This window comes from Carassius carassius, chromosome 43 (genome assembly GCF_963082965.1).
Source record: "Carassius carassius chromosome 43, fCarCar2.1, whole genome shotgun sequence".
Lineage (NCBI taxonomy): Eukaryota > Metazoa > Chordata > Actinopteri > Cypriniformes > Cyprinidae > Carassius > Carassius carassius.
In genome coordinates this window covers 11,034,561-11,095,508 of record NC_081797.1, presented here as the reverse complement: position 1 = coordinate 11,095,508, position 60,948 = coordinate 11,034,561, and the positions used below count along the sequence as shown (strand labels likewise).

Genomic DNA, 60,948 nt, shown 5'->3' with positions numbered 1-60,948 from the left:
ACAAAGCAGACTAAAGTAGTTCACGCTAATGTTTTAACATTATATCAGTTAACGAGCTGTTGACTATAAAGACAAGTTTTCTTTAAGTAGGTTATAAGGACTGCTGTTCAGTTCTTGATAAACGCTGGCTAAATTCTCATGGTTTCTGGTTAAATGTGTCCCAAATTGGAGAATAGATTTATGATTTTCATTGCTCTAGTCAGCATGTTTTCTGCTCCACTGGTCCTCCTTTGCTTTAATATGCCTGAAAACATTGCAAACACTAGGAGCACTCGCGTGGTCCTTGGCCTATCAGTGTCCGCAGCGGCGGTCCTCAGACAGGCACATGACTCCAAAACACTCAATCAAGCTGCTGATTACATAAATGCTGAGTTCAAGGCACATTTAAGGCACAGCTCTGGTTTCCTTGACACGTCAGCTATGCATCTCACTCAACAGGACCAAAAGCTTGACATAGTGTTGAGAAACCAGGGTGCCACAGACTCACCTTTTTAAGTAAGTGTCAAAAATGGTTCTAAATAAAAAAAGCTCGATCCTGAGGAAAACAAAAACAGTCTTATTAAACGCTGTTTATTTATCTTCATCATGTTTAAATGGTAAGCCCTGCAATTGTTACATGGGCCTTGTTTTGTCTGTTATAGTCACTAGTTAGTTATCTGACTGTGAAACAATACTAGTGTGCATTGTTTTCTGGTGGATTATGGGTTAACAGAGGTTATCATATATCTTTGGTCATGCTTATTGAACAACAACGTCAATGTCACACGTCAACATACAAACTGGATTCCAAACTACTGAGGATCATTTTCAAATCATCATAACCATCTTGTCTTTATGGAATTATGCAGCACTGTATGAGTGATCTGAGAAGTTAGTAAGACATAACTTGTGGTCTTGAGAGGCCACATATGGTAAGTTTTAGTGAAATTCTTGTTGCCACCACATTATTAATATGCTTTAAAGTGCCAGTTTCCAAACACACATAACCACAAAGTCAGAAAAATGTCAAATGCAATGAAACTGCATCAGATGTTATACAGTCTGATTTCAATATGATGTAAGAATATAGAAGTAGTCTATAAAGAAGAAATATAAACCTCAATAATTTATACATTTTACGAAAACTTGCCAATAAGGTGAAAAAAAAGTCTGATAGCAAACCAGAAATATCAGTTTTCTGTTTTCTAGACATCCTTAAAATATTTTATTATTATTATTATTATTATTATTATTACTATTATTATAATAATTATTATTACTATTATTATTATTATTATAGCAAACCAGAAATATCAGTTTTCTGTTTTCTAGACATCCTTAAAATAAACATTTTTTTTATTATTATTATTATTATTATTATTGAATTTATTGAATTAAATAAATTATACATTTTATAAATAAAATCCACCACTGTGGATTAGTTAGTTGCACCACTTTTTTACATACATTTATATAACATTACATCTTATAAAATATATAACAGATGAATGCACCTGCCTGTCATTGTGTTTCACATGCTGTGGAGGAAAAGGCTGATAAAGACCACAAGAGTAATTTAATTACGAACTGAAAGCAGATGTATAAAGATCAAATGGCTTCTGGGGAAACACTGGGACACCGTCTTGTGGTTTTTAGATAAACACAATTTCTCACTACATCCTTTCCTCTGTTTACTTCTTTAAGTGCAAAAATCGCCACCATAGTCCAACAACAAACAACCCTCCCCCCAACTAGCTTTTTGCTGATATATTCAGTTTTATGAAAGATCTGTCATTAGCAGGTGGAATTTCACGTCAATGAGTAAATAAACCATTGATTTAACATTTGCATAAAATCTGCATCATTAGTAACATTTAGTGCATAAAAGCATGTAGCGTAGCTGCGAGTCTCTGGCTGCTTTGGAATAACACAAATGACTTAATTTAGTAAAACTATTCAAGCACATTTCTTCTAGAGCTAGAACCGATTCTGAATAATGTGAATGCATTGACCCAACAACAACCACTAGGAGGCGGTAAGCATAGGATGAGTTGTAGCTGTTTTTGTCCTGACTTTAACCGCTAAATAAACCCCAGATATTTGCAGAATTTGTTTATTGTATGCAAAGCCTTCGACAACATCAACAAATATGTTTTTATATTCTTAGTGACGGATTTGATGTCTTTGAAGTGACTAGCTACTTGTCTGGCGCACGCATAACATCACAGCTTGATCCTGAAACATGGCAGAGACAACAACATCTGAATGGATTTAAATGCCTCGCGTACACCAAGATGGTGATTATTTTAATGGGGAAAAAAGACTGTGGGGTTATAAATGCTTGCGAACCCCACTGTGTTGATAAGTAGCAGTAGGTGGCAGTCTATACCGTTCAGAAAAGGCTCACGTGTCTGTCGAGAGCCTGAGGCGGCGTTGTTTAGGTAACGTAAACACGGTTTGAGTTCAGCAGCGTTCACACCAAATTCAAGTCCTGAACCAAAACCCGATGGAAACTGGTATATTTACCAGGTGAATTTGAATATAAATTCTTAAATCACATAATCTTTTCATTGAAACAACTTCGAAAACATTTGCATACATATTTGCAGTTCCTTATCAAAGTTATTCGCTTGTCAGGAAACTGTGACTAGATGTATAATATGTTTGGCAAAATATATGCTGATACATTCCGGTAAAATCATTTTGGCACCTATGACATTAATTAGGTCTTTAAAAATCAGATAAAAAAGTGACCATACATCAGTAGGCTACGTCTTTGTCCGACTGGAGAAGCTGAGGTAGGCAATTTATTTACTGATTTGTCTTTTTGTATGGCAAGCTAACTCTATCTATCTGTCTGTCTCTTTCTGTCAATTCTGTAAAAGCTGGAAATATATCTGTCATCATTTACTTACACTGATGTTGTTTCAAATCCTTATGTCTTCCGTGGAAAACACAAAGCGATGTTATTCAAACCGCCTCAGTCACCATTTACTGTCATTGCATTTTTTTCTTTCCATTCAGTAACAGAAATGGTGACTGACACTGTCATTCTGCCAAAATAATCTTTTGTGTACCGAAAAAGAAAGAAAGTCATACAGGTTTGGAATGACATGAGCGTGAGTAAATGTCGACAGAAGTTTCTTTTTTTAGGTTAACTATCCCTTTAATATACCATCAATCTCACATCATCATAATGGCTTTTTTGTTCATGCATGAATGAATCCTGATTCACTCATTTTAAAGAAACACTATGTATTGAATTTGAACTCAGGGCATATTGCTTATGAAAAGAAAAGGGCAGTCTCTTTAAAATTGTTCATGCTTACATATGCGCTGGACCATAACGCGTAAAAATAAATCACTCATTTGTTGTATCTATATCCCCCCCGTGAGGTGCTCTGTCATGGTTTTTCTAAACAGCGGATCAACCACAGACCGAACACTTTTTAAAAAGGCTTTTTATTGGCTGATAAGTGCTTATTTGAATGAACTTCACAAGGAGAATGAAGCACAAGAAAAAAGGGTGATTGGGAAACTCATTGACTTGACTGAACATGTAAGAAAGTAAGTATTTGAAAAGAGATATAAAGATAGAAGAGAAGAGATATAAGTGAAATAAAGATAGACAGAAACATGTGCCACCTAAAAAAAGAAGAAAAGAAAATTCTCTGAAATAACACAAATTTTGTCTCTTTTGACTCAGTTGAGGGGGAAACCGCAAAAAAAAAACTGGTGAAAGTTGCTGCCATTTCACTTTTATTGGCTGTCAGCAGGACAGCGTTGGCTTATCATGTTAACATCCACCGCAAATCAGCCTTAATGGGCTGAACTTTTGGAACTGAACAGATCTAATTACAGACCAAACTGTCATGTCTGATTTGCAGTTATTTTGAAATTATTGTAAGCGAGCCCTCAAATTGCTTAATTAAATGTTTCCTGTAATATTCCTGTCACAACGGTTAGAAGTAACAGATAAAATATGATTTTCCTGTATTATTGTAGCTATTTAATACAGTGTAGCCAGTGTTCAGTTTAATGAGACTTCACTGTGACTTGAATGTAATTAATATTTTAATAATAATAATAATGTTTTATTTGGTAGTGCATGGTTGCTTGTATAGAACATAATCCTGAGAACATCATGAGAAATGTTAATTAGAAGTATTTTTTTTCTTTCAGTACTGAAAATGATTACATTGTTTATATAAAAATATACATATTTTAGAGTAAATAAAGAAATGGACCGTTTTATCCAAAAATTATCAAAATATATTTATGCTTATTAGAGTATTGTGTTTTGTAAAAAAGTGCCAACTTGCATTGGTTACCTTAAAGAGTTATTTCTACCTGATTAAACCCATACATTTTTTTTTAATTATTATTATTATTTTTATTAATACATTTCTTTTAGGTTCATTTGACCATATTAAGTAATATTTTTTGAGTCGAATAAAACCAGTTAATTTAGATGTTCACAAGTGATTTCAATACAAATGAGGACAAGGAAAAACATTGAAAAAAAAACTGTAATAAAACTGCTGCCAATATAGTGTTCCAAAATGGCCACTTATGACTTTCCATAATGGCTTGGACAGTTCCTTAGCAGGCAGCTGCCTATGTAGGGAACAAAGAAGCCCCCTAGGATTAGAAACAGAGCTTTAGACATTGTAGATCTCCGTATCTTGTTTCTTGGAAGGATTTAGTGGTCACTTTCCTTTGCTCTCTCACTTAACCTCAAGTCTAAGTCTCTTAGAATTTGTTTGAATAACCTCAGATTTCAGATTGCAGCCATTATCCTGAGAAGGTCGTCATTGCTGACCCCTTTGCCAACAGTCTGGAAGAGGGTCTGAACTCGAGGCCTGAAGGCAACCTTATCTACTCCATCAACGATCACCCACCCTGGTACCTCTGGATTCTTCTGGGTTTCCAGGTGAGAGACGACATGCAACAAATGTGGCTTAACCCCTGCAACATGCGAAGAGTCTTAAAGCACACATCTCCTAAGTGGACAGGACTCTCCTGATTTGAACTACTTACACAGGGGACCTTTAATGGGCTTTTAAGGTTAAACTGACAGCTTGAGGCTAGACTTCTACTTAGCATGCCAACAAAAAGTGGATGTGTAATCATCCGGGAGAGTTGCCTTGAAGCAAAAAAACAAAAGTATTGTGCCCACTGTGCATGTGTTTGACTATAGTTTGTTATAATTTGACTTTTTTGTCCTACACCTATGCCCAGTGTGGGTTTGTGGGATGTGTGCAAGTTTTTAATATTTTGGTTTTAGAGTTGCCTTGAAGGGCACGATCAGGGTCACTAAAGATAAAGTTGAACTCCTCAGTACCCAGGAATGCTGCCCTGATGCTTGGACACACCTGGTGCCTCACAGATCTGCTTGTTTTATACATATCCAGTCTTTTTTGGGTGTACAGAGGCAGCATTGCCCTAATCACCTGTATATTGTTTACATGCAATGAGGCTAATTCTTTTGACCCTTTGACTTCAGGTGTTTTTTATTCCATGCTTCAATGTAAAATTTAATATGATCCTAAGTCATATTTACACTGCAAGTCCACAAGTGCCCTGAGGGTGAGTAAATAATGGGGTCATTTTCATCTTTGGGCGAGCTGTCCCTTTAAGGTGCATTCATATTGGTGAAATATGAGATAAATTTTGCAGCCAAAAATGATTCATTGTCTGTTGTCAGTAGTGTAGTTATGAAGTACAGCTCACACAGAAGTCACTTTCAAACCAAGTAGTTTCCTCTTGGTCAGCATAGCAAATTCATATGACGTAAAAACTAGTGAACTCAGCATGAGAAACTTTTCCAGAAACTCCCATTTTGTGCAGATTCTTATTGAAATAACCATATTTCAAACACAAAATTTTGCCAAACAACAGCAAATTTCGTTGATGAGTGTCCCTTTAGAGTTGGAGTGATTTTGAAAACTTTTTGTTCATAGTAATCACTCTTGGCTCTTACAGTTTCCGTTTTGCAACTTTGTTGGATCCAATTGCAGGGCTCTGAACCGGTTCAAGGAATGAAAACGAAAACCGGAAATGAACAAAATGTTGACAGGAACAGAACCAGAACACAAAATCAAATGTTATAGTTCCAAACAGAATCGAAAATTTTAAAATGGCCATTAACCGGTTAATAACGTTATTTTATCGTTCCATTTAATATTTGAAATTTGCTGTCAACCAATCATGAATTCTAGTAGAACAATGCAAATGTGACGCTTAAGCCAACGCGTGAAATGTACGCTCAGCTGTGAACTCATCATAAGGAAGTCGCAATGGCAATGCATCGCCCTTAGAGTTTATCTGAGGATAGTGAGATCGATTCAACAGGGCTGAGTTTCCCAAAAGCTCGTAAAAACGATTGTACGACTGATCTTAACATTACGGTTGTTTCCCAAAAGCATCGTAACTGAAGTATCATTTGAAAATCATTGTAGATCTACAAGTGCTCTGGAGTAATCATAAAGCCCTAAGTGCATCTTAAGACAGATTTATGCGGTCAACTGCAGGATGACCGGCAGATTACGCCTTTAACTTTATTCAAGTGCAATGTGATTATAATATAAGTCATTTATTGTACTTTATTGCACACTTTATTACTCTTTTTTTTAATGAATATGTAAATGAACTAATTAAAAAGGGCACAAAAAATGGAAATACACATATAAATTAAATGACTGAAAAATTAATAAAAAAAAACAAATAACGAAATAATGTAGGGAAATATGCTTCAAAGCTCTCTGGCAATGACTTGAGGACGTGCACGAAAACCAGCAATGTATTGGACGTCTCTATATTATATACTGTAGTACTATAATATAACTTAATAAAGTATATTATTATGTACATTATAGTATGATATAATAATATTGTATTATATTTATTATTTCCGAGTTGTCTAGAACGCAGCATTAGGTTTACATTTCAATAAACAAGTGTGTAGTAGGCTACTACAATTACGAGCAATTCTATTAGGTGTCATTTCAGCACTTGACAAATGGATAGTGACTCCTAAGTAGCACTTAAAGCACGGCTACGGCTTTTTCTTTTATTTTGCAAAAGCTTGACATCTTTGAATAATGTCTTGCTTCTGTATAACCAACCAGCTTTGATATGACCTTATGCACGCACACAACATAATTTTGCTATATTGAAGTCTCTTCATTATCCAAATAAAATAGTTAAAGAAACAAATAAAAAAGTTACACTGCTCCATTGTACAAAATTTGTTGCGTTCAGCGTGACCGCGCCTCACTGTGCTGATAAAGCCGATGTGAAGGATGATGTTTATGTCGATGAAAGTACAAACACTATATAATAAATCATATTTTAGCATCCAGATATGTCGGGAATATGGAAACATTTGGATTTGTGCCGAAAGAGAGAGGTAGGCATCAGCTTCACCTTAAATTAATTTGTTTTTGGATTGACGTTTTTATAGCCTAAACTTTAGATGATTTGTTTTGGAGAGAAACTACTGTTTTAATAATATTTGTAAACATTTCGCTTTAGACTACAGGTATTTTAGCCTTCATTATTTTGAAAAGTAATAGGGCTAATAAAATAGAGATAATAAAATGTGAGCTGCGACTTTTTTTTTTTACTCTCAAAGCGCAATTTTTTTTTTTAAACAATGCAGAAAACATTTTTAAATCTCTTAAAAATACTTTGATGTCTTTAAAGTGTTTTTTTTTGTAGCCTACATTTGGCCAAAATCTAGAAAAGATGATGCTGTATTGGCTGACTAAGCACAGCAGGTTAATTATTGGCTAACGTTACCAGATCTCTCTTTTTTCCTTTTCTTTTTGAGTAAAGAAAACGCTGTACTTTATTATTAATAATTATATGATTATATTATTATTATTATTATTATTAGGCAAATTAAGCAAATAAAATTGTTTTTTAAAAATAACGTTATTAACCGGTATTTGTTCCAACCGAACTGGTAATGGTAATATTCGGAACGGTAATAATATCAGAGGAACACAGGAACAGAAACGTTAAAATATTGATTCTGCTCGGAGTGAACCATTGAATTTTGTATATTTTTTTTTCAAGTCCTGTCCAATTGTCTCTTTCACTCAAAATCACCAATTCTCATTAAAATGAATGACATGGTTGCTTTGAAAATCATCATGATCACCGTGAGCACCTCAAGGCTTTGCTGCCTCTCTAGACAGTGTTATTCCTTATTATATGAATCTGATGTTTAAGATGAGGGGAACATGAGTCTTCCACTTATTCGTGCGGATGACAAATGGAGATCAAAGGCACCTGGGTGGGGGGAGAGAAAGGGCAGGAAGGTACACAAGGGACTTGCATCGACATGTGAAGTAAGATGATGTGCCGAGCGCAAAGAAAAGTACAAAGAAGAACCCTCATCCCTCCAGCATGCTCACTTTCATCTCTCCGGCGTCACAGAGGGGAGGAAAAAGCAGAGAGAGACCTGGTATTTCATGTCAGCGCAGACTCCCCAAGAGCCCCTAACTGGTTTCTGCTTTCATTACCACCGTTTTTACGCTAATACAATCCCTCTAGGCTTATGAAATTACATTAAATTCAAAACTGTTTTGCTGGCTCTACTTGACTTCTGGGAAAAGGCCGCTGTGAAGGCATAAACCAGAACAATAAAACAACAGGAATTTAAGTGTGGACAAACAAGTTTATTTCCATGTTTCTCCTGCTGTGTAAATTCTCTCCTGTGCACAGTATCCATATCCGCCCCATAATCTCCTGTCAGAGATGCTGAGCGTTCAGCCAAGTTTTACTTTTCGGAGCCCGGCAAATTTATGAAGCTTACTGCTGAGAGTAAAAAGGGGCTATCAATTCACCACAGATAGGCCAACATCTGTCTTACATTTTTCGCACATCTCCCTTTCTCAGTCAGGCCACATTTAAGATTTGCAAAATTTTTTGTGATCATCTGTCTTCCCTCATGTCTCGCCCCTCTTAACGGGTGGTTTGTGATGAACCTAATCCCGGTGTCATTACGCTAGCTATTCATTCCTGTTTCTTGCGTCACACAGCATTACATACTGGCGTTCGGTGGCATCCTGGCAATTCCTCTCATCTTAGCAGAGCTGCTGTGCATCAAAGTCAGCTCATCTTCTTCATCTCAGGCATGAGCACTTTGCCACAGACCACCCTCGGGACCAGGTACTGGGATAAACATTCCACAGAGTGTGAATTATATACATTGCCAGAAGAAAAAGTGTGGAAATTTACAGTTAGTTGATAATTATTCTGCCATTTTCCTGTTTTTCTGTATGAAGCAGCTTTAACAATTTAATTCTGTAAGGTTCTATAGAAATAAAGGTGACTTGACCTGATTTAGTTAATACACAACCTGAAAAAAAGACATTTTGAGGAATGTTTCAACTGGTTTCAAGTACATTGAGCCCCACTGACTTTCATTGTATGGACAAAAGTCTTTAGTCACATTAAGGCACATTTATTTTATAGAAATACTGACTTATACAATACAGATTGTTTCATAGCAACTTCACAGAAATAAACAGGAAAACAGCAGTGGTGTAACATTTCAGCTTCAATTCTAGCACGTCTTTATCTCAAATAGCCCAGCATGGCACTAGAAATGCCAAGGTCATGGGTTTGATTCCCAGGAAAAGCAGTGTGTAAAGTAAATGAGATTCAAGTGTCTGCCAAATGCATTAATGTAAAATTTCTGCTCTACAGAAGACATTTGTTATTATTCAGGTCAAGTCAGTTCAATTGTAGTGTCAATATTTCGAAATAATTTTATCTAGCTATAATGCAGCTCTAAAAAAAGACAGGTCATACAGGTTTGAAATGACATGAGAGTGGGTAAATAATGACATAATATTAACACGAGTACCTTAAAATCATTCTGGCTCTGGTGTTTTTCAGCCATAACATTTGCTTTTAATGATTTTTATAAGTCAATGAAAGGAATATTACATTGTTTTCTATGACTACTGCCAATGCTTTTATGATAAAACATAAAATAGGCTTGACACAAAATAAACATTCTTTACATCTTCTCAGGTTGCCGATCCTCCAAGGGGGGACGTTCACCTTCATTACCCCGGCCTTGGCTATCCTCGCCCTTCCCAAGTGGAGATGCCCAAACACCAGGGCCACTCCTCACCTCAATGCCACAGATTCTGCAGCGCTCCTCATGGATGGCCATGAGATGTGGAAAGTCCGCATCCATGAGGTAATGTAGGAAATGTAATTTCAAAGCTAATCAAAATAATTGCAGTGTTCACTTTGCGCTGGAGTTTGAAACAAGTGTTGCTGTGAGTCATGTGTCAGAAGGAACTGTGAGTCACCAGCGACCGACAGACGATAATGTTCCACTTTGTGCTCAAATTATACAGGATGATCTCATTCGTATGCATATGGAGAGTGCAAACTTACATTTTTGTGAGTTTTAGAGAATTGCATATCTTAACAAAGCCTGGTTCGAAATGAAATTGCTAGAAGCTTTTTGAGCAAGTTGAATCCTCAACAATACTCTCATTGAACTTCTACATTTATGCATTGGTGGATGCTTTTGTCATCAATTTATGCATACACTGTTGATTTATGTACACAGTCGAGTGAAAAAATTGTAACGCTATTAAACATATTGATTTACAGTTACCGTAATAGAATAAAATTCATAAAAAGGATTCATAAATATTAGCATGTCTCTAAATTATTATATATATTATTGTTTTAGAACAGAAAAGATGCTAGTGTTACATTTTTTATTTTTTTATTTACCTTGTTTAATGAATAAAACAGATTTTTTTTCTCAGAACATTTTGACCTCTTCTTGTCTTCTCATAGATCTAGGGGGCCATTCTAGTGGCCTCAATGCTTCAGCTTGTTCTGGGCCTGTCGAGTCTCGTGGGTCTAGTGCTGAGGTTCATTGGGCCGCTGGCCATTGCTCCCACCATCAACCACATCAGACTGTCTCTCTTCATCCAGGCAGGGCAGAAGTCAGGAGCCCACTGGGGAATTGCAGCTTTGTGGGTTACTGTAGAGTTATGGGTAAATTTGAGAGCTGAGTCCATACAGTAATTTGTATTTCTGGTTGTGTAGGTCTTCTACAGACTATGCAATGCAAGGACCCTTTAAAAACAAAACGTGTTTATCTGTAGAGATGAATCCTCTTTACTGTTTTCATTTACATGATAATACATCACTCAGATCCTTTGCTGAGAAATGTTGTTCATTACTCATCCTCATGCATTCCTTAGAGGATACATTAATGTTGATTAGGTTTAAGTGTCTCGTCCCTCAGACCCTCCCTGTCCATGTGCCTCTGCCAAAGGTTTAAGGCACATATGTGACCCTGGACTACAAAACCAGTCTTAAGTCGCTGGGGTATATTTTCAGCAATAGCCAAAAAAAACATTGTATGAGTCAAAATTATCGCTGTGGAATTGTGACTGCACATCGGTGTAATAATTTAGGAGATGGATATACTGTGAAACTACATACATACAATATGTCCTAACATTTGAAAGCACAACTGAACGTCTATGAAACGTCGTTCAATAATACAAATTTTAAATAATGGCACCTAAATATTTGAACTAAATTTTTATTGGTAAAGCTCATTTCTTGGGCTGGAATGAGCTTTTAAACCAACACAATCTAGGTCAATGGTCCTGAAGAGGGGGAAAGAGGTGGATACGTTTTGCTTCATTGTGGATGGCGTATTTATACCATCTATCACTGAGAAACCTGTTACTAGCCTAGGCAAGGTTTTTGACTGTAGCCTTATGCCGCGTTTCCACCGAAATTACCCGGAACATTTGTACCAGGAACTTTTTTTCCCAGGAACTTTTTTCCCCCCAGACCTGTTGCTTTCTGCGTTTCCACCGCGGTGTAAAGTACCGGGAAGATTAGGCAAATAGACTGGTGTCGTAGGTCTGCGCACGTTTCTCAATAGAAAAAACGCTGATTTTGGACGTGCATTCTTGGTAGTGCGGACTTTGTGCATTTGACTCGGGAGTGTGATGTCCGCGACGACGCAAGTCCAGTAAATCTGCAAACAGCAGCGTACTTGATAACTTCAGTCAGCTGAACATGGCTACTGCTATTTTCCTCTCTGTATATTTACAATAAAACGAAATAGGATATAAAATACCACTGCCTCCTTTCGTTTTCATTTAAGCATAATAACAGCTGCAGAAATGTACTTAGTTCAGGGATATGTGTATATATACAGCCATTACAATGAAACGAAATATTATATAAATTTGCCTTTTTTATTTTCATTTTAACATATAGATAAATTGAATACAGACCAAAGATAACCTGTTAGATTTACCCAAAACGAATTATATTTTATGTTTAACCACTAAAGAAACAACAGAGCCAGCGGCACACATCAGAAGGTCTAGCCGAGGTGAGGCTGCTTCTCGGCGTATAGATGATCACTGAGCTCCCGCTGGTCGCGTCGAGCTGACCGTCTCTGAGATCGGCGAAACACATTTTTAAATAGGCGCTGTCTTCATAAATAAACCACAGATTTGAGTTTTAAACAACTACATTCTCGCCTGAAATACTTTTAAAATTACATTTCATGACACAATAACAGTAATATTTTGAAAATGTTGATCCGAATAAATGGTGGTTGAACTCAACCAATGCTGCGTGAACTCAACCAATCAGGATGTTTAGCGGCCAAGTCCCGCCCCTGAAAGTTCCGGAACTTTGAAAAAGTACCACCTCGCCAGCAGGGACTTCCTGAGGGGCATTTTTTTACCCAGAACTTTATTTAGTTCCTGGTTCCTGCGGTGGAAACACACCGAGTACCAGCCCAAAGTCCCTAGTTCCTAGGTAAAGTTCCTGCGGTGGAAACGCGGCATTAGAGATACAGAGTCAGTCCAAACAACCATCAAGAGGCTCGAAGCTTGGTTGTCGGCAGTGGACAAATCTGGCCTACCTGGCAAGTTTAAGGCATGTTTATACCAGCATGGCATTTTGCCCCATATTCTTTGGCCCTTGTTGGTATACGAGGTGACAATGTCAACAATCGAGACTCTGGAGAGGAAAATCACAAAGCCACAAAGCCTTACTAATACAGCACTTTATGGCAGGAGCAATAAGCTCCAGCTTCCTATTAGCAGTCTGGAGGAGTTGTTCAAGGTCTCTTGCATAATAGAGGCACTAGTTTACCGAGGCTCCAGAGACTCCAGAGTAGCGTTAGCGAGCACTGAGGTGTGGACTGGTAAGAAGTGGAGGGCAAAAGAGGGGCTAAAGATGACTGAGTGCTGAATGAGACACAAAGTTTATGTGGGAATGGGCGAGCAGGGCTGGGATTCATCCCACAGTCTCGGTACGCTGAGGCATGTGGAAAGAACAGATGCCATCTGGCCCTGCAGGAGGTCCTTGCAGGCGTAGAGGAGGTGAGAACCAGCAGGATGGTAAACCTGCATCAGCAGGGGGCATGGACGTGAAGGAGTGCTTGAGAAGAAACTGACCTGGAATGACATCTGAAAGGCAGAGACACAGCGTATTAAGTTCATGATTCAAGCTGTCTATGATGTGCTCTCCAGCCCGGTCAGCCTGTATGGATTAGGATTTGTAAAGAAGAATATTGGAGGATTTCGATATAAGCCAAGAGGAGACTTGTTTTCCTTTGCTAAAGTAAGGAAACTTTGCTTCCTTTGCTCCTGTTAACAAACATTGGTTTTCATGAGACTCACTGGTGCATGTGAGCAGTTCTGGAGAGAGAAGACATCATTATAGACTTAAAAATTTTTACTTAATTAACATTATTCATGTTAATAAACTCACCAATCTCAATCTATACTATAGTTGACAAAAAACCTAAATATCCCAGAATAAACACACACAAAACCTGATGACAAAAACCGATGTGATATGAAAGTAAAAGATACAGTGAAGTGCATAGATGCATCCGTAGATGCACTGGGACACAATCATCAGTGATGTTTCCTGAGATCATTGGGTGTTTCAGGTCTTTCGACATCAGACACACTCCCTCAGGCGACCCAGCTGGGGTTGATCAGGCCCCAACTTGTGTCCCAGCAGCGCTAACCCACTCTTCTGACCTTTTAATCCAAATCCACCTCGAGGCTCTTTCTGCGGCTTCTGTGATTGACTAAATAGCTCTCCTCTTTGCAGCTTCTATGATGCTGAGCAGGGTGAAGCTCTTACACAAAGAGCGAAGCCTCTGCATCCCACCTCAATGGGTTCACAGTGAGCCCTCTAACCCCTCCTCCAGCACTTCTCTTTGAGCTTGTGATACTTAAGCTGTTCAGACTCATTGGCCTCTTCCATACGGTGTCCCCAAGGGACTGTCAGTTCCACAAGAGAACCTGCTTAGACAAAGCAGATGTCACCACCATGTCTGGTCTTAAACAGGTCGATGTTACAAAATCTGTGACCTTGAGCTGCTGACCCAAGTCAACCTGCAGTTACCAGTCTGGTGCTGATGAGAGCAAGCTGGCTACTGGTGTTATCTGCAATCTATATATATATATATAAAGAGTTTACGGTCTAATACTTAAACTCTGCAGACCCAGTACTGGGTCCAAAACCACATAAAAAATGTTTGTGCTTCATTTGCAAAGCCTTCCTTATAGTATTGTCAAAAGACCCGGTACTTCGGTACCAAGTCGGTACTAAAAAAGTGAAAATGTCAAGGTACCAGGTTTCTTTAAGTACCGGTGGTACCGAGTGCCCAGTCAACCTGGTTTTTGACGCATACAGTGCTATGATTTCCGCGAAACAGAAAACGCAGACGAAATCTCAAAATTCCGTCATGAAAATGAAACTTACATTTTAATATGGACAGTCACGGAATTCGTCAAAGTTAGCATACATTTTTTACATTAAGGCATTGTGCTAGAAATATTACTATTTAGTAGAATGTATATGATACTGCTACTACTGTTGAAAAAATTAATAACACTTAATTTTTTAAAGAAATAAATCACACAATATTTCTTCCATGTTTAAATTTTAATAGCAAATCCCCTTTATTTACCAAAAAATAAAATGTTTAAATTTCATTAATTAAAAGACAAATTAAACTTGAGTGAAACTTGTTTACAGTTTTTCATAATTATATTACTTGTAGAAAAACACAATTGTAAATAAGTATAAAGAATGGCATTGGCTTTATTTTTAGTGATAAAAAGTTTTTTTTTTTTTAAATAAGCATATATTTGTGTTTTGCTTTGGTACCGAAATTGGTACAGAGAACTGTGGATTTTCACTGGTATCGGTACCGAATACTGAAATTTTGGTACCGTGACAACACTACTTCCTTAAATGGTATCAGCCCATATATGGGTCCATTTGAAAGCTTGGAGTGTCTTCGTTAAATTAATTTGGGTTTTATTATATCATAAAGTAGTAAAATTAAGCTTAGAAATATATTTGTCCCAAACATGAATTTCAACCTAACAATTGCAAATAATGTTTACAGAAGAATGTGTATTTTACATATTTTTCAAAAAACATTCAAGTCATATATCAAAAGAAAGCTCTTCAAATGGAATTTGACCATGTAGATTATTTAACTGTGTGACAATCACAGATCGAATGATCTTCAATAGAATCGTGAAATTTCTCACCTCAGAACAAATCTTTATTTTTACTCGTAGGCACCACTTCAGGCAGCCAAAAATATCTATACACTCTATATTATCTTTTAGATTCGAATCTCTTATTTCAAACAAGACCATTTTTTAATTTCTGCGTGCTTCCATCTGTGAGATGTAAAGCGTTTTGTCCAGATGCGCACCAGGAAAAAAAGACGCACTTTCTCCCAAAGACGCGCTCTCAATATCAAATGCGCTCTCGGCCTGAAGATCTTATGTTCTATAGATCTGCGCTCGGTTGTGGACTGCTATTAGTCAGATTACATATCACTCTGACCCATCGGGCCAGTGAGCTATGGAATTTTACACCTCTGCATCAACAGCGGGGGAAGGGTGGGTGCAGACAGACAGGGGTTGTCGTTAAGCAACGGCCTTACCGGATCCCAGAGGCTCGTCGGTAGGCTATTGAAGCAGAAGTCCAACAAATGCTGAAGTTAGGGGTGATTGAACCATCGCGCAGCCCGTAGTCCAGCCCGGTGTACTGGTACCCAAACCAGATGGCACCCTCCGCTTCTGCAACAACTTCCATCGGCTTAACAAGGTTTCGGAGTTCGACGGGTACCCAATGCCCTGAGTGGATGAGTTATTAGATCGGCTGGGGAGGGCCCAGTACATCTCCACACTGGACCTCACAAAGGTATATTGGCAAGTACCCCTGTCAGAGGAAGCTAAACCCAAGTGGCCAACGGCAGTATCGGACCCTCCGCTTCTGACTACATGAGGCCCCAGCCATGTTTCAATGCTTTATGGACGTGCTGCTACGGCCGCACCAGCAGTACGCCGCGGCTTACATCGATGATGCCGTCATCCATTCGTAGCATTGGGAAGACCACCTGGATCGGCTGCAGAGGGTGCTGATGGAGCTTCGGCGGGCTGGGCTCACCGCCAACCCTCATAAATGTCATCTGGCGCTCTCTGAGGCAAAGTACCTGGGGTTTGGGTAGGGCGAGGCCTTCTCAAGCCCCAGGAGAAAAAGGTGGAAGCTGTACGTGCCAGATACGGGATACAGGAGCCGTCCTGTCCCAAGTCCAGGAAGGTGAGGAACATCCCATATTGTTTATTAGCAGGAAGCTCACCACCGCCGAGAAGAATTATGCCGCGGTGCAGAAAGAAGCGCTGGCCGTGAAGTGGGCAGTCCTGGAGCTGAGATACTACCTGCTAGGCCGAAAGTTCACCCTCCTCACAGATCACGCACCCCTACAATGGATGGCCAGGGTGAAGGACACCAATGCCAAAGTAACGCGCTGGTTCCTCGCACTCCAGGATTTCTACTTCGTCGTCCGCCACCGGGCTGGAGCTGCTAATGCCAACGCGGACGGAGTCTCATGGATCTGGTCAGATTTTTCAGGTCTGTCAGGGGTCACTCCCCACCCACCCCCAATGACCCCCTTGCAGTTATTGCATCTTTTCTTCAGGACCAGGACAACACTTGGGAGGGGAGTGTAACGAGCATCCCGACCGGCTATCAACGTTGTCCTGGAAACGGATGAAGAACACCTGCACGCGCTCATCACGGGCTGATCGGCCCCAGCTGCGGCTCATTGCCAACAGCCAGATAAGCCGTTCGAGCCATGGCAACCGGGGTGAGACTCCTCCATGCTAGAGACTAACGTGCCTTCTACTCCGCTTTCCAGACACAAGTGGATAGCTGATCAGCCCCGCCACAAGCGCCACACGGAACCATGAAACACTGGACACGATGACGAAGAGCACTTACTCACCTCAGCACTGTTTATCTCACCTTGGGCACAACCGTTGTAAATAAATCCACCCTCCAGTGTATTTATTTTGAGCTCTTGTTGTCGTGTGTTCCCTCCACCCGTGACAATACACATGGATTATTACAGTGATATGTGGATGAAAATATATTTGTTTGTTTCTCTGAAGGCCATATAGCAGCTGTGGCTAGCGGACTAGCACGCAGCTCTCGTCCAGGCAGGCAATGATGTAGGAAGGGAGAGGCTGCTGGATGCAGGGATGCTGAGGTGAGATGTTCTGAATCAGTATACCAATACAGAATGCACATTAATAAAATGATATAAAGCTGGAGAATGTAGATTCTGTTTTAGATTGTGATAGACCAGATATATTTTATAATCCAGTCCTGTTTATCCTGAAAGAATAAAACTGATTGTAGAAATACAAAATGTGAAATTTGGTCCAATTTGCTTATGCCATTTTGTATATTACTACTTAGAAAAACATAAAAATGAAACCTAATTAAATCAATAATCAAGAAAAGTGCTTATGGCACATAGTAAGATAGGATTCTTGGGCTAATGTGTCTTATAAATACTGTTTTTGCAAAATGACACATTTAGATGCAAATTAGAAAAAAAATCTCCCTTCGGTTATAATGCAGTAACTCCTGTTTAGAAGCTGTTATTTGAAAAATTATTTTAGTTTTTTCTGGTACATTTTGGCATCTAGTGGCATCAAAAAAAGGATATTTCAAAGAGCTATCCCTAATAGAACAGAGTTACAGATTTAAAAACAAAATTTTTCTTTTCAAAAAGCTCCTATGTTTGTTTTGTGTTTATTGTAATATTTGAAACACATATAATGTTATTTATAAAGAATTACACTCATATTTTGTAGTTCAAAGGGTTTTCTTTAAAATTAAACATTGACTTTTTTTTCCTCCATTGTATGTGTGTAGGGTAAACATTTGAATTTGAGTATGTCAAATTTAGGTGAAAATACCAAAGAACACCCCTGGGCTTATGTGTCTAAAATCCACAGGGCCAAAAATTCCAATGGTTGAAAAAACATGCACATCTATTATCTCTTAACTGTAAAAATTACAGAAGAAATAAACAAATTAATCTTATCATAAATTAAAATAGCAACAAAGAGACAAAACATTTTTATTCAAAGATATATGGTTTCCCTGGAACATTTTGTTAACTCTCTGGCATTTATGAATAATACATGTCACATGAATGATTTTCATAGTCAACAAACATGAACGGTAACTGTTTCAACAGTACTGTCACAGCTGTTTCCCAAGTGCTATTTGCAATCAAAAGACATGTCTGTTTAAAAAAGAATGAGCCATCTTGAATGGCAGTGTTTCTTTCAGAATGCACAGATGAGAGATACATCTGCTCTGAGGGCATTGGTGATAAAGTGATGTGAATGGGTTATGAATGGGGAAGATTTAGCAACTGTCATTCACAGTGAACCATAGTTTGCTTTTGCTACCCATAAAGGTGTGGTGTATTAATGTATCCAACACTTGAAGCAGTCAGGCATATGATTCATCACCCTGTTTCAGCTTTCCGCCCAGTTTCAGCTCTGTTAAGAAATTAAGGAATGCTTTTAACACCCAATGCCTCTCTGCTATGAATCAGTTTGCAAATAAATGTATTTGAAACGGCTTAAAAGGGTGCCCATTTTCCACAAGTTGATATGATTTTTTAGGGTCTTAATGAAAAATCAATAACATACTTTGGTTACAATTTTCAATGGTAGTGTAAAACAACACCGTTTTTACCCTGTCAAAAACAGCTCTGTTCATAGCAAGCCGTTTCCTTCCATGTTGGTTTAAATGCTAATGATCTCTTCTGGCCCTGCCCCTCTCTTCAATCATGGGAGAGGCCTGTGCAGAACTACCTCATTCTGCCAAGAATCTGAAAATGGCTTGATATGAGAAAGGGTTTTGGATTTATCGCGATTTAAAAAAAAAAGAACACAGGGTGGATTTTTATCATTAGAGGGTGGTTGTGTACACACACTGCCAACACACATTTTAGTTCACACAACATGTAAATTGAATTTTGCAGCCAATGACCCCTTTAAGGTTTCCAGCATTACTTTGCACAGCGTCCCATTTGACTTCTTTAGATATAGCCCATAATATGTACCGCTCGGAAGCTTCCATGTTGGGGAATGTGGTATTTTAATCTTCAAATAGCTAATTCAGGTTTGACTGCACCAGTGTCTGAATGTTACTGAGGAGAATTCATTGTTTCACCTGAACCACTTAAAATTACATCCCTTGAGACATCTATGTGCTTCGGGCTGATCTATGATAATAAAGCATGGGCCTCATTTTACTGTGTGCATTTTACAATATATGCCCCTCTCAACCATTCACTCTGAATGATAGCAGATGTCTTATGAAGCCATCCTTTGGCAACACATTGTTCTTTTGAATGTACTGAATATTGTAGTTTTTTTGTTATTTATTTTTTTATTTGTAGTATGTTTTTAAAAGAACTGTTTTCTATTTTAATATATTTCAAAATGTAATTTATTCCTCTGATGGCAAAGCATCATTACTCTGCTCTTCAGTGTCACATGATCCTAAATCATTCTAATATACTGACTTGGTGCTTAAGAAATGTTTCTTATAATCAATGTTGAAAACAATTGAGCTTTTTGTAGAAACCATGATACATTTTTTCAGGATTATTTAATGAATCGAAAGTTCAAAAGAACATAATTTATTTGAAATAAATAATATACAAGCACACTTTTTTGCATTTGTCAAATGGACTCTCTGACCTTTCATTCAATTTGGCTGTGACTAATTACTAATTTAACTGCCATACACAGCCTTGAAAAACACACCACATCATACCAGAAAGGCTGTTTCAAATCTGGTATTTTAGGTATTTATTTGATTAAAATCTTGTTCAATCTTGGATAGGAGTCAAAGTAAACATACTTCTGAGATACTATAACAAAAGAAAAACGAATCAATCCAAAGGTTTCTTGAGTTTAAGTGGACTGAAAAATTATTTTCCTTTTAACCTTATAAACGTGTAGTTATGTATATAGTCTCAGCATGCCAGTATATACTTTTATATACTGCCAGTATATAAAACTATATACTCTTAATTTTTATTTTTTAATCATAAACTATAGTAAGAAAAACCTTACTGTTGCTCATCTCTTAACTCTTGCTTTTTTAGGACAGTGGGGTTTGCTGACTGTGAGTGTGTCATCTGTGCTGGGCATGATGGCTGGAGTCCTGGCTTCAACAATGGAGTCCATTGGAGACTATTATGCATGCACTCGTCTCTCTAGCACCTCCACCGCCCACGCATGCTATTAACCGTGGCATTGCAATTGAAGGCATGGGCGGCATCTTGGCTGCCCTGTGGGGTAATGGTAAAGGCACCACTTCCTAAAGCCAGAATATCACCGCTCTGGGAATTACAAGGGTAGGGCTTGTCTGTTTATTGATAATAATACATATAACTATATTCATTGTTGTTGCCACCAACGCCTTGTTCAAATTCAGTTCTGTTGTACATTAACAAAGCATGTTATTTGTTATTTCAATACTTTTATGCTACTATTCAACTAAAACTTTCACTCTCCTGAAGTCAAACTTAAGTACAGCACCAAAGTTTGGCATAATTTTTTTTTTGAAAGAAGCCTCTTATGCTCACCAAGACTGCATTTATTTGATCACAAAAACAGTGAAACTCTTAATATTGTGAGTCTATATAAATAAATGTATTATATTTATTTATATATAGGGCTGGAGTGGATTTGCTTATAGCCCCCCAGCTCAGCCGCCATGTGTTGGAGTTCACCCCAGTGAATGAGAGGATCGCTTCCCTGCGCCTTCGAGTCGGGGATAGCTCTCTCACTGTCGTTTGTGCCTACGGGCCGAACGGCAGTGCGGACTACCCGGCCCTCTTGGAGTCTCTGGGAGGGGTGCTGGAAAGTGCTCCAACTGGAGACTCCGTCGTTCTACTGGGGGACTTCAACGCTCACGTGGGCAGTGACAGTGACACCTGGAGGGGCGTGATTGGGAGGAACGGCCCCGCTGACCTGAACCCGAGTTCTGTTATTGGATTTCTGTGCTAACCACGGTTTGTCCATAACGAACACCATGTTCAAGCATAAGGGTGTCCATCAGTGCACGTGGCACCAGGACACCCTAGGCCGGAGGTCGATGATCGACTTTGTGGTCGTGTCATCAGACTTTCGGCCATATGTCTTGGACACTCGGGTGAAGAGGGGGGCGGAGCTGTCAACTGATCACCACCTGGTGGTGAGTTGGATCCGATGGCGGGGGAGGAAGCTGGACAGACTCGGCTGTTGGGAACGTTTGGCCGAGCCCATTGTCAGAGAGATCTTCAACTCCCACCTCCGGCAGAGCTTCGACCGGATCCCGAGGGAGTCTGGAGATATTGAGTCCGAGTGGACCATGTTCTCCACCTCCATTGTCGCAGCGGCTGCTCGGAGCTGTGGCCGTAAGGCCTCCGGTGCCTGTCGAGGTGGCAATCCCCGAACCCGGTGGTGGACACCGGAAGTAAGGGATGCCGTCAAGCTGAAGAAGGAGTCCTATCGGGCCTGGATGGCTTGTGGGACTCCGGAGGCAGCTGACAGGTACCGGCAGGCCAAGCGGACTGCAGCCCGGGTAGTCGTGGAGGCAAAAAATCGGGCCTGGGAGGAGTTCAGTGAGGCCATGGAGAAAGACTATCGGTTGGCATCGAAGAGATTCTGGCAAACTGTTCGACGCCTCAGGAGGGGGAAGCAGTCCCCTACCAACATTGTTTACAGTGGAGATGGGCACCTGTTGAACTCAACTGGGGATATCGTCGGGCAGTGGAAGGAATACTTCGAGGATCTCCTCAATCCCACCGACTTGTGTTCCGTTGAGGAAGCAGTGGCTGGGGACTCGGAGAAGGACTCGTCCATCACCCGGGCTGAAGTCATCGAGGTAGTTAAAAAGCTCCTCGGTGGCAAGGCACCAGGGGTGGATGAGATCCGCCCTGAGTACCTCAAGTCTCTGGATGTTGTGGGGCTGTCTTGGCTGACACGCCTCTGCAAAATCGCATGGCGGTTGGGGACAGTACCTCTGGACTGGCAGACCGGGACGGAGAGTGTGTTCCAACTATAGGTTTGGGGACCATACGATTTCGTCGCTGCTTTTTGCGGATGATGTTGTCGTGTTGGCCTCCTCAGACCAGGACCTTCAGCATGCACTGGGGCGGTTTGCAGCCGAGTGTGAAGCGGCTGGGATGAGAATCAGCACTTCCAAGTCCGAGGCCATGGTTTCTCAGTCGGAAAAGGGTGGATTGTCCACTTCAGGTTGGTGGAGAGATCCTGCCTCAAGTGGAGGAGTTCAGGTATCTTGGGGTCTTGTTCACGAGTGAGGGAAGGATGGAACGTGAGATTGACAGACGGATCGGTGCAGCTTCTGCAGTAATGCGGTCGCTGTACCGGTCTGTCGTGGTGAAGAAGTAGCTGAGCTGTAAGGCAAAGCTCTCGATTTACCGGTCAATCTACTTTCCTACTCTCACCTATGGTCATGAGCTGTGGGTCATGACCGAAAGGACAAGATCCCGGATACAGGCAGCCGAAATGAGCTTTCTCCGTCGGATGGCTGGGAGCTCCTTTAGAGATCGGGTGAGAAGCTCCGTCACTCGGGAGGAGCTCAGAGTAGAGCCGTTGCTCCTCCACATCGAGAGGAGCCAGCTGAGGTGGCTCGGGCATCTATTTCGGATGCCTCCTGGACGCCTTCCCAGGGAAGTGTTCCAGGCATGTCTCACTGGGAGGAGGCCCCGGGGAAGACCTAGGAAACGCTGGAGGGACTATGTCTCCCGGCTAGCCTGGGAACGCCTCGGGGTCCCTCCGGAAGAGCTGGAAGAAGTGGCTAGGGAGAGGGAAGTCTGGGCGTCTCTGCTTAGACTTTTGCCCCCGCGACCCGGCCCCGGATAAGCGGAAGATGATGGATGGATGGATTGATATATATATATATATATATATATATATATATATATATATATATATATATATATATATATATAAATATATATAATTAAAATGTAAAGTAATGTATATATTACATTTATATATTTATTGGTATTATCAATGTTAATGGGGTGGTTAACTGTTTTTTTTCTAGGCGTGATTGTGTTTATGGGGTGCAGTCTTATGTGTTCATGCTTCATTAAAAAAAAAAAAATCCACATAATTAACCTTTATTCCACACTGATCTGTCCCTTCTCAAATGCCTCGATTTGCTAAACCACCTCGAGCGCGTCTGAACATCCCACTCCTCAAGCTCAGAATATGCTCCAGTTGTATTGTAAATGACGTTCTATATATTGCTAATCAATTTGAGCCGATCATTATTTGGTGTAACAGAATTTGTTGACACTTTAATTTGTAAAAAACACATAATTGCACACATGCAAAACACGCAAAACTCAACACATTTGAACAGTCAATAGTAAATATTTAAACAAATACTATGCATTTGAACAGTCAATATTAAATACTTTAACTAATAACAAAACATACTTCCATTAGCTGATTGTAGCAGAGTTAGAATAACCTCCTCTCCTAGGTTCACGAAATGGTCTTCCATAAAATACGTTGCTGTTATGTTGTAAGTTAATGTTGTAAGATTCGTAGATTTATCTACTTTCGGAAGGCCAAATGAAGTACTTTTGCCTAGATACCACTAACTGCAGTTGTAACCCCCACTTCTGTCTTTGCGTGTACATTTGGGCTGCATTACGCAAATATTTCCACATAGTGACATAGAGATGTGGTGGTATATAACAAAATTTATATTAGTTATTAAGATCGATGTGGTTTGGAATTGGGGGAAAAAATATAACCAGAATATCAACGTTTTGTTACTAGAAATAATCAAGCAGTTGAGATTTGCTGTATATTATGAGCTTTATGTGAGTATACTACATGCATGCAGATAAAGTTGAATATAGGCAACTAAAATCCAATTTAACTGTGTGAATAATATATTTTACATTTTGCAACAGTATAAATAATCATGCAGCAAAGATTTAACTGTATATAGAATGCTATATAACAGTTTTTCCCGAAAGCATTGTTATCAAAGCAGTATGGAAAACATTTGTAAATTAATGAATACTGATAATTTGGAAGTACAAATATTCCAGGTACTGAACTAAAATCATAATGTTTCACTATAGAAAAAAAGAGAGAGAAGTAAAAGATAAATTAATTATCATTAATAGTTAAAAATGTTACTACCCTAAAGAATCTGCAAGTCATCCTGGAGATAACGTGTTCTGAAGTTCAGGCTGTTTAGGATCTTAACACTGAGTATTTGTACCTTTTGTGATCGTTCCTGTGCATGAGTCCTGGGCAATGAAGGTGTCCACTGTTCTCAAAAATCCTCCAGGTCCTGTAAATTCTTCTGGTTTCTCAGCATCCTCTGCACTTTTGAACTCTTACCCATTTAGGACAATTGAGGGACTCATCCACATTGATTACAAGCAGCTTCAAGCCATCATTAATTCTTGAAGAAGCAACACATGACATTATTGTGATTTTTTTTTTTTTTTTGAGGAATGTTTAAACATCCATTTTGTAATGTCTTCAGCGAAGTGCTATTTCCAAAATTTCCAAAAGGTCTTATTTAAAATATTTTCTCTCTGTTTTGAAATTTTCTTTTAAATCTTTTGATTCTCAGTTTCTCAACCTTCAGTGGTTTTGTGCTTCCAACCTGGTTTCACTCGAACCCAGGCATGATCAACACAGGTGAATATATATATATATATACATATACACACATACAAATTTACAGCATTTAATCCATCAGCAATAGGTATATAAAAAAGTGGTATTAGTCAGCAAAAGCAATAGTTAAAGGGTTAGTTCTCCCAAAAATGAAAATTAGGTCATAAATTACCCTGAAGTCATCCTAGGTGTATATGACTTTCTTCTTTCAGACGAATCCAGTCAGAGTTATTTAAAAAAATGTCTTTGATCTTTCAAGCTGTATTGCATGCATCAGTCCAAAGGTATTGCATGCATCAGTCCAAAAGAATTGTAATAAAAAGCGCATCCATTAAAAAAAAAACAGAGCTCCAGAGAGTGAATAAAGGCCTTCTGTAGCTAATCGATGTGCTTTTATAAGAAAAATATCCATATTCTAAATGTAATAATCACTTTAATGTAGCTTGCACCAACAGTTGTTCACAGAAGCAGTTCAGGGGCAGATGATGTATGAGGTCGGTGCTGCGCATGCGCCGGTGAGTCTCATGAAAACCAAAGTTTGTTAACAATTCTCGTTTTGTACTTCTAATTAGTGATCGTTGTTTTTGTTTTTTTTTATGGATGCACTTTTTTATTAAAATTCTCTTGGACTGATGCAGTGCAACACCCGCTGAGTGGCATCAAACAGCTTGAAAGATCAAAGACAATTTTTAAATAACTCTGATTCCTTAGAAAGAAGAAAGTCATATACACCTATGATGACTTCAGGGTGAGTAATTTATGGCCTAATTTTCATTTTTGGGTAAACTAACCCTTTAAAACTACATTCAACTTGTAGATCTCATTATGAAAACCCAAGATATGAGTATTTAGCGTCTGTGCTGTTTTAGATAGACTGCTGGTAGTATAATCCTTGAACACATGGGTACCCTGTAGTACGGCCAAAAAGATCAAAAGAAACCAAACCTGGACAGCAGACAAGAGTTTGCTTGTGATGTTAACCTGGGGTCTCATTTATAAAACTATGCGTAGGATCTTTACTAAAAGTTTACGTGCGCCCAAAAGCCAAAAATGGCGTACGCCAAAAAATATTCCGATTTATAAAACCGTGCGTACGCACACCTGTAAGCAATGTTCCCTTTATAAATCACAGATCACCCGCAGATGTGCGTACGTGAACCAGCCTCATATCCCGCCCTGTACACGCCCATTTTTAACCATAAATAGTCAATGCAAATCACCTCATGATTGCTGATCAGCATGTAAATGAGAGTGGAATCCCATATATACCTGGAAAACTGGCATGCGACCCGCCAATTAATTAATCCAAGAAAGTGAAAACGTGCATTTCTGTTAGCCTAATTTTAATAATGGCGACAGGTGAGAAAAGAGGAAAAAAACGTAATTTCTCAGATACTGAGATTGAAACACTTGTAGGGGAGGTGGAGGCTCGGAAAACTGTGTTATTTGGTGGCCACAGCAGTGGGGTCACTAATAAAAAGAAGCAGTGCGAGTGGCAAAGTATTGCTTCTGCCGTCAATTGTGTCAGTGGGACAGAACGGACAGTTGCAGAATTAAAGAAAAAATGGTCCGACCTGAAGGTATACAAATTTTTTTTTTACCAACATATTACATTTGTGTTTTATTAGGCTATATACCTATATAAATAGCAATATTGATTTTCAAAAAGTTTTATTTACATGTGCTTAGGTACAGTATGCAAAATATGTGAAATAAAGATTCTCATTCATTCAAGGTGGAGGCAAAGAGAAAACTGTCCTCCCACCGCCAGAGCGTGGCTGCAACTGGTGGGGGCCCATGTACAGCTGATCTCACATCAGTGGACAGCAAAATTGCGGCTATAATTGGGGAGGTCAGCGTGTGTGGTATTGTGTCGGAAAAGGAGGGAGACACTGACGTGACTGAAACCACAGAGGAGCAAGGTTAAACCGATTTTTAATCATTAACGCTGTACATTTGAGTGTGTGGGGTGATAAATGGATAAATGTTGCCAATTGTTTGTCCTCCAGTCCTTCCGGAGTCTGAAGCTGTAAATGAACAGGAGGTTCAGGGTGAGGGGTTCTCAGATGCAGATGCACAGCGTCCGGCTCAAAGCAGTGCCCCTTCTGCGTCTGGCACGTCCAAAAGTGGTCGGGTACTCACTGACGCAGTCCTGCAGTTACAGCGAGAGACAAACGCTGTCAACAGGGTTGCAGATGAGCTACGGCAGATGAGAGAAGTGATGCAAGAAATTGCACAATCATTAAAAGATGCAGTTAAAACATGAACCTTGAGTTTTGTCTTTCTTTACAAACGCCGCATGACATCCTCACGGATTCTTGCACCTCGTTGATATCCCTCTTGTCGGCCAGGGGGCTGTGGCTCGGGGTCGTAATGCTGGGGTAGAGGGAGATCAGGAGGGAGAGGAATACCGTTTCTCAGTGCTATATTGTGCAAAACACCACACGCCCTGACAATCTTGCACACTTTTGCTGGATGGTATAAAAGTCTGCCACCCGAGGCATCCAGAGCACGCCATCTGCATTTCAGGATGCCGATGGCACGCTCCACAACTGCGCGGGCACGAGAGTGGACCTCGTTATAATGAGTTTCCTCTGCGCTCTGCGGGTTTAAAAATGGGGTGAGGAGCCAGCGTCTCAGGGGGTAGCCACTGTCGCCTGCAGGTTATAATTATATTAAAAACAAAATTGTTACAGTTTCTACTTTTTAATATTGTTAAACTCACCAAGAAGCCAGCCATCACGTACTGCGCCTGCATTTAGTCTGTTCCCTACACTGCTATGTGTCAAGATAAAGGAATCATGTGTTAAACCAGGCCAGCGTGCCACAATGTTTGTGAGGGTCATGTTGGAGTCACATATGATTTGCACATTAATAGAATGCACATGCTTTCTATTAACATAAGCAAATTCATTTTCAGATGGTGCCCTTATAGCAACATGAGTGCAGTCAATTGCGCCGATTACATTTGGGAAACCAGACATTGCTGCAAATTGCGTTTTAATTTCGGCCTGTTCTCGCACAGTGTAGGGGAACCTGATGTATCGACTAACCATATTAAGTATACCATTTAAAACGACAGATATTATGGCACTCAGGGACGGCTGTGATATACCAGACCTATAGGGTGAGATGATAGATTCCAATAGAATTATTTCATATACAAAAAGGTCTTAGAGACAAATTTGAGGATTACTTATAGTTTTTTTATATTATTAATTTACCTGTCTGCCAATTCCCGCTGGAAACAGCCGGTTGCCAAGAACCCCAGAGTGGTGAGGACTTGTATTTGGACTGGGATGGCATGGTTCCGGCGTGTTGCCCTCTCTAATACTGGACCCAATTCAGCACATAGATCCAAGAGCACAGCTCTAGGGAATCTAAATCGGCTTATTAGCCAGTCATCATCATGGGCCAGGAAATCATCATGGTCCCTGAAAACTCGTTCTCTCCTTATTCTGCCATTAGCGTAATCCTCCAACAGTGCCAGGAGTGCCATCATGAAGCATTACATACCCGGGTCACCGGAGAATTTATATGTTTCTAGCAAATAGACTGATCGTTAACACCTTGACAAAATCACTTAATTAATTTGTGGGCGAAAATTTAAGACGAAAATGTTATAGTGAACACATGCTTCTTGACGGTTTTGTAATGAACACCGTAATAGTTAGGACCGATGATGAGTAGCGATTGTGCTTCATGACTGTATTTGCAGACTTTGACATTTTATGATATAGGCTATGTACATTAAGGAAAATATTTCCTTTTTACACTGTGTTCTGCAGTTCTCTAATAAAAGGGTATTTCATGCTATTCTGTAGGCTATCACATGTATCGCGCCATGTCCTCCTGTGCTCCCGTTGTGGACAATGTGACTGTAAGGCAGCGCTGATTATTATTTTATTTTACTTTTAATACATTTTGAATTACGTTTGGATTTTACTAGATGTATATAGCCTAAAACAATCGGCACAAATAACACTGTTGGATTTAATCTTCATGATAATGTGGATATAACGTATGAAATGGAGTGAAAATTAAATGTCATTCATTCTTATAATCGTTCTTCTCACATTTATTTTCTACAATCTAACTTCAGTTCACGACCTCACCATCAGTGTCGCCAATTCCCTTTGTCTCCAGAATGTGCGTACGCACGGCTCAAAGTTTGCTTAAAGGTGCGCACATTCTCCCGTCAAGTTTGTTTTTTATAGATCACAACCTTTGCGTGGGAACTGGCGTACGTACGTTTCCAGCCCCGTTTTGTGCGTACGCACGCTTTATAAATGAGGCCCCTGATCTTGTGCAAAAACTCTAGGCATTCACACAAAATTAGTTGTTTTTTAATCAAATCTTGATTGCTTTGATATAAACTTTATTTGATATAGTTTTTTCTGAATCTCATACTTGTCTGTCACAGGACCAATACAAGACTTCTAATGTGACTGCATTTAAAAAATGCAGAATGCAAACAACCTTTTGAAGGTAGTTCCTGCATTTTGCTGTCATGAACTTATAATTAACTGTACACATTATCCATTAAATCATTAAACAATAACTCGATAAACAACTAAAATAATAGTGTGTGGGTCAGCGCTGACCAGTGTTGGGAAAGTTCACTTTCTACATGAACTAGTTCAAAGTTCAATTCACAAATTTTAAAATGAACTAGTTCAGTTCATAGTTCAAACTACAAACTTTTGAACTAAAGTTAACAGTTCCAAAAATGAACTAGTTCATAGTTCTTTTTTTCCATACGTTGCTGCGAGCTATTATTTTTCAAAATTATTGCCACAGCCCATATAGAATCACAGACAGCAATTATTTTATCAGTTTTAACAATGAAGCTATGCGTCAGATTTCATCTTCATATCCAATTTTGAATCCTTATCCAACCAGGGTTTACATTAGCATTGAGGGGACAGCATTTCCCCATTGTTGCTTTAATGCTTTGTCTCCCATTCTCACCGACCTTGTCATAAACATCATAAAATTCTTTTAAATGATCATACGCCTTCTTGCTACATGCTGCTGTCGTTTGCTGTTTTTTTTTTGATGACGCGTCACGCATGCGGCGGACGGCGGTGCGACACTGGTGGCTGGTGTTGCCAGATTGGGTGTTTGTCCGCTACATATTGTAATAAACCTAGATAGGGAATTTAATGTTGTGGCTAGAGGAATCTACTCTACAGACCAAGCAACACCACAGGGGTAGAAACAGTAATCTTTATTACATATAGAATTCATGCAGTTACCAAACATGTCAGACTGGGTCAGGTTCTGGAAGTCCTAAGTACTAATGTTAAACAAATCTGGGCGAACAACACCACCATAGAAGCTGCTACACAGAGAACCACAATAAATAAACCAAAGCTATGAAACACATATCACCCCCGCAGGACACGGCACAAGTTCACACAAAACGTAACCTTCACGCCAAAGACGCCATCAGACTGCCACATAAGAATTCAGTTCATCATAACCCTCCCACCCCATCATGAAATGGCTATACTGCTAGATTTAAAAATCACACACACACACACACGCACACACACACACACACAAAGAGTTAAAAACTTAGCTCTCCCGGGATACAAGACCCTCCCCCAGGGTCTAGGCTTTGGCGCTGGTTGGTAGAGGGGAACAAGCAGTCACCAGTCCAGCGCTCGCGAGGCCCCCGACTGTAGCGAAAACGGAGCACCCCTGGTCTGAGAAGCCGCGCCGCCCAACGCACTCCTATACCCAGCCTTATCTACAGGTTAGCCTGCTAAACTATCTTCACCGCCGGCAGCCCTAAACAGCATGCGAACGGCACCCACCCCCCAACCTTGAGTGCAGCTCGGCGTTTAGCAAAAACACTGCTTCCCAGCCCTCTCACACTTTGCTGTGCTTCTCTATTTATCATTCTCTCTCCTTCACGCTCATCAATGGTCAGGTGCAACAATTATTTAACTCAACCCCAACAATTATTTAACTCAACCCCCTCTTCCCTCAAATCCCTCCCCCCCCACACACAACAATCATAATGCATCTTTACCACGTCACTTCATTACACTCCCCCCACCCATAAAGCAGACTCGTCCTCGAGTCAAATTCAAAACATCTCATAGTCCCGGGACCACACCGGTGCCCTTCTTGCTCGTCCTAGACGCAAGTCCTTGGATAACATTGCACCTTGTTGGACCTCCCCAGTCATTGGAACTTGGCTAGTCATGGATTGTTTCATATGCCCCGTGTGTGAAGATCCTTGACCACCCTGGTCCTGTGTGGTTGGAGCCCGCCGTTCCCTTTGCCCTTGTGATCCCACTGAGGTAGCACTGCTTCCTGGCACACCACTTGCTTCACTCGTAGGTGTGACTGGAGGCCCCTCAGATCTGGCCCCTGGCACTGCCACCTCGCTCTCTCGACCCACCGTAGAATCTGAAGTCTGCAGCCAGGTCTCCTTAGGTGGGACACCAACCATCCGTGGGCTCTCTGCAGCCTCTTGGCTGGTAACCTCTGTCACAGAAGCAAGACATGGTTTAAGTCGGTTGAAGTGCACCACTATTTCTATTCCCCCCTCAACTGGCACAAGTCTGTACAGAACTTCAGTTATCCTCTCTTTGACTTTATAAGGCCCCTTAAACCTTCGTTGTAATTTTGGACAGAGCCCCCTTTTCCTCACTTTCCCCCGAACCCAGACCAATTCTCCTTCAGAATAAAATTGGAAATGATCATACATATTTTTTTGTTTATTTTTTCATGAAGCATGTGTCATTAGCACACGTAGCTGCGTAATATAGCTAACATAACATTACTTAGCGAGCCGTAGTAGAGGCTTTGGAAGGAGCCCAGAAGGGAGGGGGTGGAGTGAATGGAAATAATGAGCTGTCTTTAAAACAGTCGTGAGAGGTCTACAGACACTCGATTTTTATACTTTCTTTTTCATAGTACTTACATTTTAATTATGTATTGATATATAAATAAAGTTTAAACCAAATTTGGAAAAAAAGTTTTTTATACATTTTTTACCTACCCTGCCTTTAATTTTATTCAATAAGCTAAGTGAGTATTTGTTGAATACTTTTCTTCATTGATACATCTTGTATCTTATTTATTTTTTGTTTATAGTGAGAATTCATTCTTTTTGTGAATTTAAAATTTTATTTATTCAGTAAACCCTATTTTTATTTAACATTTTAATAACTGAGTCCTGAGTATTTATTTAGTGTAAGATATCATTGGGTAATAGATTTAATATGTAAATGATATTTCATGTGAATATGGTTTAAGTCAGTTACACAAAATTAAGTACACAGGGTTGTGGTTTAAAAGTTTATTAGTTATTCAAAGCACATGTAAAGTTACACAAACAGACAATTAAACAGGTCGTCAGCAAAAATTCTATATATTATATACATTTTACTGGGATTAAGTTAAGAACCCAGGAACGCCCTTTAGTACCAGGAGATAGGCCTAGGGGGCGCTACACAAATTGGAGGCACCGCTGGGATCCTTTTTGCTGTAATTTCCTTCCTGTTAACGTTGATGATGCTCCAGAGAGTGCTAAGTTGAACTTGCATTGCTGTCTTTGATCTGGAGTGGGAAAAAAATGGAATTAGGAAACAGTTCTGCTTTGCAACAAGAGCTGCTGGATTGGTGTAACGATGCATTGGTTCAGCCCGATCATGCATTACTGTTGTTGGATGTTCCAGCTAATGCTGCCATAGCCTTTATTGAGAGCACAATTGAAACTGTGAAAATATTTGGCAGAGTACGTGTTCGTTCTTCGAAAGAAGGTCCGTCTAAAACAAGTTTGCTGGTGCTGTGTGAATGTCATGAAAAGATTGATCCTTCTCGTGTCCCTACTGATGTATTACCTAAGGATGGCGATCCTCCATGGAAGATTGTGGTTGTCAGAGACAAAGAGCCTGGTCCTGATGATTTTTCAGCAAAACTCAGAAAACCTCTACAAGATGAAGGCAAATCCATGACTGATGTTCCAGCTTTGCTTTCCCCTTTTCCTACTAGTTCTCCTGAAGCAGTAATTCGTGCAGTTGGTGAGCTCCTGGAAAAGTTAGATTGTCTAATGGTGATGCTAGTGCATCTGAGTACCTTGTTGCACTTGAAAGTGCTTTTGGGACTTCAGAGTCCAGTGAAGATTTGTATTTTGCGTTCAGGCTTCTTTGCCAGAACTCCGGTGAAGCACTGTCTGAGTTTCTCCGTTGAATGGAGAAGTCATTGACCAAAGTAGTTCAGAGAGGTGGACTACAACCTGCACAAGTTGACCGGGTGAGAATTGAGCAACTTCTTCGTGGCGCTGTAGAGTCCGACTTGATGTTGCTGAAGTTACGGCTGAGAGAGAGAAAAGAGTCCCCGCCTACTTTCTTGAAACTACTGAACGAGATTTGGGAGGAAAATGAAGCCACCCGGTGTAAGCTTGATGCAACAGTGAAACCTGTGATCCCAAAAGCGTCGCCACCACCAAAACCACCTGAAATTCAAGCATTGAAAGCTGAGGTCAAGGAGCTGCGTGCCAAGCTGTAAGAGTCACGCAAGGCACCAGAATCACCTGAAGCCCCAGAACAGAAAGCAAAGATGACTTCTAAGAGTGCTGAAGCACGAATAGACCCTGAAGTACAGAGCTTGAAGACTCAAGTCCAGCAACTGCAAAAACAGCTGACTGTAATGAAAGTAGAGGGCAGTGCAACCCAAAGAAGAACGACATTTCAGCGCAAGCTGTGAGCTCTTATGAGAGAAACAGGCCCTCAGTCAGCCGTGATGGTGGGAAGGTGGGATGGCCAAAGGTGGGAAGAGTGAGCCGATTCCACATCCGACTGTGAGCAGAGATGCCCACTGCAAGAAGAGCCATGTTCGTAAACCTGCTCAAAGCAACCTTCCTAGTGGTTTGGTAGGTCCCGCCTCCACTATTTGCGTTAAGATCAATGGCCATTCATGCAATGCCTTATTGGACAGTGGATCTCAAGTCACAATAATATTTGACAAGTGGCAAAAGAAATACTTACCCAATGTTCCCATCCACCCCATCACTGGTCTTTTGATATGGGGTTTGAGCTCCTCCAGCTACCCATATCAAGGCTACATAGTAGTAGATGTGGAGTTTCCAGCCACACTTACAGGAGTGAGTGAGTCTATCTCCGTGTTAGCATTAGTTTGTCCCGAGTCAAGTGGCCCAGACCATATTCCTGCCATCATTGAGACAAATGCCAACTTATTCCATCGTTTAGCTGCTCTTTGCAAAGATGCTGACATTCCAGACTCACAGGCTCGCGCTTTCAGAATTTTGCCACAGACAAAACCAGTGAAACTCTCCCATAGCCAAGAGGTGGATGTGGAAGAGCCGAAGGGGGACGTAAAATGGATGGGTCTCGGTCCTCTATCTGTTCCTGCCAGAGGTGAACGATATGTCGTCTGCAAAGTTGGATGCAAGGAGCCCTTAGAAAAAGACATCATCATGGTTGAAACACCTCTTTCTGTGACCCTACCTGCTGGAGTGCTCATTCAGCCGGTGGTGCTAACATCATCTGAGCTAAATGTCAACAATTTCGAAGTACTGCTGAGAAATGAGACATTGAGAGAAGTCACTATGTTGCCTTGAACTGTTCTTGCTCATGTGTATCCCACTGACACAGTTATGATGGCCCAGAGACCTAAATCTACCTCCAAGGTCCTTGATGAGACGTTGTTTGATTTTGGTGAATCTCAGATTCCAGAGGTCTGGAGAAAAAGACTGCGTCAGAAACTGTCCAAAAGAGGTAATGCATTCTCTTTTGATGAGTGGGATGTGGGTCTCGCCAAGGGTGTGGAGCACCACATAAGACTCAGAGATCCCAGACCATTTAGAGAAAGATCCAGACGCATAGCCCAAGCGGATATAGATGACATACACCGCCAGCTAAAACACCTGCTGGCAGCAGGCATCATCAAAGAATCCAGAAGTCCATATGCGTCGCCAATAGTAATTGTCCGAAAGAAGAACGGAAGTGTTCGCATGTGCATTGATTATCGCACGTTGAACAACAGAACAATCCCTGACCAGTACACCACTCCGCGGATAGACGATGCCTTGGATTGCCTGTCCGGCAGTCGTTGGTTTTCTGTGCTAGACCTTTGGAGTGGGTACTACCAGATACCTATGTCTGAAGAAGACAGGGAAAAAACAGCTTTCATATGTCCCCTAGGGTTCTATGAATTTCAACGGATGCCCCAAGGCATAACTGGAGCCCCGGCAACCTTTCAACGGTTGATGGAGAGAGCTGTGGGTGATATGCATCTGCTCCAGGTGATTGTCTATTTAGATAACATCATTGTATTCGGATGAACCTTAGAGGAGCATGAAGATCGACTACTGAAAGTGCTTGACAGACTTGAAGAGTGCGGTCTGAAGATATCATTTGACAAGTGCCAGTTTTGTCAGCCACAAGTAAGGTATGTTGGGCACATAGTTTCTGCACAAGGAATAGCCACCGATCCTGAGAAAGTGAGTGCTGTCAAGAACTGGAAGTTGCCTACAGATCTGAGATCTTTAAGATCGTTTCTCGGATTCTGCGGATATTACCGAAGGTTTGTTAAGAACTACTCAGCCATAGTTCGACCACTCACTGAGCTCACAAAGGGCTACCCTCCTAAAAACAGGCGCAAGGATGCTCAAGAGAAGAAGCATTATTTCAAAGAGGGAGAGCCTTTTGGGGAGCGCTGGGACGAAGAGTGCACCAAGGCATTTCATAATATCATTCACTGCCTCACTCATGCCCCAGTGCTAGCATTTGCTGACCCATCAAAACCATATGTACTCCATGTAGATGCAAGTCTGAATGGTTTAGGCGCCGTTCTCAATCAAGAATGTCCTGATGGTCTGAGGCCTGTTGCTTTTGCAAGCCGCAAACTCAGTGTCCCTGAGCAGCGATATCCCATTCATCAATTGGAATTCTCGCATTGAAATGGGCGATTGTGGACAAGTTTCATGATCATCTTTATGGGGCTATGTTCACAGTGAGAACAGATAATAACCCACTCACATACGTCCTAACAACGGCCAAGCTCAATGCAACTGGACATAGGTGGTTGTCAGCTCTTGCCACCTACAATTTCAATACCAACGAAGTCCAATACAGACCAGGTCGACACAATATTGATGCTGATCTGCTCTCCTGTCAGTTACAATCCACTGAAGTGTCACCTGACTGGGATGAGATATCTTCCCCTGGGGTTAAAGCAATCTGCCAAATAACCACTCCATACCTGAAAACTGAGTCAAGCAGACTTAAAGATCAATTAGGAGCCAATTCCAAGAGTGTTCCTGCCTGCCCAACACAATTGGAGATAAGCAACTTAGAACAATTGAGCCACCATGAGTTGAGAAGTGCTCAAGAACAAGATTCAGTCATAGGTGCAGTAAAGAAAGCAGTCAAGACTGGCCAGCTTCAGTCTATGGCCAAGAATCAAGATCCAAGCATAGTGCTCCTGCAAAGACAAAGTCCCAAGCTGATTGTGAAGAATCACCTTCTCTTCAGAGTGGTGAACAAACAGTCTGGAGACAAAAGACAACAGTTAGTCTTACCTGAGAAATACCGTCAGATGGTCCTGCGCTCCCTACACGATCACACTGGAAGTTACGTCAAGAACTGTGGTAGATGCATCGCAAGGAGGTCAATTGCACAACGAGCTGCTCCGTTGAGTCAAATCACAAGTACAGGTCCACTTGACCTAGTTTGTATAGACTTCTTGTCTATTGAGCCAGACTCCCGAGGGATCGCAAATGTGTTGGTTGTAACAGATCATTTCACCCGCTACGCCCAAGCTTTCCAGTGCAAAGATCAAAAAGCTATGACTGTAGCCAAGACCCTGTTTGAGAAATTCTTTGTGCATTATGGATTACCTTCATGAATCCATTCCGATCAGGGACAAGACTTCGAAAGTCGCCTTATCAAAGACCTTTGTGTGATGTTGGGCATTCGTAAGTCTCGAACCTCACCTTACCATCCGCAAGGTGATGCACAACCAGAAAGGTTCAACAGGACGCTACTGTCAATGCTAGGATCTTTGGATCCTGCCAAAAGGTCACAATGGAGTCAGAGCATTGATGTATGCTTTAACACTTCTGCTGACGGGAAGGATGCAGTTAAGTACCAGCAGTATGTGGAGAGCATGAAAAAAGAACTGCAGAATGCGTACAAGCTTGCATCCGACGCTTCACAAAAGAACCATAATAGAAACAAGAAAAACTTTGACAGAAGAGTGAGACATCATACTCTTGAGCAAGGAGACAGAGTGTTGATAAAGAATCTGGGATTTACAGGTAAACACAAGTTACAGGATAAGTGGAATTCATTGCCATACATTGTCGTGAAGAAATTGCCAGACTTACCTGTTTACAGATTGAAACCTGAAAGAGGAATGGGAAGTATACGGACACTTCATAGAGACCACCTGTAACCCATAGGAGAGTCTGTGAGGTTGCCGAGCCCCAAAGAGAGTAAACAGACCACTCATCGCCCTGTGACCAGAACCCAAACAGATCAGAAGCGGGTAAGAAAGGAAAGAAGGAAGGAGGAACTCAGAGAAATGAATGCTAAAGATGGATTTGAAGAGTCCTCATCTGATGAGGAATATGATGTGTCATATTTCCCTCTGAGAGATGATGTGAGCGAACTGTTCAGATCGATACCTTCCGTTGTTCCTGAGAGAGAAATCTTACCTGAGAGTACCCCAGTGTCTGATAACTTGGAGCAAAGCCATGCTCAAGAAGTTGGAGAAGCTGGAGAAACCCTTGTGGATGATAAAGCAGGAAGTAGTCTACAACCACAACCAGACCCTGTGGATGCCTCAGAGTCAGAAGGGGGAGAACATCCTGTTGAGTGTGAAGGGGTTGAAGATGAAGTGCCTGTGGAAGAACTTACCTGTGAAACCCATCCTAAAAGACAGGTAAAACCTGTGACACGCTTTACGTATGATGAGCCTGGGAAGCCAGTTTATAAGCCCCTTACTGTGGTTCCCATAAGTCAAGAGCCTGAAAAGAGGAAGTGCAAAACACTTTGGTGTCATCCCATGGCCCAATGTTTTAGATGCTCTCTTGCTAATCCTTGCCCTGAAAGAAGAGGATTTATTAATGTCTAAATGAGGACATGCTAGCCTTCAGAAGGGGGAGAGTGTAGCCCAGTGCTAAAAAGCATTTAAGTTATCTAAGTGCTAAATAATTTAGATTAATTAAGGTTCATAATTATACGTTAGAACTAAAGAAATTATCTTAAAGATATACAAAAATTAGAATTTAGAAGTAAGCTCAAGAAACAAATTTATTGTAGTTCATCTCCATTCTATTCATTTTGGGTAAGTGAAAGGGATTATGGGAGTTGTAGTTTGTTATACAATTGTTTGTTTTAAGTATGTGTTTAAATTTATTCTAAGGGTATTTGTTTAAAGAATTTCATTGGTAAAGTGAAATGTGTAATGTAACATGTAATATTTTGATGTTTGGTAGTTAAAAAAAAAAGAGAAAAACATTTTTATTATATGACTTTTGTATGCGTGGAATGACGTGAGGTGAAAGGTCGACAACTGGGAAAAAGGGAAGAGAGACTGTATAGCTGAGCAGAAGTTGCATCGAGAACTCGCTCCGTGTTTTAGTGTTTGAACTGTAAAATAGAACGTAACAAATGTTGTATATTTGCCAGTTGGACTTTGGTTATGTTTGTGCACACAATCGGACTGAATTGTGAACTTGGAAACCGAAGACTTTGTAGTTATTGACGTTTTGCCAAAGCTAACATTTCGCCGCCGAGAGGAAGCCTGTCGTGCGAGTGATTTCCAGTCCATGGACATCGCGTGTGAGAGACTGCCTGCCTGTGACGGTGCGGTAATTTGACGGACGAACTATCATTTGGGATTAAGGTATCTTTAATTGTTTTTTTTCTTGCTCCAAAGGGAGTGAAGGGGTCATTTTGTTTATTGGCCACGCCGAACACAAGGGACGGTCCAGGCCTGCAACGGTTAATTGTTATGTTTTAGCTCCTTTGCCGGCTAGGACTGGGGTGGGTGAATCACGTGTAGTGTGTGTGTGAGCGTGGGCCCGCGTGTATGTTTCATGTTGATGTGTTATGTACTGTATTTTAGCCTACTGTTGAATGTTAGCTAAAGTGAGGCTAATGTAGCCTACAAGTTTCTAAGCTCTTACTACATTTTGAGGATATTGAGGTACGTGTAACCTTTTGATTTCTTTTACATTTTGAAGATAATTCAAACTTGAGGTTTGAGGTGATTTAATTTTATTCAATAAGCTAAGTGAGTATTTGTTGAATACTTTTCTTCATTGATACATCTTGTATCTTAATTTATTTTTGTTTATTGTGAGAATTAATTTTTTCAATATTTTATTTATTCTATTTTTATTTAACATTTTAATAACTGAGTTCTGAGTATTTATTTAGTGTAAGATATCATTGGGTAATAGATTTAATATGTAAATGATATTTCATGTGAATATGGTTTAAGTCAGTTACACAAAATTAAGTACACAGGGTTGTGGTTTAAAAGTTTATAAGTTATTCAAAGCACATGTAAAGTTACACAAACAGACAGTTAAACAGGTCGTCAGCAAAAATTCTATATATTATATACATTTTACTGGGATTAAGAACCCAGGAACGCCCTTTAGTACCAGGAGATAGGCCTAGGGGGCGCTACAATAGTTTATAGTTATATGGAAATAAAAGTGGTTAACATTCATTCGATTAGCAAACTTGGGATTCAATTAAAAATAAAAGAGAGGTAAACAGCAAAGATTAGCTTTTCAAAATAAAAACAAAACAAAAATAAAATAAATGTAAAACTAAACTTGCTATCGGTGACAGTGCTGGCATGTTTTTCCCCCACAAGAATACCAACATGTTCACCTTCTCTGGTTTAAGAAGCGGTCTTTTACTTAACTTAAGCATGAAAACCATTAATATTCATGTCATATTTGCTGCGTGCACCTTCGCGCTCCTGCTGACATATCGAGTTTAAACCAGGGTCTACACTTGAAGCGCTGCACAGTTCAAACAAGTTTTCATTTGATGCTTCTCATATGGAACAGAAATGGCAGCTTTTATGAGTTGAACAATGCGGTGGTTGCGCAAGTGCAACTGCTCACAAAATTTAGTTGGTCGCAGTCAGGATACCCGCAATTAAAGGGATACTCCACCCCAAAATGAAAATTTTGTCATAAATGATAAATACCCCCATGTCGTTCCAAACACGTAAAAGCTACATTCGTCTTCAAAACACAATTTAAGATATTTTGGATGAAAACTGGGAGCCTTGAGAGCTTTTACAGGTTTGGAATGACATGGGGGTAAAATTTTCATTTTGGGGTGGAGTATCCCTTTAATAGTAAATATAACCAAAACAGGTTATTATTATTTTTATATGAATAATAAAAGAAATATAAGGAAAACTTGCCCACTCGATTTTGTAATATTCTTTAATTTTGTAGTTCGTATGAAAAGGTGCATTTCTATTAAAGGCACGTCCATGTGAAGATGGTGAGTCAGCGTCTGCATTCGGCAAACCTCATCTTTGCACCTGACACTGACTCAGAAAGCACTAGTTTATTAATAAATAACTAAAATGTCTTCTTTTCCCCCGACACAATAATAATCACTTTGCCGGTGCTTTGGGGCAATTACTTTATGCACAAGCTTGACCGCAGAATTGGCTCTAGCCTTATACACCTGTCTATATATTAAAGTATGGTTAATATATTATTACCGGTATATTAATTTAATATAATGTGTGACTAGTGAACTAGAAAAATCTTTAGTAGAGGGCAAGCCTACTCAGCACAAGGAAGCGCTCCATTTTTAAATAAAATGCTATAATGACATTTTTTTTTCACCCTAATTAGATTATGAAGAATGTTTTGTTGATCTTGTTTTCCCTTTAATAAATACCGTCTGCAAGATTTATTTCAATTACAATTTCAAATACAGTATATATTCGCTTGAGCAAAATCATTTTGAATTTCTTTATTTCATAGTCTATTGCTATTACATCTATTCATTGTATATATATATATATATATATATATATGTATATATATATATGTATATATATATATATATATATATATATATATATATATATATATATATATATATATATATATATATATATATATATATATATATATATATATATATATATATATATATGAATAATTCCAGTTTGAACTCTTTTAGATGCAAATGTTGCTTCATTGACTGAACAGGACAAGAAACAGTAGTTTGAGATATGCTATTTTGGAGGTCACTCTGTGCAAGTGGCACATCCCAAGATTATCTACATTGGTAAAAAGCATTGTCTGGACTCCTGAGGTTAGGGCGACTTATCTGCCAATCCTCTTTACAAGTCACCGTTTGACTCTGCTGTAATCTCCTCCTTTTACTTCACTGCGACCCTCTCACGTAAAAACCAATAGACCTCCTTTGACCTCCAGGCTAGTGCAACCTTTGGATGAACTTTGTCCTAATCTTGTCCCAAGTTTTCTGTTAGCACTGTTTAAAACGAGGGGGCTTTTCCATGCTTTATCAGGGGCTCTTTTAAGCAGTTAATTGACAGGCTTTCAGGAATATCTGTTTTAAGCTGACACATTGAACTCCTGACCAATGCTTGCTGTGTGGGTTTCCTCAGATTGATGTTAATTGGCCCTAGAACATTCACCCTCTTAAGACATAATCATAAGATATCTTATAACGAGTTTTTACGCCCACCCATTGCCTTCTATCTATATGCATGCGTTGGACATCTGTCACTGTACGCCCAGTTCTTTGTGATCTGAATGGTTTTGTATCTGTCAACAGGCATAAAAGAGCTGGATCAGCTCATAATGATTCTCTTCACCACCCACATGTTCATTGGTGGATTCTTTCAGTTTGTTTTAAACAACAAAATACCAGGTAAGTCATATAAATGCATGACTGTTGGGCATGTTAATCTGCAGGGTTAATCCGTCATGAAAAGTGCTCCACACAGATCTATGCTTTTTGTAAGAAAAATATCCATATATAAAACTTTATAAACCGTAATTTTTTGCTTCTGCTTACTTTCATACTCGAGAGAGTGGTGTTACTGACCCAGTTCGTTTGCTGGCTTTCATGGCTGCAGACATTTTTATTACAAAAGGCACCTTTAAAAAAAATAAAGGTTCCAACAGGTTTTTTTATTTTTTTATAGAAGCTATTTAGATTTCTTAGTTCTTAAAATAACAATTTTATCTTAATAACAATGGAAAAGTTCCTTGGATGGTTACCTATTAAACCATCAAAGCCAATAAAAAAACTTGCATTTTTTAAAGTGCATATTACTTGGCTGAAATTTTTTCAGTGAATCCATTTGGTGGTCGCAAGATTAAAATATCTGCTTTGTCTTCTAGTTATGTCAATATAGTGTTGGTATAGTTAATAAAAATCATGTTTTTTCTTTTTAGGAAAAGAAGAAATAGGAATATGGAGCTGGAGGAAGGTGGTTCATGAAGACCCTCAAATACACATCACCAGTAACTGCTGTCACAATCTGCCTTTCTGCACAAACTTTATTCAGAGGTTCAAACTGCTCCACTGCCTGCCGTTACTCCTGCAGTTAAGTCACAGGAACTTGGAACACACCTGTAGTGCCATAGCTTCCTGTGATGAGGCTTGGTTTTTGAAAGGCACATTCCAGGAAAGAGGTTAGCAACAAACAAGCCTAGCTCCTGGGTTAAACTGATCAGAACAGCCACAGAATTGCTGCAATTTTCATGGAAATCATTCAGCTTTATAAACTATATTATGTAACCTATTGTTTAAGTTACACCATAAAATTAATGTTACTTTTTCCATCGAAAAGAAAATAAGGTTTTTGATGAAAACAATTCTGAATTTTTCTAGTGTACTTCAAACGGTCCAAGATCCAAATTGGAGTTTCAGTGCAGCTTCAAAGGGCTCTACACCAGGGTTTCCGCGGGGTCTTAAAAAGTCTTAAATTGTACAAGAAAGTCTTAATTATGATTTCAAGAGGTCTTAAAATTGGGGAAGGAAAGGCCAGAATTGCGATATGGCTGAATGTGATGATAAAACTTAAAAAGTCTAACGTTATGATTTTATTGAATAAACATGAGCGCTGCGCATTCAAAGTCCAGTACTGCACTTCTTTGTGTTCTGCTGTTGTTACCGGGGAAACAGTTATATTTCTACTAAACGCTCCACCTGCTGGCAGAGAATGAATGAGCATTTTCAATACAGCTGTTGTTTTGTTCAGAGTTCAGAACAATGCGAAAATCGACCCATGTTTTTACCCTGCAAACACACAGAGCTTTAAATGTGAACTGGTGGATTGATAAGAAGACAATGCATTATAAACATCTAAACATAGGGGTGTGCAATACTGTATGTATGGTCTGCGATAATATTGTATTTGTAGTTTTAATGATGTGCGATTTGATATTATGACTATCGCAAAAAGCAAACACAAAACACTCCTACTAGAGTGCACACATACATTAGGTGATGAAGTCTAGTAGGGTAGACTAGTGTGTGTTCATGCGTTTCATTCACTGCATGCATTAATCAGTCTATTTAAATGCATTTAGTATGATCACATAATTTAAGATGAGGGAAAATTTATATTTATGTCATTTCATATGGTTAATATGCCATTTTTTTTTCTCCAAAAGCAAGCATGATTACAAATGTGACATTGATTTTATACAACAGTTAAATAAACAAGTAGTTAATATTAAGAGACTTACGTTTTAGACACCATATTTCTTGTTTTTGCTCTATTTCTCCGACAACAAAAAAATAATTTCAAATACAGCCACAGAGCTGTTTTGCATCTCTGAGCAACAGGACGCCGTTGGGGAAGTCATGGCCTAGTGGTTAGAGAGTTTGACTCCTAACCCTAGGGTTGTGGGTTCGAGCCTCGGGCTGGCAATACCATGACTGAGGTGCTCTTGAGCAAGGCACCGAACCCCAAACTGCGCTGCAGCATAAATGGCTGCCCACTGCTCCGGGTGTGTGTTCACAGTTTGTGTGTGTTCACTGCTCTGTGTGTGTGCACTTTGGATGGGATAAATGCAGGGCACGAATTCTGAGTATGGGTCACCATACTTGGCTTTCACTTTTGTCCCCGAATGAACCAACCGTTTAAATGATTTGGTTCAATCATAATGACTCACTTAACAGTGACTTATTGCCACCTACTTGCGGTTTAAATTTCACATTTAAGGTATTTTTTAATTTTTTTATAATTTCAAACATCTGTTTTCAGTATTTTATGATTAAAATATCAAAACATTATTTATGCTTTTGTAACTGCAGGTGAAGGCAGTCCATGTCTCTCTGAGCTGCATTAAACAGTGTGCAAATGCATGTAAATGACACTTCTAATGCAGCTTCTGTGTTTCCTCTGCATTGCAAAGATAAATTCTGTTGATGCTGATTTAATTTTCTTGGTAACAACCCAAATGCAAGAATCTGACTTAAAAGATGGTGCACACTTTTAGAAAAAAATTACTTAAAGGTAAAAATGCCCATAAAACTTGATGGAAATTATTAATTTCGATTACTGCTGTGAACTGACCACACAGAATATGAAGAATATCAAAAAATTCAGGAGTCAGCTGTTTACGGTAGTCCTTAAGATATCAGCAAAATATAATCTAATTATCGTTATCGAATATTTTTGAGATTTCTTTTTTTTTTTTTTAGCAATATCGCACAACCCTAATTTATGTTATTTAATTAATATATTCATTTATTAATAATAATTGTTTAAATTCATATATTAATTACTACTTTTGTCTTTAAAGGCTGAAATGGAAAGTTTATCATTTTATAAAACCATCTGAACTGTAAATTATGCTTTTTACAGTAATTGTAAGGTATTTTATGGTATTTTATATGGTGCTACAGCCATTGCCCTACTCCACTCATATGGTATTAATTTTATGTGTTCAGGTCTTAAAAAGTCTTAAAAGTCTTTGAGCTTAAAAATCCTGCAGAAACTCTGTACACGATCCCAGCCAAGAGATATGGGTCTTATCTAGTTGGATTTTTCTCATCTAGGTTTTTTACACTTACTCCTCAACTGGGATTGTGTAGAGCTCTTTAAAGCTACATTGAAACTGCAATTTGGACCTTCAACCCACTAGCCACCATTGAAGTCTACTATATGGAGAAAAATCGTGGAATGTTTTCCTCAAAAATTTTAATTTCTTTTTGAGTGAAGAAAGAAAGACATGAAAATCTTGGCTGATGTGGGGTTGAGGTAATAACCAGGATTTTTTTATTCTTGAAGTTAACTAATCCTTTAATTTATCGACAAATACAATTGAAAACCCTTTGGTTTCCATTTTGGCAAATCTTGGCAGCTTGTGTAATTTGAGTTCTTGAGCATATAATGATGATGCCTGTACATCACTTTTCAGTGACATACAGAGTCCCACGCTAAGATTTACATTTCAAAACGTTTATAATACTGATAATAAATCAAAATGAATCCTTTTGCGTGAGCAAAATCCAGTTGCGCTCATTATTTGTAGCAGGTAAAATAACATGTCACTTAGGGCACGCACACGTTTTATCCTGATTAATATTTACATGATTATAGCCATGTGAATCAATTTAGATGCATTTTATATTAGAGTTGTGATTTTGTGCACAATACTGAAGTAATATAAACAATTAAAAACATTTAAAAGTAGTTTTGTTTTAGTTTTGTTTTTTATGATTAATGTAATATATTTTTACATGTCTGTGCATATAAACAGATCTTTCACATTTCAGCAGGATTCATTTTATCCTACCTCTACAAAAATTATTAAATATAATTTAAAACCTTTCTAAAGAGAGGACTACGATGCTGTCCTCAAATGCAAATGTGTCTATTATTTTGCACACAGAACTGACAAAAACAGACTAAAGCAACATTTCCTTTCAATCTGAATTTATCGATCAAAGACAAGAAAGCCTAAAAAACATCAATGTGTGTTCATCGTCCATGAAACAGAGGATGTATTTTTACATTGGTACCCAAATAAATGACTTGTCTTCCAGTTAATTTTATTTCATTTGTTATTTGTTAAAATGTAATTTTTTTTGTAACATTCATTTGTTCAAGTTTTATTGCATTTTTATTTATGTTTTTATTTGGCAAACTAATATTTCTCCTTTTGAAAAATGCCTAAATTCAAATGCCTAAGTCCAATTAATATTGTTTTAGTTTTTGATATTATCATCTTTTGTGGTTTACACAGGTTTAGAATGACAGGTGTGTGAATTAATAATGACAGAATTGACATTTTTGGGGATGAACTGTCATTTTAAGACACACAAGAATGAAGAAAAGTCTAGAAATGAGAACTAGTGAGTAATAAACTGCGACCTCAAAGCATTTTAGATAAGTGAATGGATGCTGGTCACTAGGTCATCTGGACTCCTCGGACTATTTAGCTCACTGAGCCATCTTTATACTTTGATATAGGGTAGTTGTGTATCAGTAAACAGAAAGACAGTGTTTGCCATGTCATTTCAGTTGTGCCAAATGAAATCTTGCCACTGCCAGTTTTCATTCCATTTTCAAAGGAATTTATGCAACAACATTTGTTTAAAATGCCTATGGGAATCCATGCGGAGCTGTCTGAGGCCATGCTTGACTAAACAACTGAAACAACCAACAATTAAATTTTCAAAGTCACCCTCAGTTAATCACAAATATCTTATTTGCCATCTCTTAAATTGGATGTAATGAGTTTAGTTTTATGTACGTTTGAGGGTTCTTGTTTTCTTTTTTGTATAGCACAAGTTAGTGTCATTTATAAGGCAAAAAAAAAAAAACGTTGTCGTCTCTGAAACAACCATACCTAAAAGGCAGACGACATCCGGAGCCAATGTCTAATCAACATGTGTGTGCATGAATACAAATTTTGTTAGTCAAATATTTAAATATTGCGTGCCATTCAGCTTCCTGTTTCACTCACGTAAACACATTCTGCTGAAATTCTTATGAATAGCCTCCAGTCAAAAAATAAATATTTAATACATAAACCTAATAAAAACAGTTTATATGGGACTTGGCTAAAACTGACTTCTGCTCTTTCAGCTCGCTCACTCACTCATTCATGTGGTCTCTCAGCTGATATCAGTTGGCCCGACTGTGGACGTCATCGGTTTACTGACTTGATCAAGATATGGGTCTTCTTGGAATAGATGTAGAGAAAATGTTCAAATGAAAATCATATTAGCAATGGAATGCTTTCTCTTCATGAATCCAGCCGTTTTGTAGAGAATCCACCCTGTCACCCCGCCCACTTACAAAGAAATGAAGGGTCTGTCATTTTATGGTAGGTTTATTTTAATGGATAGAGACAGAATATCAAACACAATTTCCAGTTGCTGTTTCTTTTAAATTGTTTGTAAAATTTTGCAAGTTCTGGGTGAAATTAGTTTCGTTTTGTTTGTTTTTCTGATCAGTTTAATATATTTTTAATAGTTTAACAATCCATCAACCACACTGACTTTATCCAACCTTTATCCAACCATTTTTTCGAAGTTTTAACATTTGATTAGTTAATCTACATCTGTAGTTCATGACACCTCTATTTGGAATGCAACAAGACTAAAGTGTGGAAAGCAGTATGACTAACCAGGTTACAACTGTTGTGTTCACACTTAAAGGGAAGCCAGTGCGGTAATATAACTCTCAGAAGTACTGGCATAAATCTAACAGCATTACGACTCATCTTCATAATCTGAGTTGGGTTGCTAGGATTGGATTACATTAACAAATGTATAGGCTGAATAAGCAACAAATCGCCTGCTAGGCCTTGAACATTGTGCATTAGTGAAAGTCTTTCCCGCACCTGCCAAAAGGTCTACAGGTCCAATAGAGGACTGGCACCCTTTCTTTGAATGTTTCACTTGAATTACTTGTTTAGGGATGGTGCAGCCAAAAATCACAGTTGTCATTTATTACTCACTCTCATTCCAAACCTGTATGACTTTTTAAGTTCTCTCAAACATGAAAGGAGAAATTTTCCCCAGGCAAATAACAAACAGCTACATTGATGCGAATCTTGCCTTGTGCCTGTTCCAATAAGTCCCTTGATCCAGCTTTAGCCAAAGGTACATCATATTGAATTATCACCAGAGGACCAAACGGCCACCAGCTGGTGCTTGTGTCCTGAAATGGGGCAGTATTATTGGCACTCGTTCAGCCAGTGAGGTGACACCACAGTTGCCCCATTCCAGTAGCTTTACAAGACTCCTAGTGCAGTGATTTTCAGCAGGGCTATGTAAGCAGCTTCCAGGGTGTACATGGAAAGATATTATGACTTTATTTCAGTTATAATTATTGTCGTTGGTTGTTTTTTGCCAGGGTGTTAATAACTCATACATTGTCTGGATCATGGTGCACACCTGTTGAATGGTATCTGTTTTACCGTGTTCTATTGGCTCAACCGAGGCCACTGTTTTATTCGGTGAGGGAAGAGCGTGTGTGTTCAGAATCTCTAAATTCAGTGTCATTTTGATTTAGTTAATCCTTCGTTTTGTGGCTTTGGGTGCTGGCAGAGTAGTATAGCATAATTAAATCTGGAAGAAAAAAAAAATCCATAACTTTTTATGAGATGTAATGTTTGTACATGACTCTAAGTCTAGAGTTGCATGATTTGAATTAAAACTAAAAAAAATTTTCATTCTCTGAAGAAAATTAGAGCAGTGCTTGCATGCAAAGCTTGTTAGTGTGATTTGGGGTGTTGCTAGGGCATGGCTATATGGTTACTAAGGTGTTCCGAGTGATTTGTGTGATGATAAATGCTATTTTTTTTTAATTTAGATGGCCTTTGTGTCATCGAATACTCATTTAAAGTTAATTAAAAAACAATTATTGATATTATTATTTATATTAATAATACATTTAATAGCACTGTTATCAAATCAAAATATGCATTTTTCCTATACTGTACATTACAATATTTATTGAAGTAATAGCATAAAGCATAACATAATATAAAATAACTAATCACACTTTCTTCTGTAGTTAATTGTGATTAATTGCATAATAATATATTTATATTTTCATAATTCCACATTGAATCTCCATATTAATGTATAGAAGCTGCATAAAGATGGCATATTTTAAATATGTGTTTAAGGGCATATACACTTTCAATTATATATGTTATTTAGTTTAACTTGATAATTAAAAGTAAAACTGAAATAAAATGAATAAAAATAATGTCAAAATTACTAACACTTTAACCAAAATCTAAATAAAATGGAAAAATGAAAACAATTTAAAATATTTATAAAAAACTGTAACAGTATCGCAATACTAATTTACACTGATGGCTAAAAAAAAATATATATATATATATATTGGAGTGAAATGCCGGGGACGGGCGAGCTCGCTGCTGGCCGCCCGTGATGTGGAGTCATCCCCTCAAGGATGACTAACTCGCAAAAATAAAAAGCAAACACAAACTAAAACCCAGGCCTGGTCCTCTTTCGTCCGTCACTGTCGTCGCTCCGGTTTTATATCCCTCCATCTCCTCCGTGGGACTCGAGACCAGTGGGTCGAGCAGGTGTCGCTCATTTCCAATCACGCCACCGCCCTCGCTCTATTCCCACGTCTATCGGCCCCGCCCCACTCGTCACAGTATGTATGTATGTGTGTATTTTTAGTTCTTATATATTTTAGTTAAATAATAAATTAAATGTAGAAATTAATTTAAAAAAATAGTATAACAAATAGTATAACATTTTAATATTGCCAGTTTTTCATCTGTCAACATAAAAATAATTACCGTATTGGAGATATGGTATTAATGATATATCCCTGGTTTTATCTTACACTAAACAAAGTACTATTGGTAAGAGTTAATTAATTATCAATTTTACCTTTCATTATTGTAATTATTACTGATGTAGTTAAGCATTAATGATGTTTTTTAACAGTGCACAAACTTTATAGGTTGTAATGAATTTTTTATGGCACTTACTACAAAAAAACCTGTAGGTAAATTCTGATGCTCGCTTAACTAAACAATATCTCTAAGCTTGTAACAATACCCAATATATTAGCTGTACTAGAGTGTTTCATGTATTGCCATCAAGCGTTACTTGTGTCTACACCATCCCAAATGTACTATCTGCCTGCTATAAGCCTATTCCTCTAGAGACAGAGTCATTAAAGTAGTTTATGATAAGTGGTTTATGCTGGTGCCATGCATTATGTGGATAAGGGAGGTCTTCACACAAATCAATTTGAGAGCTTGTGATTGCTTTTTATCGATCATGCAAACCAAATTATACCAGCCGCACAACCAGTGTGTTTGAAAATGTAAACAATGTAATAAACAGTTTGACAAATTAAGGTACGACAATAAGCCGAAAAGAAAAACTGTTGTTGTTTTTTTGGATTTGGATATTCAGTTTTATTGCTTAAAAACTTTTGACTAATTGTGACCTCTTTTTCGAGGAAAGACGATGGGAATTATTCTAGGAGGTGACAGTGTTGCTGTTGTCTGTCTCTTATTTTTTATTTCTTGTCATGAATGAGGAGAGTTGTTCTGACGGTTTCTATATTTTATGTTCTTGACCCAATATTTGAAGCAGAAACAGTGCACCTATTGACATTGCAAAGTCCCTGGGAGCAGATGGTCGGATATGGATTTTTATTTGGGTGAATTCCAGCCATGAACTTCTCATGAAATGTTTCATAGAATGATGGGGAGCATGAAGGGGAGACTTCTTGTGTTCTGTATCTGTCAGGTTTGGTTGTTCTGCTAGCCAGGGTCAGTCTTAGGGGGTGGCTTGGGGGGGGGGCAGTGTCCCCCCATCAACAAGCTTGCCCCATCCCCCCCGGCCCCTTAAATTTGGAATCATATCATACCAAACAATTTGGGGGGAAATGCGCAGTTTGCGCGTTTGTCCTGTAAACTTTATATTTAAAAAAAGAAAAACACCAGCTGCTAAATTCAAATCCACTTTCCCTGGCTGGCACAGAGCAAGAGACAAATGCATCCTTAAAGGTCCCATATTGTAGGTTTTGATGTCCTTAAGAATATATATTTGCGGTATAATTACCAAAAATCATCTCATTATATTTTTACAGGTCCTTTCTCAGATTTTATCCTGACAAATTAATATTCATAAGCCTCTCTTCTGATTGGCCTGTTGTTTTCTGAGTGACGCACGGCCAGGCCAACCACAGGTAACTTGGGTCAGCTGACGTCACAGCGCTAGTTGTAGGCAGCAAAACAGGGGAAACTGGAGGCGGCCCACTCAAACCAGCACAGATTCAGCTACATAAGGAGCTTAATATATCATCTTGTTGTGATGTTGGGTGCCAGAATAGACATAATACAGCCTCAAATTAGAAATTTGATTGCATATCTGCTGTCACTGCCAAACAAACTGATGACAGCTATGGTTGAATGCGATAAAACGAGCGGACTGGACAGAAACATTCATCAAAATGCTCTTGTTTGCAGTGCACACTTATTGAAAAGTTTCAATAAAGTATTGTCTTTTGTTGTTATGGACGAGTCTACAAATTTCTTGCCAATTTTCTTGCATCTCACGATGTCGTGTATGAAAAAATGTCTGTGCATGTGTGTGAAACTACAAACATTTATATATAATCATTTGTGAATGTATATACATTGTTGTGATTTATATACATTGTGTACATACAATATATATAGACATACAATAATGTAGCTGTAAAAATAGTTGCCTGCTAAAACTGAAATGTATATACAGTACATCTCCAACATGACGCGATGAGTTTGTCTTTACTATACACGTTCCACCTCATAGTAAAAATCCTGTCAGATCGTCCGTCCTTTGAGTGAGTGTTTAACGTTACAGGTCGGCCGATCTGGTTTCGTTGTTAAAGTTTACTTTTTCGACATGTTTCAGAACTGCCGTTGCTCAATGCTCAACAATGGCACGGGTTTTTGAGAGTGCTTGAACTCGCTGGAATGAAGTGAAAATGTTCTTTGATAATGTAAAGGTTATTTCCTCTCTTTTTGTACAATGAAAGTGTTACAGGGTAATTAGTAACTTACAATGTTTTAATTATAGCATTAAAAATATGTTATGGTATGACACCCATATCTGATACTTAAGTAAAGGTGCCATTGAATATAATTTTTTTAATTCTGGTTTTATCTCCAAATACCCTACAGATAATTTTTTATAGCTTTTTGAAATTGCCACTTTTTGGGTATGAGACAAAACACACTGTTTTGTGATTCGACAGCAGCTTAGCGCACACTGCCCTCCTGCAAACACGATTGGGGTAGTTTTGGACAAGTTTTGAGAAGCAAGTGGGCAGGATTTGTTTTGAAAACATGGCAATCCTGATCTGAACGCAGTGCTGGAGATGTACTTATAATCACAGGAGCGTTTTTACTGATGAGATGCGCATGAAAATCGCTTTAGATTTTTTTGCACAGCCCTAACATCTATTTAACAAAGCTAACCAGCGTTGCCCTTTGTGTAATAAGTTACAGAAACTGTTAAACGCACCAACTTAAATAATAAAATACACTTACCGGTTGTGGTCCATAAACAACGCCTTCTCCAGACAAAGAGGGAACTGCTCCATCTTTCAGGAATAATCTTTGTGCGAATCCGGCATTAAACTGATTGAGATTGAGGAAGCTGTCCTCAGCAAAATGTGCTGCACATAGGTTTACATGTGGATTATAATTTTCGGGAACCAAGTTAAACATAAATTGTAACTATTGATCTCTAAGTACAGCGTCCCTGGGAAGGCCAAGGTGATTGGACTCCGAGATGAAAATAAAAGCGTTTCGACGACATGGCGACAAACACAAACGCAGCTCTTCCTCTTCTCCGTCGGAGCGCAACAAGACCACACTCCCTTTTTGTGTATTCCTGTGGGCAGATGTTTGTCAAAAAACTGTTTTAGTGACGTCATTAATGAAGGAAGTAGAGGGATGTAGTCCAAACGGGTTGTTCGTTGTAGACGAATTTTGTTAAATAAAATATATCGCTTGGCATTGAACTTTGAGCTTTAGAATTTCACAGATATTATTTATACTCTCTAACAACAACATTACACACTAACTAAAGTTGGTTTAGTATTGGTTTTAATAGACACTGTAATGGACCATGTTGGTCTCTTCTGGTAATTGCTTGCCTTCTATTGGTGGCTTGTTAAAACCAATAAATCCTAATGGAATATATCCCAAAACACAGAAAACCATTTTAAATGGTTCTAATGAACATTTTCTGTGAATTTTTTTTTCTTTTCTTTTCAGTTGGGACATAAGCCAGTTATGCAGGGGTATTATTGTTAGATTAAGTCTAGATTACAGTGATACATGACATGGTGAAAAATGACTGATTGAATAATACTTAAAGTAGGTTAAGATTAATTTTAAAATTGTGCCCTCTAAAAGCACAAGTGGCCCCTGTCTTGCCCTCTCTCCTCCTCTTCGGGATCACCCTGCTCCAGCCCTCCTAACATGTGGTATTGCTTATACCGGTAAATTCTGATGTATTGATGTATCATGGATACATGCAGTAGCTTAAGAGAGGCTTTAGTCTCATAAAATAGGGCCATCATCTTCAAAAGTACTTTCTTCTTCTTTTTTTCCAAGTAAAAAAAAAATATAATAAAAATCCCTGGCAGAGAGAACAGTTCACTCAATAAGTAGAGTCTTTAATCACTTATTGGCAAGTGTAAAACGGTTGGACGAAGACGGCAATCAGTTTTCGGCAGATGATCAATTTTCTGCACAACAACTGTCCTGCCACACGAGCGCGAGGTCTCTCTTTCCCAGCGCGCGCACACACCTGCATCTGCATTGTTCAGCGAGCAGTAGAGAGCAGCAGCGCTTTTAGTTAAAACAGATATTATTTTAAATTTAAATCCAAGTATAGCCGATATCACAGCACAGCTATTGTTTTTATCTTATGTGTTGCCTATTTGATTTCATCAGACGATGGCTCGATTATAAATGAACTGCAGATTAACATCTTGGAAGGGAGAGTAGGTAATCTTAATGGGTCGCGTTTCAGTCACTATTTCATATTAATTCCGTTGTCTGACAACAGAAACGGTATTATATATAAATTATATAAACATATAAATGAAAAAAGTTTTATTGAGAATTTAGCTGCATCAAATAGCCTACAGTATGTGGGCACAGAGAGGCAAACAAATGTAATAATAAATAATAAATGCTCATTTTGCATGTTCAGACGTGAGCTGCCCTGTCCTGCGCAAATGTAAACAGGCTTGTGTAAGTACATTGCTCAGTGCAAAGAAAGAGAAGTAATTGGAACCTGGTGTTTGTTCTTTTTTCCCATGTTCCATAGACATGAAAAAGTTCTTTGAAAAACATCTGACCTCTGAAACACTCTTCATGCTGTATGTTGAGTTTGGTTTCATTAATGATAAACATACATTTGCATTAGCCATCCATATGTGTCCATGCCTTTGTTGATTAAAGTATAAAAAATTTGAAAAGTATGAATTTATTTTACATTATAACACATAAAAATGTGCAATTAAGTTAACAAAAATGCCAAACAACAAAATAACAAAAATTAAAAAGAATGTAAAAATAATTCAAAATATGTATAAAAACTATTATAGTATTTTAGTACTAATTTACTAGCAATTTTTGAGTGGAAATTGTTTCTACACTATTTTATAGAATATATGGAGAAACTTTTATTTGAAAATGTATTTTAAAAAAAACTTTTACAAATTAGACACTTTTATTAGACCGCTCTCTCTCTCTCTCTCTCTCTCTCTCTCTCTCCCTCTCTCTCTCTCTCTCTCTCTCTCTCTCTATATATATATATATATATATATATATGTGTGTGTGTGTGTGTGTGTGTGTAAGTACAACATAATTAGAATTTTAAAGTGTAATAAAATGTACAGGCACTTTAAAATCGATGCCATTCTCAATTATCATTTTCTGCATTTTTTGTGACCTTACAACAAATGAACGTGTCCTCCTAATCACTGAAGAATTGTAGAACACATATTCTAGAGGCCCAGCGAGTGCTAGTGGGAACCATAAATAACTAGACAGACAGTCATCAGGGCCTAGAGGTCTAAAAGATGTCTCTCAAGAGTCTGGAAGGCCCTGTGTTTTCTCAGAAATGCGCTTGATCGAGAGGGACAAATTATAAAGTGATGCATTTAGAGTGTTGTGGGAAGTGAAAGTGCAAGATTTCAGCAGCTTGATTAAATTAGTGTTTGTCATGGACCACCTGTCTGATCCTCTCACGTTACACCAATATCAAGAAAATAAAAGCAGGTTAAGTTATCCCTCCTACACATACAGATACTGGTGCGCATAAGGGGAGAGAAACCTGTGAGAGCAGGAGAAAGAGGAAAAAGCTATAATAATAGATGAAATCATTATCAGAGAGGTATGACAGTGCATTAGTTCACAGAGCAAAGATACCCATTAAACAACAATCCCTTAGGAGAAAGAGTGCAAGGGTTTGGTCAAAAGTTGACACTGAACACTGTTCTGTAAGAAATAAAACAAACAAAACCAGGGAAATGTTCATTCTGCAGTAGAGGAGAGTGGGGTAAGATGTGCCAGTTTCTGAGAGAAAATCAAGAAATTTGGATGCTAAAAGAAAAGAGGAAGTCAATTAGAACTATAACAAAAACAGAGGGCGTGGAGAAATTTGGAAACCACCGACGACATCACCAACCAACAATGACCTGATCGGCTGAGAAAAACTACAGTAGTTGATGACAGACAAATCATAAAAGCTGTGAAAAAGAACCCTAAAATAAATGTCTGTAAAAATTACCGACAACTTCCAGAAAGCTGGGGTGATGCTCTGTCTATCTACTGTCTGCAGGAGACTTTGACACAGAATTACAGAGGTTACACAGCAAGATGCAAACAAACCCCTGATCAGCACCAGAAAGAGAAAGGCAAGATCAGAGTTTGCAAAAAAGCACAAAGGCGAGCCAGTAGAGTTTTGGACAAAAACTCTTGGACAGATGAGACAAAGATCAACCTTTATCTAAGTGATGGGAAGGCAAAAGTGTGGAGAAAAAAGGGAACTCCATCTGTAAAACTTGGTGGAGGTTGTTTCATGGCAAGTGCATGCATGTCTCCGAAACAGGAGCTCTCAATTTTAATGATTACTTAATGTGTGGTGGCAGTAGCAGAATGAATTTGGAAGATGACAATACCATCTTGGCTATAATATTAAAGAAAATGACACCAGGCTTACCAGGAAGTGCTTCATAATGCATCAGGACAATGACCCAAAACACCCTGCCAGTTCAGTCAAGGACTTTATTAGGGCCAGATTTAAATCCGATTGAACATTAATTTCAACAGTTGAAGAGGAGACTAAAGACAGAAACTCCCCCAAACAATTAAGCAATAGCTGGAATTGGCTGCATTAAAGGCTGGGAAAAGCATTTCAAAGGATAAGACCAAGAGTCTGGTGATGTCCATTGGTTGCAGACTCACTGCCCAAGAAATAATATTTTTTACGGTTTCCTCCTCCTTTAAGTAATGCTTACTATTTCATCTATTCATTCATGCTGAATTTTTTTTGTCTTATTTCAAGAACAAATATCTAAAAATTCTTACGCTAAGATGCAATTTCTGTAAATGAAAAACAATTGCATTTAAATGCATTTTATGAAAACGTAAAATTGTCCGCCATATTTTCTACCCCTCTGGCAGATAATTAGCTAAATAAGAAACCAGACTATAAGTATAAAGATAACTATAAAGATAACGATATTAGTGTCAACACCAGTGAACGATATCGTGTGTATATTTTAAGCGCATGCTCGTCTGCCGATTCTGATTGGCTGTCAATATTTTTTTATTGTTCATCAGGTGGAAAAAATCGTTCTTAAAGTGATTCCAATTATATCGTTTCTCTTTGTGTGTATCGTTATAACTGTGGTGTGGATTCTTCAATAATGAGAACAATTTTTAAAACTATATCTTTATCGTTATCTTTATAGTTATCGTTCTTGGTGTGAACAGGGCTTTAGGCTACGTCCACACAAAGCCAGAGCTTTCCTTGTATCCAATAGTTTTTTCTCCTCATCTCAATAAATATCTGCGTCCACATGAAACCCGAAACCAACAAAAAACAATATAGTATATGCCAGACCAGTAAGTGGAGGTGTAATTCTGCCACAGAGATAGATGAAAAATATCGGTTTCAGTCTCCTAAAATGTCTGATCCGTGTGGGCTATACGATACAAAATTTATGCGCATACAGCTAAGCGCCTCTCCATGTGGACAGGGCCTAATGTATTTCTTATGTAGAAAATGCATTTTGATTTAATAATATTTTGATATTTTGACTGGAAACAAGAAGACAAAAATTAGAAGTAGAAAAACATTTTTTGCAGTGCAGGTATAAAATATTCATTGCGCATATTTTCATTAGCCTATGCAAAGTGACATACATTTATAGGAGGAGGCTGCATAAATTTGTAGGGAGTATTTTTTTTTTTTTTGGCCATATTCACATGTATATTTATTTGAGTGGTAGAATTTTAAATGGAAGTTTAAAAAAAAATAAAAACATCGAGGATGCAGAGCACATTAGTAAGGCCGCTGTATCGCCAAATGTACACTGTCGCATGACAGACACAGTGATGAAGCTTGTATGTGTTTCATCGAGCGGCAACCTCCCGCTCTCTCTCGTGAAGCAAACAAGGAAGTGACTAAAACTGCAATTCATCGCCTGGCCGCTTGAGGCTGGCTGCAAAAGGGAGTTAATCCCATAGACTCCCCATGTTAAAATGGCCAAGTTTACAGCCGAAAAAAAACCATATTTACAGCATGGTTCAAAAAATGATTTTGGTCTATATAGCTAATTTTGCCCTTCATGACAACTGTGAGGGGGGTGATTTTTTTAACTCATCTGTTTAAATTATATTAAGCCTTAAAGTTCTGCATAATTAAGGGCGTGGCCACTTGAGTGACAGGTGGATTGCCGCTGCTGGCACTGCCGTCGAACTAGATGGCCGTGGCTTCAGCAACCAGCTACTGCCTTTTTGCTCATTTTCGATTGTCCGGGAGAGTCGCACGGTGACACGCTGTAAAGATGGCGACGGCCCGCTCTGCACACTTTAAGCTTCAAAAACACTCTTCAGGAGTCTACGGGTGACGTCACGGACCACTATCTATATCTATTTATACAGTCTATGGTTTCAGTACACAAAACACTGACGGTTAAGACGGTTGGTGTGATCAACGTTTGCGTAAGTACTAGATGTGTTGGGGAAGTAACACGTAACATTTTAATGACATTTTGCTAAAATGAATGAAATGACTCGTGAAAAGATTCGTTGATCTGAACTTCCCATCACTAATCCTTTGCACTGAACGCTCTCTCCTCCACATCATGAGTAGACATGCCCCCTACTGCTGATTGGCTACAAGTTTGTTTTCCTACTCGACCAGATTCTAAAGTTTTCTAAATTGTTTTAAAAAAATTGCATACCCTACCATTAAAAAATGTCCCATATATAGATTGATTAATATAAAAGTATAATATATTAAGGGTTTTCAAAAGACCAAACATTATATTATATAATATTATATTGGCTTTGACATTGATTAACATTCTTATTGAACTTTTAAAAGAATGTTTAAACATTTAATTTTTTCAATAACAGCTATAGGCCCATTTTAAATATAGTGACATAAATTTGTGTATTGTTACCTATACAAGTGGTGGTCCTTCCACTGGCTCATTCATGAACAGGTAAGACATAATATTTAGAGATTTAATTGGAGAGGTTAGAGGCACATTCACTTCCATATCAACAAATTAGTTACATGAACTGAAGGAGATTCATTCTGTACTCTCAATTTTCCACATTGAAACTTTTCAATGAGGCGTGAGTGTGCCACCCCTATCTAGGAAACATGCACAATTTTGTCATGTGATGAAATATTGAAAAAGGAACCACAAGCTGCCTGTGAGAGATGCAAATGAAAAATGTGTTTAATTCCAATTAAATATTCTGAATATTAAAGCTGTCCTGTCTGCAGCAAAATGTGACGTTTTGAATAGTGCATTTCTTTTTCTTCTTTTTTTATCTCATATTTTATTTGAAATGTCCTATTGCTTAGTGGTTTTGCCTCCATCTAATTTTTCCAGAGGGTAACATTTTTTTTTAAGTGCCACAGTTTACCGCAGTCTCTCTTATTGTAGGCTATTGTAGCCTACTACTGCTGTAGATGTCACTGTTTACCTCAGTGTTTGCGCACTTCTGTCACATTCGACCACAGATGAAACAGAAAAGTCAAACACGTGGGATTCGAACACATTTGATTCGCATATTTGATAAAATGTCAAGTATGTGCAATATGAAACCAACAAAGAGCCTTCGCGTGAAGATGATACAGCGGCTGCTGGTTTTCACTAAATTTTCCGTTCGAGAGACTTTGAATTGTCAGCTGCGCCTCATTTCTTATGTTTCCATAATAACAAAATTCAATTAAGCCAAACCAAAGCATGTTTCGTACTTCGTCATAGTTAAGACGTTTTGATGTATAGTTAGACGAGGATAAGATGGATTAAACATGCACGGTATCAACAAACACTAAGCATTTCTTCAACGTCTCTGCAAAAAAAAAACAGTCCAGCGCCAGAATCTTTTCTCTGCAAAACAAACTATTATACAGTCGAGACAATCCGTAAACAAGCGGCTCCATCCTGCGTAAATTAGCAGAAAAACATTGTCATCATATGAATCTCAGTTGGACGATTGGATAGTGATTGTGAAATCGACTGAGTGAGACCCAAGGGCAGCCGACGATCGAGAGAAACTGGGGTGGGCGGGAGTCACACGATAAAAAGGCTTTGCTCTGGGGAAAAAACTCTTGATTCTTTCCGCAGCCTTCCGTTCACCATCGTGCGGTATGAAGCGTCTACCTGGATACTTACCGTCATTACGCTCATTTAGGTGACTTTCTTTCCCTCCCGACTTGGATTCTACTTTATGATGATTTTGGATATGTACCTTTGGGATGAAAAGAACCCTTTCCCTGCCCGCCGAAGTAAGATAAAATAGGGTTTCGCTGACATTGGAGTTACTCCTCTCGTTCCATATGAAGAAGTCAAACGTAAGTGAATGGATTTTGCTTTGACGCGTGTAATTTAACTTGGATCAAATGTGATTTGCTTTAGTTTTTTTGCTACGTGCGCTTGCAAAAATGCACTGTCTGCAGAGCGTAACTGAGGGAAGTGTAAATTAACACGATAGCGTGTTTTATATTACAACATATTGATGCGACAGCCTGAAAAGACTTTCTCGCATCGTTGAGCTTTTAAGTATTTTAAGAAACTAAATGCGCGCACTTAATTAGTAGGTGGGGGTGTGGAAGGACTAGTAACAGTAATAGTTTATTATTTAAAATTAACTTGACCCTTGTCGTTAAGTAGGCTACCACAAACATGCTTTGATTTCGCTGAGGTGAACCTTATTATACTGTTCCAGCGTGTTAGTTTCCATCCATTTAACTTGTCACATCCGTTTTTCGTCATTCTATCTACTCAGTTTGAATTGTCTGAGCTTAAAACAGGAATGGTTAAAGAAGTGCAACTTGCAATTTTAAAAATATAATAATAATAAGCTTAAGTGTTCGATTTCAGTTGGCTCTAGTGTTTTACGATGTGGTGAGACGTGCATAATTCGATCTGGTCAAAATCAGATGATCTGTGTCCTCTCGAGGATATATGTGAAGAATATGAGCATTAAAACATGACCGATAAATATGAAGTCCTCGAAAAGGCAGATAAGAGTGATTTAATACTGATA

General features: G+C 38.8%; 1 protein-coding gene and 1 pseudogene across 1 annotated transcript in view; both read left to right on the top strand.

The window, feature by feature from the left end:
- Positions 1-420: 420 nt before the first annotated feature.
- On the top strand, positions 421-42,809 carry LOC132124805 (solute carrier family 23 member 1-like; annotated as a pseudogene).
- A 17,150-nt stretch (positions 42,810-59,959) lies between these two features.
- LOC132124622 (kit ligand-like) overlaps positions 59,960-60,948 on the top strand; it is a 14,939-nt gene continuing 13,950 nt past the window's right edge. The window contains exon 1 of the mRNA XM_059535723.1: positions 59,960-60,253. Coding sequence (XP_059391706.1) covers positions 60,239-60,253 — 15 coding nt within the window. The 5' untranslated portion in view covers positions 59,960-60,238. The remainder of the gene's footprint in view (positions 60,254-60,948) is intronic.